Source organism: Dendrobates tinctorius, unplaced genomic scaffold (assembly GCF_039654945.1).
Source record: "Dendrobates tinctorius isolate UK_male_01 unplaced genomic scaffold, ASM3965494v1 ptg000059l, whole genome shotgun sequence".
NCBI lineage: Eukaryota > Metazoa > Chordata > Amphibia > Anura > Dendrobatidae > Dendrobates > Dendrobates tinctorius.
This window is the reverse complement of record NW_027361727.1, coordinates 23,571,174-23,643,262: the sequence shown is the minus strand read 5'-3', so window position 1 is coordinate 23,643,262 and position 72,089 is coordinate 23,571,174.

Sequence of the window (72,089 nt, the reverse complement as noted above, 5' to 3'; positions counted from 1 at the left end):
GACATATTCACTCTTACCTTTCTGTAGATTTCACTAATGTTGCAATTCACATCAAAACAACTTGATGGCCAAACATAGACACAAATTGTGATATATTATCATCCTTTCTTCACAGAATATCACAATTTTTTTTCCAAAGTTGGTTTTCTCACATAATTTTCTGGGGATATTTCAAGCCAGGGAAAGAAGTAAAAAAAAATGACACATTTGAAGGTATCTTATGTTCAATAGTAGATCCTTAGATTAAATGCAATCTATTCATTTCAACGAAAAATTAGTCTTCCTGGAACGTCTACAAAGGCTGCAACTCTCAATACAACCACAGGGCGGCCACATATAGACACATACAGTATAAATACTTCCCGGCAACTAGGATAACCGCAGCCTTGAAAGGATTGTTAAGGAGAGGACATTCAAAAATTTGGGGGAGGTTCCCAAGGAGTGGACTGCTGCTGGAGTTATGGCTTCAAGAGCCACCACACACAGACATATCCAGGACATGGGCTACAAGTGTCACATTCCCTGTCAGCCACTCATGACCAATAGACAACGCCAGAAGCGTCTTACCTGGGCCAAGGAGAAAAAGAACTGGACTGCTGCTCAGTGGTCCAAGGTGTTGTCCTTAGATGAAAGTAAATTTTGCATTCCATTTGGAAATCAAGGTCTCAGAGTCTGGAGGAAGAGTGGAGAGGCCACAACCCAAGCTGCTTGAGGTCTAGTGTGAAGTCTCCACAATCAGTGATGGTTTGGGGAGCCATGTCATCTGCTGGTGTAGGTCCACTGTGTTTTATCAAGACCAAAGTCAGCGCAGCCGTCTACCAGGACATATTAGAGCACTTCATGCTTCCCTCTGCCGACAAGCTTTTTGGAGATGGAAATGTCATTCTCCAGCAGGACTTGGCCCCTGTCCACACTGCCAAAAGTACCAATACCTGGTGTACAAACAACAGTATCACTGTGCTTGATTGGCAGCAAACTCGCCTGACCTTAACCCCATAGAAAATCTATGGAGTATTGTCAAGAGGAAGATGAGAGACACCAGACCCAACAATGCAGACGAGCTGAAGGCTGCTATCAAAGCAACCTGGGCTTCCATAACACCTCAGCAGTGCCACAGGCTGATCGCCTCCATGCCACGCCGCATTGATGCAGGAATTGATGCCAAAGGAGCCCCGACCAAGTATTGAGTGCATTTACTGAATATACATTTCAGGAGGCCAACATTTCAGATTTTAAAGTAATTTTTTCAAGATGGTGTTATAAAGTATTCTAATTTACTGAGATAATGACTTTGGGTTTTCATTGGCTGTAAGTCATAATCCTCAACACTAACAGAAATAAACACGTGGAATAGATCACTCATAGAATCATAGAATCATAGAATCATAGAATCGTAGAGTTGGAAGGGACCTCCTGGGCCATCTGGTCCAACCCCCTGCTCAAAGCAGGATTCGCTAAATCATCCCAGTCAGATGTCTGTCCAGCCTCTGTTTGAAGACTTCCATTGAAGGAGAACTCACCACTTCTCGTGGCAGCCTGTTCCACTCATTGATCACTCTAACTGTCAAAAAGTTTTTTCTAATATCTAATCTGTGTCTCCTCCCATTCAGTTTCATCCCATTGCTTCTAGTCTTTCCTTGTGCAAATGAGAATAAAGTTGATCCTTCTACAATGTGACAGCCCTTTAGATATTTGTAGACAGCTACTCTGTGTGTAACGATTCTATAGAATAGAGGAGAGTCACTTTTTGTATTGAAGAACTGAAATAAATTCATTTTTTGATGATATAATAATTTTGTTAGAAGCACCTGTATATTGTGACAGGGTCACTGGCATGTTATATGAGGGGAGACATGTGTCATACCCAGACCATGAGACTGATCACAGGTCCTGTCTAGTGATGAGCAAGTATACTCGTTGCTCGGGTTTTCCCAAGCATGCTCGGGTGACCTCTGAGTATTTTGGCGTGCTCGTAGATTTAGTTTCTGTCGACGCAGCTGCATGGATTTTTCGAGAAATTAAAAGCTGATCACTGTGTATTTTATCAGCAGGGAACCTTATCAGGAAATCCAAATAATTGTGCAACAACCAAGTTGAGAAGATTTTATATATATATATATATATATATATATATATATATATATATATAATTGAGGGGTGGGAAGCATTTTAAAGGAAATGCTCAACTTTTTTTTTTTCCCCTAAACGTGAGCAGTGGCTCAATGGACCAAGAGTCAGACATTTTCCTGCGCAGGAACACTAGCTCCCCCTAGGGATCAATATTCATAAATCATGCACCTTTGGCTCCTTGTCCTCTATTAATAATGTGGCTAGTTAAGTACCCAGTAATGAAATCCATCCTCACCAGGCAGACAGGGCAAAGGCATTCAGACATCAAGTATTTACATTAATTCACTCTGTCTGGAAATGAGAGGACCCTTTCCAAACCGAAAAACATTTCAACCTGAGATGATTTCATTTTATTTATCTTTAATGAATAATAAAAGGTAAAGTGCTATTGACTGAAAAGGCTTTTAAATATTCCATCAGTTACAGAACAAGAAAATCAATTATTAATAAATAGAGAGAGAAAGTAGGAATGTCAGGTGTGATCAGATTTTTCATATAGATGTCTCTTCCAGGCAATTAACTCTCCACGCTGTAGTAAAAGGAAAGGGTTACTGACCCGCTCATACAGCTCATTTTGCCATGGGGAAATATTTAAGCATTTAAAGGAGACTTTCATACTTTTCTTTTTTACCCAGAAATGGCATTTACGGAAGCTTGCACTAATTCAGCAATAACGTTAATAACCAAAATCAAAGAGTGTCTAATACACGCAGTGGAGAGTATAAATAAGAATTTTTACTCGTCAACGCTTTTTGGAGCAGGACCAGTGCCTTTGTCAGGATTTGAACCCAGCAGCTCCCATACACCATTTGGCAGCTCTTCAGCTCACTGGACAGCTCCCTGCTAATCAAAATACTTATACCTATGTTGCTGCTGATGTCTCCACCCTGAGGTTCCTGTTGGTCTCCCCCCTGAGTTCATGATTGGCTCACCCTGACTGCACACTCGATTTAAACCTGGTCTTGATCTCCTTTCCTTGTGTGACTATTGAGCTACCAGCCTCTGGTCAAACTGCCTTTCATCTGCTGCTTCTTCATATGACATTACTGCTCCTGGTAACGACCTCTGGCTTCCCTGACTACGATTCCTGCTTATTCTTCCTAACTACATTGCCCTTCCTGTGTACTTACCCCTGGCTATCCCTGACTATGCTACCTGCTGGTCCTCCCCTAGTGGTTTCAATATCACTACTCTAAACCAGGTTAGTCCATAACAGCCTTTCTCAAGGTAAGAAAAAAAAAACTTTTTCACAAAACACTTGGTTCTTACCTTGAGAAAGGCATCGGTCTGGCACCAAAACGCGTTGGTGAATAAAAAGCCTCTGTTTACTTCGAGAAAGGCGCTGGTCCGGCATTGAAATGCGTTACTGAATAAAAAGCCTTGGTTGGTACAGCACCTAAACGCATTGGTGAACAGTCTTGGTTGTTTACATTGAGAAAGGTGCAGAAATGCGTTGGTGAATGAAAATCATTGTTTTTTTTTTAGTTTGAGAAAGGCGTGATTCTGGCACCAAAACGCCTTGGTAAATAAAAAGCCTTGGTTATTTACCTTGAGAAAGGCATCGGTCCATCACCAATAGTAATTGGTAATAAAAAGCCTTGTTTTTTTACTTTGAGAAAGGTGCTGGTCCGGTGCCAAAAAGCGTTGGTGAATAAAAAACTTTGCTTATGCTCTTCAGATCTCATCCTTTGACAGCAGCCCTCACATTGTAATAATCTCTTCTTTGCCGCACTGTTATCTAGACGATATTCTCCTCCAGCCACGGGGCTGCAGCTACAGCACATCAGGCTTGTACAGGTGTTGTTTCCTTACACAACCCATACAGGTGAACACTACCATCATCCTCACCCCCATCTTGCTCCTTACGGTACTCCCCTATCTGTGCACTTTTTTCCCAACCAGGTTTTCCTAGCATGCCCACTGTCCGCGTTCAGTCCTCAGTGCCTGTCATGTGATACTGGCTGTGATGTGACTACTTCCACTGATGTCCCGTCCTCTGTTCTCTAAATTCTCTCCGTGATGTCGTAGTGATTCTGATGTTAGTGCTGATGTCCGACTGTCACCAGAAAGTCACCTCCAGTCACTCCGCCTCCTCATTCAACAATTCAACATCTGCCTGACCAATTCCATCTGTTTTGGGGGGTTTTTCTCATTTTTATTTAAAAAAAAAATAAATTGGCAACCTCTATAAACAGCTGATAACAAATGATACTCCAAGTACAATAGTTGATGCTACAGCTCACCTCACCACCTTCACAATGAACTTTTTCACACGCACATAGGATGCTTTAAAGGGAACCTGTTAACAGGTATTCCTAATGTAAAGTATGGCCGAGAGCAGAGAAAAGCACTTGTATTGTGCATGCGTCGGCTTTACCTTTCCCGGCGCATGCGCACTGCAATACTTTACTCTGCCCTAAGCAGGGCAGATATAAGTACGCCTACACAGGAGCGCACAGGAGGGACTCTGAAGATGACATAGGATGTTTTATCCACATGAAGCCGGGAAGGAGGACAGGGATTACAAGAAGAGAGGAGGCAACGGATCAAGGCCAGTGACGCCCATCGGACCGCACCGCACCATCTGTGGGCATAATAAAATGTCTCTTTGTGCCTGTATAGGGGATTGGGGGCAGACATACAGCATTCTAGAATGCTGTAGAAGAGGACTTAAAGATGGAGTTCCTTTATATTGGGAAAACCTGGTGTCAGGTTCCCTTTATCAGGAGAGGTAGGGTTGGAGCGTGTTCAATGTGGCTAACGTACTTATCAATTTCCTTAAACAACAGGAAGTTAGAGTCCAAAAAAGCCAATTTGGCCAGTGGGAAAACTGCAACTCACTTTTAATAAAAATTGTGATACAAAAAAATATTGTTGGCATAAATTATATAAAAAAAAAATACATTTAAGACAAAAAAACCCTGATTTAATTATTAGTTTTGTTTTTCTTATGACACATTTCCTTTAAGACTTTTTTTAGAGTCTGGAATCAGAGTGCTGAATTTTGTCTTCTGTACAATCATTTATGTGTGTGAAACCCATCACCTGTGATATCGGGAGATTGAATTGTGAAGGCGGTGAGCTGGTGGTGACGTATCAACTTTGATTCCATTTAAGGAAGATTAAGGTTCCACATTCTGATCTAAGTACAGCTCAGTTGTGTGGTTTTTAGTGATGGGCGAACCCCTGGATGTTTAGGTACGGCGGGTTCAGCTGAACATTTTTAAAAACTTTGGTTCAGGTGCCAGAACAATACCTAAACCCGAACCCAGACCCAATTCAGATGAATGGGGGGCCCTAACATCCATTGCAGGCCATGCTGTGATCTGCATGACAGCGTGGCAAATACTGCCTCTGATCAGCATTAAGATTGTTACCACTGGTCAGAGAGTTGCGGTTCCCATGCTGTCAGATGACAGCTTGTGATCAGCAGTAAAAAGCTTACCTACTCGCATCATTCTACGCCTACTGTTGCTGATAGCAGCGAGAGCAGGTACCGCTGATGGGAGAATTTATCAGCCGGCACCAGCGCAATGAATAAATGAATAATAAAAAAAAGATGCGGGGTCTGTTCTATTTTTGACAGAGCATGCAAAACTGACAGCTGTGGTCTGCAAACCATAGCTGTCAGCTTTATCATGGCTGTTTTTTTTTGTTTGTCTTTAACATTTTAAATTATTGTGTGGGGTTCCTCGCATTTTTTGACAACAAGCCAAGCTAAAGCAGACAGCTGGGGGCTGGTATTCTCAGGCTGGTAAGGGGCCATGGATATGTCCCCCCCCAGACTAAAAATAGCAGCCTGCAGTCACCGCATCTATTGGATGCACCACTTCTGGTGCTTTGCCAGATTCTTCCCACTTGTCCTGTGGTGGTGGCAAGTGGGGTAATATTTGTGGAGTTGATGTCACCTTGGTTTTGTCTGGTGATATCAAGCCCACAGGTAAGTATTGGAAAAGTGTCTAATAGACACCTAACCATTACTAATCCCATAATCATATTGTAAATTTAAAACACACAGAATAAAGTTTTGTATTTTAAATAAAACAAAACATGCTGTTTACTAATTTATTAATAACAAACAACCATGATACTCACCTTAATCCCATCGCATTGAAGCCATTGTCACCTGTAAAAAGCAGAAAATAATAAAAAAAACATATCATTCGCCTGTCTGAAGTGAAGATGTCCCATGCAATGATCCATGTCTGCGACATGTGGTTACAATCTGGATGGTGCCACGATGCGGCTGTCGAGGCTGAAAACCACGGGAAAATGAGGGTCTTCGAGTGCAGCCTTTGTTACTATCGGTCACTTATCGAGGTTACCGCAGGTCACTGAGGCTGCATCCCCACTGTCAATTCTTTGTGAGCCATGAGATTCTCGCAGTGCTCGAGGTGGTCTCAGTGAGGTCACCGCAGTTCATTGTACCAACTCACAGAGAAATGAAGAGAAGTGCTGATGAATACTCTCATCAGTGGCTCCTTCTCTCGCTGTTGTGCAGGCGTAGGCTGTTGGGAGTAGTGCTCACATAAGCCAGTGCCTCTGTGAATGGCAGTAAATGTTTTGCCGCCAGTCACAGCTGCTGGCTTCCTCTATCATCTGACAACATCGGAACTGCAGTGCTCTTATAGGTGGCAATATTATTGCCACTAATCAGAGCTGCAGGTGTTTCTCACACTGTCATGCAGATGACAGCCTGGAGACACCCAATGTTCGGGGTGTTGAACCCAAACAGTAACACTGATTTCCTGGAGAAGTCCATGTTCGGGGTCTATGCTTGAACACTAGATGTTCGCTACAGACCTCAAACTTTACTGTTCTGTTTTGCCCACCACTAGTGTTTTTTTTTTCCTATAAAGTTACAAGTTATCTTAATATACATGAAGATAAATGATACCTTAGAAGGAATATCCTTATAAGGCCACTAGAGGGTTGATTGTCTCCTGTTATAAGCAAAATTCCCCTTTAAATATACAATGCAGAATCTTGTGTGTTACAATATAGCGATAAAATACAGGAAAACAGTTAATCAGAAATTAAACAAATGGAAAAGTTAGTAAAACTTTTTGAACTTTTTAAAGTTGATGTTTTGTTATGAAATATCCCATTTTGTGCACAATGGGAAGGAAAATGAATCATTATCCAGCTACATGCTGCTACTATCAGAAAACAATATGCTTGGAACGTATCGCCATTGTCTGAGTCACACAGTCCTTTCCTGTTCATATACATGTATACGGGAATAGTGATACTTGTCAGAGATTCAATTATTTTCCCATTTACGCATGCCTTTGAAGCTTATCAGAGCAAGGTATTGTGGGCAGCACTTCTACCATTACAACTGGCGCTCCGAATCCTGTCGTACTGATTCCCATTGTAATGCAATTAATCTTCTGCTTTGCCCTAATGGATGAACAAGCGTATTTACTGCAGCATAAAATCCTAATTATTTTTTGAGCAGATGCATAAAGGGAATTGAAATTAATGGCAAGTGACAATTGTGATAAATGCAAAATATATTTTAAAAATGCCAGATTCTCGCCGGTGTCACTTGGAGTCATATGAGAAAGGGATCTCTATATAAGGCAGATATTAAGCTTGTACGAGACTGCAGTACAAAGCAACAGTTACCTCTGGAGATAGCGGAAGTCTGCAGAACCATAGTACTATGTCTTTAAGGCCTCGATCACCTCCTGGTGATTCCTGTAGAGGGAAAAAACAGTACTGATGAGATCTGTGGTCCATGTACATGTTCCATCCATATGTACTGTATGTATATGACATTTGTGTGCTGTCTGTGGTCCATGTGTCTGTATTCAACATCCGTGTGCCATCTGTGTATACGCGTAACATGCATCAGAACCTGGGAAAAGCAGTGTAGTTCGGCCAGCTGTTGCAGGAAGCTCTCACCATTGTCACCTGATCGCACTGAGATCATCAGGACCAGGAGACAATGATGGGAGTTGTATTCAGCAGCTGTTTTCCCTCCTGTGGGCTACCAGAATTTTCATAACCAGCAAAGGGAAAGCCCACAGCTGAGGGCTGATTTTAATAACCTGGTAAAAGGGGCAAGACCCCATAAGTTTCCCAGGCTATTAATAACAGCTCACAGCTGTTTTCTTAGCCTTGCCTGGTGAATTTACAGGGGACTACAGAAAAAAAATGACAGGGGTCCGCTATAAATTCAAACCAGCAAAGGCCAAACAGAAAGCTGTGGGTTGATATTGATAGCCTAGGATGTGATTAGAGATATTGCCCTCACCCACCCAGGTTACTACCATCAGCCCTCTGACGCTTAGCCTCACTCTTCCCACTTGCCTTTTAGCAGTGGAAAGTGCGATAATATTTATGGAGTTGATATCACCTTTGTATTGTCAGGTGCCATCAAGCCCACAAGTTAGTAATGGAGAGACGCCTATCCATTAGTAACCCCATAGTCATATTATAAAAAAGATATAGCCAGAATGAAAAGTCCTTTATTTGAAATAAAAATCCATGCCCTATTTTACAAATTTATTTAAAAATAAACTTACACTCACCTTACGCCCATTCCTTGGAAACCCTTGACCCCTGTAAAAAAGCAGAAAATAAACAATAGTATTTACATTACGCCCATTCCAATGAAGCCCTTGTCTCTTGCAAAAATAAAAAAAAAAGTCATGTCCATATTTTACACTGCTATTGGTGCTGTTCTGATTTCAACCTGTACTACTGTAACACATCTGCACTGAGTTTCACGGGCTCTGTTTTCTTCACATCGGTCAACAGCCCTTGCTGTGTTCCATGTTGGGCTTTGCAGGTTGCCCGTTGTGGCTCTGAGACAACATATCAATAATTTTACTCTAGACTCGTGTTTGGTCCACTCCACCTTCTGGGCATATTGTTGTTCAACTTGCTTTCATCTCTGCTGGATTACATTTCATCCATCCTGCTGCTCCTGAGATTCCTGAGTGTGCCAAGCCCTCACTGCTCACATGCCTTCCTGCTTGCTGCACCAACACCCGAGGTCCATGTGCCCACCTTTACCTGAGCCTTAGAGGCTGCACATCACCAGATAAGCCTATCTATTCACTATCGATGGAAACAGTGCTGAAATGGCATGGGAACCACATGTGGAAGACGCCTGGGCACAACTGATTCCTAGGTCGCTGCTGGGTACAGTGTTGTCAGAGTATTACGTCACTTTTACGGACTGACAATAAAACATCCAAATCTGAAGATAAGATGGATTTTACAGGAAAAAATGTTAGGAAACATTTTTTTCCTGCTTAATGACTTGTATATAAGGCAAAATAAAAAAATAATAATAAAAAACCCCGCCTCCTCTACCTATTAGGCTATGTTAATGCTAACGTTTTTGCACTTCTTCATTGCTTTCAATGGTGAAAAAACGCTGTAAAAATGATGAAAGTATTGCCATGCTTCTGTGGGGAGGAGGACCCCCATATAGTGTTTGGGCCGGAACCAAGGGGACCGCCATCAGAGTTATTGAAGGAAGCACAACAGGGGAATGACAAAGGGAGACATGCGACTGAGGTTGTCAGGGAAACAGGGGGAGGGGCTAGGGTAAAGGGAGCAGGGGACGCGCTGAAGTGGCAGTTGGGGAAGAGAGGGAGTGAAGGCAGGACGCAGGGTGACTTGCAGGGGCACCGAGAGGAGCCTGCTAGGAGAAAGCAGCCGATTTACCGACAAGAGAGACGTGAGAGACTGTGCCCAGAGACTGCTCCCCGCTCCCGTTCTGCGAGAATTATCCCCGCTAACCCCCGCCTTGGAGAGAGAGAAACTATACCTCCGGTTGTGGCCGTGAGTACCGGTAACCAGGCCTCAGAGACCTGGGCCCTTCCCCCCAGCCTTCCCCCATCACGCCGACCCGGCCATCATCGGCCTCAAGATACGCCACCTTGTCACAGGTGGGATTAAAGGCTCGCTACCCTGGCTTAGGAAGAGACTTCTTGGTAAAGGACGGCTACAGGCCTTTCTGGGGAACTGCGTCATCACCGTGCGCCACCTCCATCATTTACTTCAGGGCCTGTTGAGCCCCAATGGCATTGCTTTCTTCAGGGCCTGTTGCGCCCCAATGGCATTGTTTTCTTCAGGGCCTGTTGCGCCCCAGCGGCAGCGTTTTCTTCAGGGCCTGTTGCGCCCCAGCGGCAGCGTTTCCTTCAGGGCCTGTTGCGCCTCAGCGGCAGCGTTACCTTCAGGGCCTGTTGCGCCCCAACGTCCCCGTTTCCTTCATGGCCTGTTGCGCCCCAGCTGCAGCGTATCCTTCAGGGCCTGTTGCGCCCCAGCGGCAGCGTTACCTTCAGGGCCTGTTGCGCCCCAACGTCCCCGTTTCCTTCAGGGCCTGTTGCGCCCCAACGTCCTCGTTTTCTTCAGGGCTTGTTGCGCCCCAACGTTATTATTTTCTTCAGGGCATGTTGCCCCCATCGACATCACTTTCCCCAGGACAGCCGCCTCAGCGACCTCAACGCGGCCACGCTACTGAACCCCACAGTCCCTGGAAGGCTAAGTGAAACTATATTTGGCTAAGATTGTTGAGTCCCTGCGTGGACTGTTGGTGTTGTTCTTCATCCTTGTTTTGTTCAGCCTAGCCCATCGGCTAGAGTCATATAAAAGTAATTTCGAAAACCACCATTCGTTTAGTGTCTCGTCACTGCATCCTGCGAACCTGTCCGACCCTACACTTGGCGTAGTCGGCAGGATGCAGTCTCCGAGCATAGACGGTGGTGGCGCTGGTCAGGGGAAAGCTGTAGAATCTGTAAATAATGAGGGTCCCCGTACTAGCATTTCATTGGGGGCCATGCTGAACAACCTGCCTAGACTTTCCGGCTCCAATACTATGCTATGGAGCTGGACAGAGCGAATGCGGGGGCTCTTTCGGATGCACCCAATGACCCCTGACCTGGAAGCTGAAGTGGCACTCATGGCCCTAGACGGGGAGGTGCGGAGGTCAGTGATGTTGAAACCTCCGGGGCACCGCAACACTTTTGAAAAGGTGTTGCAGATAGTGGAACAGACCCACGGAGATCCCACTGATGTGGGAGAGTTAAGGACCCGTCTGTTTAGTCGGATGCAGGCAGAGGGGGAGACGATTACTCAGTATATGAATGTGCTCCAAGAATTGCATACGGCTATTGAAAGAAAAGACGGGGTAGGGGTAGGACCTGTTGACATTACCCTATGTGACCTACTGGTGACTGGACTGCGAGATCCACTGATAAAACAGGCATTACGGGAACAGATCAGAATGAATCCCCAAATAGACTTTTCAGAAGTGAGAAGTCAGGCACGGGTTCGGGAGCAAGAGCAGGGGATGGCAGTCCCAGTGGGGAAGGTCTGAGGTGTGGAGGCCTCCTCGAACACAGTTGAGGAACCCCAGTGGGTGGAGGAGATGAAGCGAGAATTGAAAAATATTAAGAGCGAGTTGGCTGAAGTAAAGAGAAGAACCGAACCAGAGACTGGGTGACCCAGTGTTAATCCCGGTCCCTGGGGGTCACGTTCTCTGCGGGGTGGTCAACCTATACCGGCCCAGTGTTATGAGTGTGGAGAACCAGGCCACTTCGCCCGAGAGTGTCCGCGGCGTGGGAGATACCCACCCCGGCGGCCATTAAAACTAAAGGGCTCCGGGCTGGGGGGACGCCGCTCGGAGCCGAAAACCACAACTAGGGGTGGTGGAAGTCCCGAAGATTTGATAGCAAAGTGTCCGGTAGTTTGGGCAGAAGTAGAGGGCCGGGCCGTCCGGTGTCTGGTGGACACGGGGTCCCAAGTAACCACTATGCCCGCAGCGTACTTTCAACGAAACTTTCCAGAGGCAGCAAGGCCCCAGTGGGGACCCATGATTAGACTAGTAGCCGCTAACCAACTGCCGGTCCCGGTTGCTGGGGTAGTGTGGGTGCAGATGACGTTGTGCGGTAAACCCCTCGGCCGCAGAGGGGTGGTGCTGACTCAAGGAGAAGCTGATCAACGACACCCCGTCACCCTAGGCATGAATATTTTAAAAGAGTTTGGTAACCTGTTGCTTAATGATCCCACACAAAGGACACTGAAGCAGTGGGGTTCTCGCACAGCTCAGGAACAGGTATTCCAGCAGCTGGTGCGAGGTGCGCGGGTGCATCGGGACTGCCAGGAGGGTGAGGCTCTGGGTAAGGTCATCGCGTCAGCGGCACCCCTGCTTGTGCTGCCTCCTGGACAGACAGTGGTGGCCCTGCCAATTCGGGCCCAGATACCTTTGGAGGGCGTAGAGGTGCAGGTGGAGCCGTGTTACTCAGAGCACTTACCTCCTGGCATACTGGTGGCTCGTTCCCTCGCTACGGTGCGAAAAGGAACCGTCCTGGTCCGCTGCGTTAACCTTGAAGACCGAGATACCATTCTGAAAGCACGGACTGTACTGGCCAAACTAGTAAAGCTTTTAGAAGAAGTGCTGCCCGCTCCTGCGGTTCAATTACGAGTACACCCCAAGGATCCTTGGGAGGTAACAATACGAACCTTACAGGCCCACGAAGTCTCGACACAAGAGAAGGGCCGAAATATTTTGGAGCAGATGCGGGCCGAGCTTTCTGGACTAACTGCGGCCCAACTTTCACAAGTAAAAGCATTGCTGGGACAGTACCACGAAGTATCTGCTAGCCATGAGGACGACTTTGGGTGTATCTCCGCCATCACTCATGAGATCCCCACAGCAGGAGCGGCCCCTATCCGAGAACGATATCGACAGATCCCGCCACAACTCTATCAAGAGGTGAAAACTTTGCTGGCTCAGATGCTGCAAAAAGGGGTGATACGGGAAAGTCAAAGCCCTTGGGCGGCCCCCATCGTGTTGGTCCGGAAGAAAGATGGTACACTACGATTCTGTGTGGATTATCGTAAATTGAATGCTTGCACTATTAAAGACTCATACCCACTGCCCTGCATAGAAGAATCTCTGTCTGCATTGGGCAAAGCAACATATTTTTCGACCCTGGACTTGGCCAGTGGGTACTGGCAGGTGCCCATGTCAGAAGAGGACAGAGCTAAGACGGCGTTCATAATGCCCATGGGACTGTTTGAGTTTAATCGTATGCCATTCGGGCTGGCCAACGCCCCTGGGACCTTTCAGCGATTGATGGAGCGATGTTTAGGAGATCTCAATTTTGAGGCCACGTTGATCTACCTGGACGACATCATTGCCTGTGCCGCCTCCTTCGAGGACCACCTGAAGCAGTTGGGACAGGTACTCAGCTGGCTGCAAAAGTACGGGTTGAAGGTGAAGCCTCAGAAATGCCACCTATTTCACTCTCAGATTGAGTATCTGGGTCATGTCATTTCGGCAGAGGGTGTGAGGCCGTCCCGGGAGAAGGTTGCTGCTATCCAGGAATGGCCTACCCCCGAGACGGTGAAAGACGTGCGGGCTTTTCTGGGGTTAGCTGGATATTACCGTCGTTTCGTAAAGAATTTTGCATGTCGAGCTCGAGCCCTGCATGACCTGCTGAAAGGGGCTCCCGCTGGGGCCAATGGGCGAAAAATCCAGTGGCAACACCCTCAGGAAGAGGCCTTCCGAGATCTTAAGGCTGCACTCTCGGATGCCCCAGTGTTGGCTTATGCGGATTTCTCTCAGCCGTTCATCCTGCACACTGACGGGAGAGGGTGATCGCTTATGGAAGCCGTTCACGCCATGACTCCGAGCGTAACCCTGACAATTACAGCTCTTTTAAGCTCGAGCTCCTCGCAGTGGTGTGGGCTATGACGGAGAGATTCGCAGAGTACCTAGCGGGCTCCGAGGTGGTAGTGCGAACTGACAACAACCCACTGGCTCATTTGGAAAACGCCAAGTTGGGGGCTTTGGAGCAGCGATGGGTGGCCCGAATGGCGAAGTACAATTACAAGATTATTTACAAAAGAGGGGCCGAGAATGTTCATGCAGATGCTCTCTCCAGGATTCGACATACAACTCCCGGACAGAATCGAGATGAAGAATTAGAAGGAGAGGAAATACCGTTCGCTCTTACCGCTGCCGTGCTCACCAATGTTGATGCAAAAGTATCTTCCCCAGAGGCCCACAGGGGCATCCTGGAACAATCTCGGGATAAGTGGATACAACAGCAACAAGAAGATGAAGAAGTTGGACTTCTCCGGACATGGGTCGCCGCTGGTCAATTACCCACTGATACTCGACGACAAACTTTGACCCAAGACCTGTCGCTGATGCTGCGACAATGGGAGAGACTGATTATCCGAAAGGGACTACTGTACCGTAAAATCACTTCGCAAACAACCTCAACGACTGTTTGGCAGGTGGTTACACCCGAAGCTCAACTACACGAGCTGGCTCAAGAGGCTCACGAAAAAGGGGCCCACTTTGGAGTCAAAAAGACTTTGCAATGGTTACAACAGAAAGTTTATCACCCACGCTTGTCGGCTGTTGTGGAAGAAGTTTGCGGTACCTGCCGCTTATGTGAATTGGCCACACCGCCTGCTCAGAGGGCCGCAACACAGACGATTGTGACTTCAGCACCCTTTGAGCTCCTGACGGTGGATTATCTGCACATTGGTCCTGCATTCCAGGGATACGAACACTGCCTCGTCATGGTGGATCATTTCACCAATTTCGCTGTGGTCACCCCTACTCGAGACCAGACCGCGGAGTCAGCCGCCTCCGCAATTTGCAGAAACTTTATACAAGTGTACGGCTGTCCTCAACGTATACATTCCGACCAGGGAGCATGTTTTTTAGGGAAAGTTATGGAGGAACTACATCATCTTTATGGGATTGATAAATCCCGGACCACACCATATCACCCGCAAGGGAATGGGGCTTGTGAGCGATTTAATCGGACATTGATTCAAATGCTACGCACTTTGGAGAGTGACAAGAAAGCTCGTTGGCCTGAATATGTTTCTGAATTAGTATGGGTTTATAATAATCGGGTACATTGAGTTACGGGCTATACTCCTTATTTCCTGCTGTTCGGACGAGAGGGTAAAGGGATCACGGAGGTAGAGTTGGACCCCGAAGAGCCTCGGCCCTGGACCGGAGTGTCATCTTGGGTCCAAAATCATCGCCACAGGCTGCAAACTCTTCACCGAATTGTACATACCAAACTTCAAGACTGGGAACACCCAGGAAAGAATACAACCTCCCCTCCCCATCTCCAAAGCGGGGACCGTGTGCTTGTACTAGATCAACGCCCCCAGAATAAACTGGAGTCACGTTGGGAAGAGAGTCCTTATCGGGTACTACGCCGTATCCATCCAGAAGGACCTGTGTACGAAATACGGCCCGAGCAGGATGAAACACTGCCCACCCGCATTGTGCATCGTAATATGTTACGCCCGTGTATTTCCACCGACCCAAAGCAACTGGAACCTGTCCCGAAGACATCCGAACCGGAGTCCATATGCTGGGACTCAGAAGACGAGGATTTCCCTCCTGTTCCCAAGGGCCCTCCACCCAATAATGAGCCAGTTGACACAATTAACCCACCAGCACCATGCAGCCCACCGACGTCCACCACCCCAGAAGATTCCACCCCAGTCGAACTTAGACGCTCCGAGCGGTCAACAGCCGGCAAACCCCCCGAACGGTATGAACAAGATCAGTTCGTATGGCAACGAATATTAACACCTTTACAGGCCAATCTTAATAGACTAACTCCCTCGCCCGAGGACTGGCGAGCTTACAGGGTGGGGGAATGTGGGGAGGAGGACCCCCATATAGTGTTTGGGCCGGAACCAAGGGGACCGCCATCAGAGTTATTGAAGGAAGCACAACAGGGGAATGACAAAGGGAGACATGCGACTGAGGTTGTCAGGGCAACAAGGGGAGGGGCTAGGGTAAAAGGAGCAGGGGACACGCTGAAGTGGCAGTTGGGGAAGAGAGGGAGTGAAGGCAGGATGCAGGGTGACTTGCAGGGGCACCGAGAGGAGCCTGCGAGGAGAAAGCAGCCGATTTACCGACAAGAGAGACGTGAGAGACTGTGCCCAGAGACTGCTCCCCGCTCCCGTTCTGAGAGAATTATCCCCGCTAACCCCCGCCTTGGAGAGAGAGGAACTATACCTCTGGTTGTGGCCGTGAGTACCGGTAACCAGGCCTCAGAGACCTGGGCCCTTCCCCCCAGCCTTCCCCCATCACGCCGACCCAGCCATCATCGGCCTCAAGATACGCCACCTTGTCACAGGCGGGATTAAAGGCTCGCTACCCTGGCTTAGGAAGAGACTCCTTGGTAAAGGACGGTTACAGGCCTTTCTGGGGAACTGCGTCATCACCGCGCGCAACCTCCATCATTTACTTCAGGGCCTGTTGAGCCCCAACGGCATTGCTTTCTTCAGGGCCTGCTGCGCCCCAATGGCATTGTTTTCTTCAGGGCCTGTTGCGCCCCAGCGGCAGCATTTTCTTCAGGGCCTGTTGCGCCCCAGCGGCAGCATTTCCTTCAGGGCCTGTTGCGCCCCAGCGGCAGCGTTACCTTCATTCAGGGCCTGTTGCGCCCCAGCATCCCCGTTTCCTTCAGGGCCTGTTGCGCCCCAGCGGCAGCGTATCCTTCAGGGCCTGTTGCGCCCCAGCGGCAGCGTTACCTTCAGGGCCTGTTGCGCCCCAACGTCCCCGTTTCCTTCAGGGCCTGTTGCGCCCCAACGTCGTCGTTTTCTTCAGGGCTTGTTGCGCCCCAACGTTATTATTTTCTTCAGGGCCTGTTGCCCCCATCGACATCACTTTCCCCAGGACAGCCGCCTCAGCGACCTCAACGCGGCCACGCTACCGAACCCCGCAGTCACTGGAAGGCTAAGTGAAACTATATTTGGCTAAGATTGTTGAGTCCCTGCGTGGACTGTTGGTGTTGTTCTTTATCCTTGTTTTGTTCAGCCTAGCCCATCGGCTAGAGTCATATAAAAGTAATTTCGAAAACCACCATTCGTTTAGTGTCTCGTCACTGCATCCTGCGAACCTGTCCGACCCTACACTTCTTCTATCAAAAAGACAGCAATTTCCATTTCAGTTAGGAAAAAAAAATTGAAATTGTGTGCTTGAGATTTCTGAAATGTCTCCCATTTGTAGGGAATGGGACTCCTAGACTCTATGTTGGGCTGGGGTGCCGAGGGCCCACCAGTCACCAACTCCAGGCCCCACTTTTCAACTACATGCAAGTTTGACATTATCCTCAATCACAGATTTACAAAAAAATTGGTCTGGGTAGATTGTTACATGATTAAGATGTGCCTTTGTCTGTACATAGTGATTCAAGAATATGGTGCCATGTACTGCTCATATAAGAGGGTGGTGGCCCACCGGAGGATTCTCCTGCTCTCCTGTGGGCCAATCCAAGCCTGCCTAGACTGTGCTCTCTTCCTCCCCAGTCCTCATGTCTCCCTCCAGATTTCCCTGTGGGGGCCAGTGGGTAACTTTATTCTTTATTGGCATATGTATTAGGATCCATCCACGTGATCTATATCTTCTTTAGGCAGAAATCTCTTCAGCCTTTAACTGGATGTTTCCTATTAATGTTTCCTCATACTCTGGGTATTTCATATCCCTCTTTCGAGCACGTGATCTATTTTTGGGCTCATAGAGCTAAGGCTGTACCTTATCCTTATATGACTGCATTTTTCATTTTAAGGCACTTGGTATATTACCTCCGGTGCCTTTATCTTGGGCGCCATTTCTATCTATAGGAGGTAATGTATAGATCTTATAATCGTACCCATGCACCATATTATCATACGGCTGCCTGTCCCCCCCCCATGGATTCGGTATACTACCTTGGGGGGCCTTTGTTTTGGACACCATTCCTGTTGATAGGTGATATTGCACAGATTGCGTACACTCCCGTATCTGCAGCTCCACAGGATGTGTATGACGTACGGTATCTTCATTTGGATATGTGCTTTCCTATTACATGTTCTTTTTCCACTCAATCTAACCTTTAGATATTGTAGATTTAAAGACACTTTTATATGATCTTTGTCATTTTTTGGACCTTGATTAATGAATTCATGATGTTATTTCATATTTGTGTCAGTTTGTTTCCCTTGCAGAACTGCGGTGATATCTGTATCCAACTAATGCTGCAATTATGTGTGGATCACAATATATATATATATTCGATTTGATTGTATTTGTGGATACTTTATCTGAAGCACATTTCTATTACCAAAGTCTGCAGGCTCCTCCTATGTTAACATATGATTTTTTTTTTTTTTTCGGTTGGTCCTTTCTCTTCCAGGGTCCCTGTGTTGCTACTATATCCGGATCCATTCCATAAGGGGCATATGTGGGATTTACTGTTGGTATTATGTCATCCATGGGGAGGTCGTTGTTGATTTTACGTGTTTTTAAAAATTGGCTATGTTACCCAACAAACTTTGGTATAACTGTTGATAATCTGGGTGTGTCCATCATGTGGTTTCTTTAACTTGTTGTGTAATGACCAGAAAAACCATTACTAATATATGATTGCATTTGTGTCAACGGTTTTCTGTTTTGCCTTGGGAGGAGGTAAATTACTTATTATGCTGCCCTCTTCTGCCTTAGTTTGGCATTACAACTTGTTTTTCTGATTTGAAAATAAGTGGCAGTTGGAGGTGGTGTGGGAGACGGAAAATGTTATGTTACGTGCAGTTTTGGTGGTGAGAGGAGGTAGGAAATTGAGGCTCCTCGTCTAGGACAAGCGGGTAGTACAAAGCACCTTTTTTTTTTTTTTTTGGGAGTGCCCTGCATTTACAGCAACAAAGTGCTGAGACAAGCGAAGGAGCTGCAGAGCAACAGGTTATCCGGATACTCCAATCTGATTAAGGTCAGCTAATCCTCCCCCTTCACGCAGCACAGTTAGATATATGAAAAGTTACTGACATCCTCCCAAGGCCGGGACCGAGAAACGGCTTTGACTAACACAATGTTTAAGGAAAATTATATCTGTTATCCATGACTGTTTTATGGAAAAACATAAGAATCATTTCAAGCCTTCAGTAAAATTCATCTTTCAAGTTTGCACGGGACCCCCCGGTGTATGCTTCTTTCCTCTGCGGCCTCATACCTTGCAGGCGTCAACATAACCCTCAGTCTCATATATCCGAACACTCCCCCTTTTATAATTGCCACCTAACCTAGGGATTGTTAGAGCAAACGGAGTCACCGTGACTGAACCACCCTCCGAGGTACTAGGCCCTGCATCCCACAAGGCGGTGCGACAATTATTCGTGGCTTGGTGTTTTCCACATGATGAAGCACCCTTTATATAGATATTAGGGTTTTTTTATTAGTGATGCACCCTTTCTCTCGCTAATGGACTCCTAGACTGGTAAGGTGTATACACTTTATGCAAAGGCTTCCAAAAATTAGAAGGAGGCTCTCCAATACATCCTGGAACACGCATAGAGTGGGGCCTCAGAAGACATTTACATTTAGGAGTGGGACTTCTGTGGTCAACAACGAGTCCCAGATTTGCGGCCCCTACTAGGGGTACAACTGGCATAACAAGGACCTTCAGGGATCTGACTCTGATTTTGCTCCAGCTAATGTGGCGGCAGTTCCTCCTGTGCCGGATCAGGGCATCTGAGCCAGTATCCAACATGGCTACAGCATTACAGTGATCGGCAGGCAATCCCCACATGTTCAACAGCTGAAAAACAGGCGCAAAACAGGCGGGGCAGGGAAGTGAGCATGGCGCCCGAGTACCAGGATACTTGATCGAGTATCGAGCGTCTCAAGCACCATGATGCTCAATCGAGTAACGAGCAGTGCCGAGCACGTTCGCCCATCACTACTGTCTATTTGTGCTAGATGTACTATATGTACCGTACTGCTCTATACCCTCTGTAACATATACTGTAATGTGCTCTACCTGTATTACATGTACTGTACTGCTCTCTACCAGTACTAAACTGCCATATATACTGTTGTCCTCTGTATCAGTGGTATACAGTATATGTTGTACTGCCCTCTACCTGTACTATATGTACTTTACTGCTCTCTAACAGTGGCACATATGCTGCACTACTCTCTACCTGTATTATATTATTATTATTTATTTATATAGCACCATTGATTCCATGGTGCTGTACATGAGAAGGGGTTACATACAAATTACAGATATGACTTACAGTAAACAAACTAACAATCACAGACTGATACAGAGGAGAGAGGACCCTGCCCTTTCAGGGGTTACATGCTACAGGATGGAGGGGAAGGAGACAGTAGGTTGGGGGGATGCAGCAGCTCCAGTGATGGTAAGGCGGTAGTGTGGCACCCCTGAGGCTCAGTCGCCACAGAGGTACTGCACCTTCTCCTAAGGTGTGGTGCCCCACCATCCAGGTAAGGTGGGAACTCCTGTCCACACTCCAACGCTCGCACCCCACACAACAGGGTAGTTCTGCATAACCACATTGCGGCTCCTTGCTCAGAGGGTAGCAGAACACCTTTGGTGGTTCCCTGCTTGGAACACTGGATGTGCTGGGAGGTGAGTGGAGTTAAGATACATAAAAGAGTGGGAAAGTGTAGGAGTACAGGTCAGTCTGATAGAAGGTCAGTCGGGTAGGAAGTCACTCAGACAGGAGTGAGGATCCCTGGAAGAAGGGATGGAGGAAGGAGTGCTGCAGCTGCCTCAGTGATCTGAGCCAGCTGGCACGGGAAAGGAAAAGAAGAAGAAAGACATAGAACTGAAATCTAAGCTTCCATAAGAAAGAAAGACAAGTACGGAACGAAGGAGTAGAGAGAACAGAGAGGACGTGGGTTAGAGGAGGAACCCTGCCTATAGGTTTTCAGCGCAAGGCCGGCGCCCGGTCCCCAAGGTTGTATGGACACTTATGGTTCTGCAGCAGACACCGGTGGAGTAGTTGGCTGTAAATGCACTACTCCCATCTAAGACTTGGGGCACAACAGCAATTGGATAGAGAGCCAGGACTCAGGAGAAGGAAGTCCCCGAAGCAGGCTACAGCTGTCTGCCATACAAGTAGAGTTCTTGGGAACATCTGACAGGAGGAACTCCAGTGTAACTCAGTACTAGGAGATCTTCACACTTTAAGGCGCTATAGAGGAGTTGTTCAGAAAGGTACATGTTGGCGGAGTGTTGGAGGGGAGAATCCTAACTTGCCCAGAGGTTGACTGAGTCTCTGACCCGGAGGACACGGCCCGGAGGCAGGCACCTGTGTGTGTGTGTGTGTGTACAACAGACTGTGAGTAAAGCTTTGGAACTACAAGCCCCGGTGTCCTCCATTCATTTGTGCGCTAACACATTCAGCACCGCTATAGCTGGGTACCATTCTCCACACCGCCTGTACCTCTCCTCTTCCATTGCATTCATGCTGCCCTGGTGCTACAGTTTCACCTGTGGGGAGCTACACCATCTAGGCTGCAACACACCTCCAGCCCCAGAGGATCTGCATGCAGTGTCGGCCTAAAATCCTACTTGCCGAACACCACAGGTGGCGTCACGAACTATTCCATTAACTACATTCTACCATTTACATTCCCCCATTACTTGGGCGCCCAGGGCCACGGACCGGGTCACCGCTGCTGTGACACATTCCCCTGACACCGGCCCGATACCGAGTACCCCGCAGCCCTTGGAGGGCGACCCAGTAGCTGCAGTAGCGGTTAGGAGGCAGTGGGGATCATGGCAGGCTTTCCTGAAGAGGTGGGTTATCAGGTTCCATCTGAAGGATCCGAGTGTGGTTGATAGCCGGACGTGTTGGGGCAAAGAATTCCAGAGAATAGGGGCAGTTCGGGAGAAGTGTTGGAGGCGGTTGGGTGAGGAGCGAATAAGTGTGGAGGAGAGAAGGAGGTCTTGGGAGGCCCGGAGATTACGAGAGGGTAGGTATCGGGAGATTAATTCAGAGACATATGGGGGAGACAGGTTATAGATGGCCTTGTAGTTGTACTATATGCACTGTACTGCTCTATACATATATATACTGTACTGATCTCTAACATTGCTACATGTGCTGTACTGCCCTCTACCTGTACTATATGTACTGTACTGCTCTCTAACAGTGGCACATATGTTGCACTGCTCGCTACCTGTACTATATGTACTGTATTGTTCTATACCTTAATTATATGTACTGTACTGCTTTCTAGCAGTGCTACATATGCTGCACTGCACTCCTCCTGTACTATACAGTATGTACTGTACTGCTCTCTAACATTAGTACATATGCTGCACTGTTCTCTACCTGTACTATATGGACTGTTCTCTACGTACACTGTACAGAATTAATTTTACAGAATTCTCAAAAGCTCACAACAAATACATAGATGATGTCCTACCCAGGGCCACCATCAGGGCATTACTGCCCTTACTCCTGTATGGGGCCCGGTGATTAGAAGCAAAAAAAGGGGTCCCACCCGCACGGTCCACGCTCAGGCCCTCATCTCTTTGCTTCTCCTCATCGGGCCCGGGCCCCTGTACATTTTTTTTCAAGTCTCTGAACGCCCAATGCATTAAAACACTGTGGTGTTTTAAAGATACACCACAGTGTTGTTAATGTATCTGGTGAACAGAAAAGGGCACTGTACCTTTAATCTGCGGCGGCCGGCCCGGGTGCATCATGGGACTCTTGCCGTCACACGGTGACGCTGCTCCACTTCCTCTTTCCAGTCCGGAGCAGATCAGCGTGCGTGCCAAGGTGTTTCCCAGGCGGACGGCGGCAGACAGCAGACGAACCGGACAAGAGGAGGCTGACGGGTGAGCAGAGTAAGTGAGTTTCTGCGGTGATGAGAAGAGGTTCACCGTGGCTGCTGGCTGCGTCTGGACTAACTGGTAGCACGCCGCTGCTGCATCTGGCTGATGATGGAAGGCGAGGCAAGTGGTGACTGGGGGCCCGCATCCGTGCATCCAACAGGGCCCAGGGCTCCTGGGCTCTGATGCAGGCCCCCATACACTAGCCTCCCCTTGGGCCCTGTTGGGCACAGGCCCTCAGTCACTGCTAGCCTCCCTCTGGCCCAAGGGCAGGATGGGAGACACAGGGTGCAGGATAGAAGACACAGGGGGCAGGATCCTGGGGCAGGATGGATACGATGGAGACAGATGAGGCGGCAAAATCATGCGACAGGATCATGGGACAGATGGGGCTGGATGGGGAGATCATATGGGAGCAGAATGGATACTCATGAGGGCAGGATGGGAGAACATATGGCTGGAGCCAGAAATGAGATATAAGGGGCCAGGATAGGGGATATTATTACCATAGGGGCTAATTAAGTGATATTATTACTGCAGTGATGAATTTATTTTCTTTTCTTGAGGATACTGTTTTAAATGGGGGCGGTCCTGTTACTGTGCAGAGCGACAAATTCACCTTTATTTTTTCTTCATCTAGTGTAGTGTAGAAGTTGGGAAAAAATTAAATAATGTGTTCTGCAAGTGATGCTCTAGATAACAGTGTTATTTCCTGCAGACACAATCCCTGGCTAGAAGACGTGATGGCGATCTGTGCTGGATGAAAAATGAAAAGCAAAGATGGACTTCACCTAGAGACATCACTGGTGAGTTAGTGTGTTACCTGTACACTGACACTATACACTGTATACTCTGTACAGAGCTCCTATGTACAATGTCACCAGTGATCAGTGTATTGCCAGCACACTATATACAGAGCTCCTGTGTATAATGTCATTGATCACTATATTACCTGTACACAGACACTGCATACTAAGTACAGATCTCCTGTGTATAATGGCACTTATGGTGATAGCATTGTTTTTTTTTTTGTTAATGATGAGTATTGTAGTATTCAGTCATCATGTGCTGGTAATATGTGGTCTGGTCATGGTGTAGTAGTATATGTCCCTTTGTATGTGCTATTATTCTGTCACTGTGGTGGTAATATGTGGTCTGGTCATGATGTAGTAGTATGTCCCTTGTATGTGATATTATTTGGTCTCACTGTGGTGGTAATGTGGCACCCCTGCGGGTCCAGTCACCACAGAGGTACTGCATCTCATCCAGAGGTGTGGTATCTCAGGACCAGGTAAGATGGGGGCACCTCACCACACTCTTTACACTGCATTCAACACACACTAGCTAGTCAGGGCACCTGGGCGTACCCTACGGGAGGAGGACCTCATCCCAGACTGGCTAGGAAAGGGTGTTGGGAGCTAGTGGGGAAGGTAGGTAATGGGGAGGAGCTTAGAAAGTGGAGTGATGTAGAGCAGCCAATGGGAACAGCGAGTGGGCGGAGCTTAGAAGAAGAGTGGGAGATTTGAAAGGAGTGGAGAGAGTTCCCTCAGGGGAGGAGCAGGTGTAAGGATGCGCTTGGAGCAGCTCCTGTCAGGAGGAGCTGCCTGATAGATTGGCTTGGAGGAAAAGCTCCTGGGAGGAAAGAGTGGAATTTCTAGAGTCCCACGCTGATTGCTATCAAGTGGGAGAAGAAAATAGGTCACGGAAGGGTCTCAGCCCCTAGCCTAGCGAAGTAAACAACGAACTTAACTAGCGAGCTGACAGCTGTGGTTGCTGTATGGGCCACAGCGAATCCCACAGTTATCTTCCCAGAAAGGCAGCCACACAGGATCAGGGAACCGCCTGAGTGACGAATTCTGACAGGATCCGCGGCAGCTAGCCTGGGACACTGACTGTGAAGGTGCTGGAAAGGGAGAAAGGAGAGGAAATCAGCACAGTGAGATGGTCTAGAAAGGAACATACTGAAAGAGAGTGTTGGAGGGGTGTACTCATCTACCTGGAAGTTTACTGGACTCCTGACCTGGAGGACTCAGTACTGAAGCGGGCGTCTGTGTGCACCATACAGTGAGTAAAGCCCATTGAACTACATGCAACGGTGTCCTTCATTTTACTCCTGCACCACTCCTCCACTCCACATCTACCAACTCTACCAACAACTACATCTATTCTGCCCTGGGACTACAGCCCTACCTGTGGAGGGCTACAACATCACAGCTGCGCCCAACATCCATCCCAGAGAAGCAACACCGCAGCGCTGGTCACCTCTGTCCAGAATACCACAGGTGGCGTCACGTATCCAAATATAAAATTTATTCCCATCTCCTTAATTACCCCCACCACAAACTATAGCTATTGACCGCCTGGGGCCACGGATCGGGTCCCAGCCGCCGTGACACCGTCCCCCATTGAAGCCGACGGGCCCGGCTCCGAGCACCCCGCGGCCCCAGGGCGTGTCAGTAATATGTGGTCTGAACATAGTGTGGCACTATTTGTTCCTTGCATGTGGTATTGTAGGTTCACTATGTGGTGGTAATATGTGGTCTGGACATGATGCAGTGGTGTTTGTCCCTTTGGATGTGATATTATTGGTCATTTTAAAAGTTGAAAAATAAAAAATATACCTAAATTGTATTGAATATTGTAACAAATGTTTAATAGGGTAGAGTAGAGTAGGGCCTGGCTAAAAGAGTATATCTTGTTGTGGTGGCAGATTTTACAAATCTTTTGGCCAATACAAGAGCTGCTATATTTGTGATCTGGTGATGGAAAATGTTAATGTGTGATTGGTGAGAAGTGGAGTTTTTCCAAGAGAGAGCATAGGAACTGTGGACAGTTAAAGGGGTGGAGGCGGGGCTGGGGTGGAGCCTGGGCTGAGTCTCAAGGGGGCCCTGAAAATGTTGCCAGTATGGGGCCCCGATATTCCTAGTGGTAGCCCTGGTCCTAGCGACCAGTAGATTTTTCTAACATTTTTATCTAAGCATTGTGTAGTTAGTTCTTCTGATTTGCATTTTGTTCTTTCATCTTTAATCATTCTTATTTTGGGATGACATTTTTGGGCTTCAGAACCTGTGGGCAATTTTCCAAGCACTCTCGGTCATAAATGACATGTTTGTCCAATGTTTGCTACAATGGTCACACGGTAACTATATATTATTACATATAGATAACGCTCTTTGCCCGGCAGTCCCTGGTGCAGCCACAGCACCGATCCTTTCTGTACATTATCCGCTGCCATGGACCTGTCGCCTCTGAATAAGCTCAATGTTACAATGAAATTAAACAATTTTCAGATCCATTTCTTGGACGGATCAGTGAATGAATTGTTTTGGCAATTACATATTGAGTGTGATTGAGTGTTCTGGCTTCCGATATTGATTTTATAAAGAGCTCACCTTGATTTCCGGAGCGCGGCTTCATGTTGTTTTCCATGATGACTGTAGAGAGAATAGGAAAAAGCGGATTGTTGTATCTCTGGCGCAATACATTGTCAGACACATCGCACCTCAACTTCTTCCCGGAATGGGCAACGAGAACCCCGGGGGGCTGACAGCTTCAGGTTAATTATCTCTCTAGCTGAATAATCTCTACTTTTTGCTTGATTTTTTTGATCTCTCTTTGAAGACCACACGGGCTTTCCCTTTGTCAGAAGAAAAAAAAATATACAGAAAAACAAGACGCTGCTATGTATTCATAAACAGGAAACTCCTGTTTTGATTCATGCCAAGGACAGAATGATTACAGAAAATTCTTTTGTTTGCCGAGCAGGTCCGAAGATATTTCTGCGCTTTGAAATTTATCCGAAATGTGTGAGGTTATTAAATGAACATACTAATGAGATAGAGAGACCAAGCGGCCATAGCTACTAAGGAGTGTGCAGCGGGGGAGCCACGGGCCGGGGAAGACATCAGTCCTGGTAACGCTATGTTATCTGATCAGTGGATGGAAATAAGTGGGGCTGAATATAGATAGATAATAGAAAGATTGATGATAGATAGATGATGGATGATAGAGAGATGATAGATAATATATAGATAGATGATAAATGATAGATGGATGATAGAGATGATAGATAATAGATGATAGTAGATATATGGATGATAGATGATAGAGAGATGATAGATCATAGAATCCTAGAATGGTAGAGTTGGAAGGGACCTCCTGGGCCATCTAGTCCAACCCCCTGCTCAAAGCAGGATTCGCTAAATCATCCCAGTCAGATGTCTGTCCAGCCTCTGTTTGAAGACTTCCATTGAAGGAGAACTCACCACCTCTCGTGGCAGCCTGTTCCACTCATTGATCACTCTAACTGTCAAAAAGTTTTTTCTAATATCTAATCTGTGTCTCCTCCCATTCAGTTTCATCCCATTGCTTCTAGTCTTTCCTTGTGAAAATGAGAATAAAGATGATCCTTCTACAATGTGACAGCCCTTGAGATATTTGTAGAGAGCTACAACAGCTAGATAATACATACTAGGTAGGTAGATAAATAGATAATATCTAGATAATAGCTGGATAATAGATTCTCGCTCTCCTCCCATGGAGGGGATTCCTCGGTCAGGGACATGTTCCTCTGCAGCTCTGGCTCAGATGCAGCGATGCAGAACTCATCCAGTTTATGAATGACTGTTGCAGTCTATACAGATGAATGTCATTATCCTACAGCCGTCTTCTTCTATGACATAAAATCAATGTGCTGCCATGATGTTAGAGTCCCAGAGAACAAGACACATGATGTTTTCTGAAAACTGCTTCAAATAGGAATTGTTTAGTGGTGAAGATGTGAAAGATGTTTCTGGAAATACTCCGCCTCTCGGCAGTGAGGCAGTATGTGGTTTCCTTGTTCTCCATCCTCACATTTATTACTTTTGTATTTTTCACTGAGATCTGCTCTCACCTATGACCCATGGATGAAGTATTTAATAGAGAAACGCGCGTCGGGTGCGTAGGGTTCCTGGATCTACTTTACTCAGGTAATGTGGCTACATATATTTTTATATGAGTAAACGATATGGGGTATTTATTCTATCTGGTCTAATGCTCTGAGGGATGACATGCTTGCATATACAAGGGCTGTCTGATGTATTTGGACACATATGAGTGGCCTTACTTCTCAGATTATGTCTCTGTGCATATACATGTAAAATGTTTTTCCTCCATGTGTTACCTATTTAGACTCATTCATTATCTCTTGTATTGACCCTTCTGTATCACCGACCAACCAGCAGGAATTCTGGCTCTCACAGACCTGTTAGCTTTTCTTTAACCCCTTAGTGACAGAGCCATTTTGCAGCTTAATGACCGGGCCAATTTTTACAATTCTGACCACTGTCACGTTATGTGCTTATAACTCTGGAACGCTTTAACGGATCCTGCTGATTCTGAAATTGTTTTTTCATGACGTATTTTATTTCATGTTAGTGGTAAAATTTCTTCGATATGACCTGCGTTTATTTATGAAAAAAATGGAAATATGGCGAAAATTTTGAAAATTTTGCAATTTTCAAACTTTAAATTTTTATGCCCTTAAATCAGAGAGATATGTCACGCAAATTTCTTAATAAATAACATTTCCCACATGTCTACTTTACATCAGCACAATTTTGAAAATATAGATATTTTTTGTTAGGAAGTTATAAGGGTTAAAAGTTGACCAGCGATTTCTCATTTTTACAACAAAATTTACAAAACTATTGTTTTAGGGGGCCACATCATATGTTAAGTCATTTTGAGTGGTGCACATGACAGAAAATACCCAAAAGTGACACCATTCTAAAAACTGGACCCCTCAAGGTGTTCAAAACCACATTCAAGAAGTTTATTAACCATTTACATGCTTCACAGGAACTGAAGCAATGTGGAAGGAAAAAATTAACATTTAACTTTCTTTTGCAAAAAATTTACTTCAGAACCAATTTTTTTTATTTTCACAAGTGTTAAAAGAGAAAATGAACCACAAAGTGTGTTGTGCAATTTTTCCTGAATACGCAGATACCCCATATGTGGGGTTAAACTACTTTTTTGGCGCACGGCAGAGCTCGGAAGGGAAGGAGCGCCGTTTGACTTTTTCAACGCAGATTTGGCTGGAATTGAGATCGGACGCCATGTTGCATTTGGAGAGCCCCTGATGTGCCTAAACAGAGGAAACCCACAACAAGTGCCCATTTTGGAAACTAGGCCCGTCAAGGAACTTATCTAGATGTGTGGTGAGCACTTTGAATCCCCAAGTGCTTCACATAAGTTTATAAACGCAGAGCCATGAAAATAAAAAATCATTTTTTTCCTCAAAAATGATTTTTTTAAGCCCACTATTTTTTATTTTCCCAAGGTTAACAGGAGAAATTGGACCCCAAAGTTGTTGTGCAATTTGTCCTCAGTACGCTGATAGACCATATGTGGGGGAAACCACTATTTGGGCACATGGGAGAGCTCGGAAGGGAAGGAGCGCCATTTTGGAATGCAGACTTCGATGGATTGTTCTGCGGACATCATGTTGCATTTGCAGAGCCCCTGATGTGCTTAAACAGTAGAAATCCCCCACAAGTGACCCCATTTTGGAAACTAGACCCGCCCCACGGAGCTTATCTAGATGGGTGGCAAGCACTCTGAACCCCCAAGTGCTTCACAGAAGTTTATAACGAAGAGCAGTGAAAATAAAAAATCTTTTTTTCCACAAGTGATTTATTAGCCCCCAATTCTTTTATTTTCCCAAGGGTAACAGGACAAATAGCAAACCAACTTAGACAATTTCTCCTGAGTACGCTAATGCCCCATATGTTGGGGTAAACCATTGTTTGGGCACATGTCTGACTTTTGAACGCAAAATTGGCTGGAATCAATGGTGGCGCCATGTCGCTTTTGGATACCACCTGATGTGCCTAAATAGTGGAAACCCCTCAATTCTAACTCCAACCCTAACCCCAACACACCCCTAATCCGAACCCTAACCCTATTTCCAACCCTAACCCTAATTCTAACCCTAGCCCTAATGGAAAAATGAAAATAAATATATTGTCTTTATTTCATTATATTTCCCTAACTAAGGGGGTGATAAAGGGGGGGGTTATTCCTTTTTTTTACTTTGATCACTGTGATAAACCCTATCACAGTGATCAAAATGTACATTGAATGAATGGAATCTGCTGGTAGATTCGGCGGACGCACTGCACATGCGCCCACCATTTTCTTCCTGGACCAAGATGGCGGCGCCCACCGGAGGAGGCAGGAGAGTCCAAGGACCACCAGGAGGTACCAGGGGGGATCATATACCCTATTTCTCTCTCCTCTGATGTGCGATAACATCAGAGGAGAGCGAAATTAAATGCAAAATTGCGTTGTTTTTTTTGCGGTCGCCGTTATACGGTTAATAACAACTATCTCAAAAGCAGGGTCGGTAAAAACCGACCCAAATCATGTTCTCTGGGTCTCAGCTACCCCCGGTAGCTGAGACCCCGGTGAAAATCCGACTCTGGGGGGCGCTATACACTTTTTCCACAGAGCTGTTAATTGACTGCGCTGTGGTTTAAGTACCTTTAGCTACAGCCGTTAAAAGGCATATCGGCGGTCGTTAAGGGGTTAAAAAGCCTCCTATTCTGTACTAACTGTGTTTTACTTATCAGTATTTTACTGTATCATTTTCCATGTGTACCCACCCTTATCTGTATTGTCCCATTTTAATTTTTACGGCTATATACTATTATGTATATGTATTTTTCAACATATTTGATATTAATAAAGATTTTAGGGATTTATTTACCTATGATAACCCAATTGTGCATAGACCAATAATGATGTATGGAGAATTAAAGAAACACTCTTCCTCCATCATCCTTCTCCTCCATCCTTCTCCTCCTCCTCTTCCTCCCTTCAAAGTTTTTATCCCTCTTAATATATTGCAGTCATCATATTATACAGCACTGTGTACTTACAATTGCTCATTTTGCATTTCTCCCCAGCTAATTCTTCTCTTTTCTCTGCTATGTAGAAACAGGAAGACTCTTGTCCCTGCATTTCTCATTCCCCTTTTCACCTCCTGACTCAGCTGCTCCCTCCTTCCCCTTGTCAGGGACTTTTGCAGTGATTCCTGACTCATACAGGGAAAATTGACCTCCTGTTTCTACACAGAGCTTAGAAGGATTCAGCTCGTTAGTGTTTAATCATGTGATGTCATAGACCTTATGGAAGAAAGAAGAATTAACTGGGTAGAAAGACAGAATGAGCAATTGTAACTACACAGTGCTGTATGATATGATAACTGCAATATATTAAGAGGATAAAAACATTTATGGGAGAAGGAGGAAGCAGTGGAGGATGAGGAGGAAAAGGAGAAGGAGGGAAAGGAGGAGCAGGAGGAGTGCTTATTTAATGTTAAATTCATTAGTGCTCTTTAGAGAGTTATCTGAAGAAGAGCCAACCTAAAGTAATGGACGTCACAGAGGGAATTCCTTCATCATGGAGAGTAGAAGATAGATTACCTGACAAGCCATGTATTTGAAAAGCAGATATAAAATTCAACATTGCATTGGAAGGATCCGGATGTGTAATTTCCTCAGTGGATCTTTAGTAATATGCGAGCATGCTCTCCACTCGAGTGAGCGTCGGGGTGCTCGGGCACACATCGAGTATCACTGGTGCTCAAGTGCCATGCTTAAGTTACCGTCCCGCTTGTTTCGTGGCTGTTAGACAGCGAATAAACCTATGGGGATTGCCTGTGTATGGAAGGCAATCCCTGCATGCTTTTGACTGTCTACCAGCTGTGAATCATGCAGGGCAGAGGGTTGTGCGTTGCGCTTGAGCACCAGCGATACTCGATGTGTGCACGAGCACCCCGATGCTCATGCGAGTGGCGAGCATGCTCACTCATCACTATTGATCACCACTCTCAGGCTCAGAGAATCGGAACTCTTGGAAATTAGCTAAACGCCTTTAAAAAAAAAATACTAGGAAAGATCTAAAATAATCCCTGTTGTATCCCCTCTGTAGGGATCGGGTGGTGGTCTGCTCTGGCTATTACATGTATTTTTAAAAATAAGCCTTACTATTTGCTCTTACTTGTCGAACAATTGCATTTCTGTTAGGAGAGGCCCCCCATTATTAGCAGATACCAGGTTGTCCCGATGCAAAGATTCTCATCTGCTGAGATTCCCCTACAGTGAAGAGACAGGGAAATGGAAGCATTACATGATGACTATTAGAGGGAACCTGTCATGTGCAAAAAATGCTGTTTATCTGCAGATATGGAGTAAATCTGCAAGTATATAGCGTTACAATGCTGGCGGCACTGTGATTTACATCCTGCTCTACAGCACGTCTGTGCAGATAGAGCTGTCAATCAAGATGATCGCAGTATAGTGAGTGATTAACCCTACAGATGGCGTTAAATAGCATTTCTGCACATGACAGCTTCCTTTTAAATAAAATGGCCTCGCTATGTAATGTATTCATGCGCCAAGTCCTCTAAAGGAAAAGGAGCTGTTGTTAGACAATTTCCAATATAGCTAATAGATTAGAATCATAAATAGACCCCCGTTATTTAACCCCTGGGTTCAGTTGAGCAGTACTTAGGCAACATTGACCTGGTGCAGCAGGACAATGCAGTTGGAACAATGGAGGCTGATGCAGCAGAATTGGAAGTGCTGCAACTGAAAGAGTTGAACAGAAATCACAGCAACTGAAGAAGCAAAGTTGAGTTTGCAGTGGTTTACTGATGTTGCAGAGCTGGTTACAGTAAAGTAGCAGAATTGAATCAGTATAGCTGTTCTGGATGTGCAATGGAGTTCTATGACAGAGGTGGGAGAGCGGTATAAGAGAGTGAACCAGCAATGAGGAACCGGTGCAGCACAGCTGGATTTGTAATGGTGTTCTATAGCAGAATTGGCACAGTGGGATAGAAGTGTTAACCCAGAGATGAGAAACAAGTGCAGCAGGGCTTGGTTTGTACGGGTGTTCTATGGCATAGTTGGCACAGTGGCATATCAGAGTTAACCTTGCGATGAGGAGCTTGGGTCGCAGAGCTAGGTTTGCAATAGTGTTCTATAACAGTTGGATAGCAATGTTAACCCACAGATGAGTAACAAATGCAGCACAGTTTGGTTTGTAATGGTGTTTCACAGCAGAGCTGGCACAGCGGTATAACAAACTTAACCCAGGGATGAGTAACAAATGCAGCAGAGCTTGGTTTTGTAAAGCCTGCTGTAGCGCAGTAGCACACAACCTCCACGAGGGGTGTGGGTGAAGGAAAAACAGGTACACTCACAGTGAAACCACAGAGCAGCAGGCAGGAGCCACTAGGTGGCAGAAGAGTAGTCAGAAAAGCCAGGTCAGCAACAAAGAGGGAATAAAGTACCATAGGTCACAGCAATACATGTGGTCAGAAACAAGCTAGAGAATCAGCAATGGTCGGAAGCGGATAAGACAAAGACAAAAGACAGAAGCAGGTCAGGATGCAAGCCAAGTCAAAACCAGGGAGTCAGCACACTAAAGGGAAAAGCTGAGTCAGGATGGGAATAGAGGAAAACAGAGACAAGGGATCAGATAGCAAATGTAGCAGAACCAATCAGAGCAATCAGAGTCAGAAACAGCAGCCCTAGGCAGGAACTATAACTGACATCGCCTGCAGGAAGCAGCGGTGATAAATAGCCAACCTGAACGCAGACTGAGGCTGAGAAAGGTTAACTCCTACATGACCAGACCAGGAAAAAGGGAAATCAGGACTCCAACACCGGTCTGGATCATGACAGGTTTGTATTGGTGTTTGATAGCAGAGCTGCCACAGTGGTATAACAGAGTTAACCCAGCAATGAGTAACTGGTGCAGCAGAGTTGGCTTTGCAATGGTATCCTATAGCAGGGTTGTCATGGTGGTATTACAGAATTAATCCCGAGATGAGGAACATGTGCATCAAACTGGAGGTTTGTACCAACATCCATAGTAGAGGACTGACACTAGCTACTGAATACTCAGGCAGCCCACAGCCACCTGAGCCAGACTGTAAGACCCCGGAGAGAGATGTCACAGAAGCACACAGCTCCTGGCGCTGGATCCAGCAGAGGTAACACAACCCTTTTATTTATGAGTTGGGAGACTGCCAGCAATAAATATAAATGTGCTTCTACAAATGTGCATCTATGGCTTGCGTCCCCCAGAATGGAAGCAAATTCTACAAAGTGATTCTTCGTTCTGGCTCATAATAGAGCTCTCAAGGAGGACCTTAATGATCAGAAATGTTTTCTTTTTGAGACAATGCCTACAAGAACAAATTAGAAAGCCCAGAAGGAGTAATATGTATCGGAATCTTCACCTTCAATATAGGCACAAACCTTATGTGTATATTTCCCCCCTGACAATGGAAGCCTTCATTCTCCTAAAATGATTAATATAAAGTACAGTTTATTGTGTTCCTTTAAAAATAAAAGCCCGCGCCGCGGATTGTGGATTTATGGGTCGTTTTAGCAGAAGCATCCAATATAATCTTTTAGATGAGAGAAAACTAAAAATCAAAGAGTAATAAAATGGAATGTTGTGATGAAGCGTCGTGTACGACTTACCATATGGTTCTGCATTTCAATACATGTTTAAGCCATCAGTAGTTTGCTGTTGTGCAGACAGCCAAGGACGTCGCCAACACACACCTGTCACTCAACCCAGCGCCTGACGGCACCGCAACAGTTGGTCATAACAATCTTATTAATAGTACTATTAAGGGAAATAAATCTGTCCTTCAGTTATAATTTACTGAAATTGGATTGTCAGACCATTACTGATTATTATGTCTTGGAAGATTCAAGCTACGCCAGTGACTCATACTCTACAACTCGTCTTACAAGACTGGATAATATTCACTTAAAGGAACTGTCCATTTTGGACCTTATCCCTGGGAATTGCCTGGTCCTTGGGAAGCTCCAAGTACTGTCCTAAGCATCCGATATCCCCCAATAGTCGAAAGAAGCATTATAGAGAATGGAATGGGTAAAGCTTATTGGGATCTGGAGTCATACGTGTGGCTAATCATTAGTGATGAGCAAATATTTTGGGATTTCAATATGCTAGTTTCCATGATTTTTTTGCCGCAAATCCTAAATGCTGAAAAGCATCCAAATATCCGGAAAAAGATTTGTGCAACACTCTGAAGTCACCTAGGACTGTATTAAACACTTTTCAAGTTGAAACACAAGCACAACCTTAGTAGTGATGAGGGAACGTGCTCGGAAAAGGTGTTATCCGAGCATGCTTGGGTGCTAACTGAGTGACTTCAGCATGCTCAAAAATATGCTTGAGTCCCAGCAGCTGTTCGGCAGCCGCAACATATGCAGGGATTACCTTTTTAATAGGCAATCCCTGAATGTGTTGCAGCTGTCAAACAGCCATGAGACAAGGAGCCGCAGGGACTCTAACATATTTTTCGAGCACGCCAAAGACACTCAGCACCGAGCATGGTCTGATAACCCATTATCCGAACACGTTCCCTCATCACTAAACCTTAGGAATGTTAAAGTGGCCTCAACGAATATGGCCATATGTAAACTGATAGTAGTTATTGCTCATTTCTATGCTGTTACATCTGTGATGTTTATTCAGTATTTTATAGATTCTTCTCCCTATATCTATAGCTAAGTAGTAACATCCTCATTCAGAATCACTAAAAAATGGCTGCTGCATTTCCTGCTTTGACTTTTACAGTCATATGTTAAAGTTTGGGCACCCCTATTAATGTTAACCTTTTTTCTTTATAACAATTTTGGTTTTTGCAACAGCTATTTCAGTTTCATATATCTAATAACTGATGGACTCAGTTATATTTCTGGATTCAAATGAGGTTTATTGTACTAACAGAAAATGTGCAATCTGCATTTAAACAAAATTTGACCGGTGCAAAAGTATGGGCACCCTTATCATTTTCTTGATTTGAACACTCCTAACTAGTGTTGAGCATTCCGATACCGCAAGTATCGGGTATCGGCCGATACTTGCTGTATCGGAATTCCGATACCGACTTCCGATATTTTTTCAATATCGGAAGTCGGCATCGGAATCGGAAGTTCAAAGTTGATTGACAGCCGAAATGACGTCATCATGATGCGCGGTGTGTGCGCATCATGATGCGCCGTCATTTCGGGCCTTCCGGGGGGTCTCTGCCGGCCTGCCGGGGGGCTGTGTGGACTGCCCGGGGTCTGTACCGGCCTGCCGGGGGGCTGTGCCGGCCTGCCGGTGGTCTGTGCACCCTGTGGGGGTCTGTACCGACCTGCCGGGGGCTGTGCCGGCCTGCCGGTGGTCTGTGCACCCTGTGGGGGTCTGTACCGGCCTGCCGGGGGGCTGTGCCGGCCTGCCGGGGGGCTGTGCTGATGTCCGGGGGTCTGTGCAAGCATCGTCCGATGGGACTATAAGTCCCATCTGGCGATGCCTGCTACCATGACAGTGATTGACACATTAGCCAATGATGGGACAGTAGTAGTCCCATCATCCGGCTAATGTGTTAAATGTAAAAAAAAAAATACTACATACATACTACATACATACTACATGCATGCTACATACATACTACATATATACTACATGCATGCTACATACATACTGCATGCTACATACATACTACATACATACTACATACATACCACATATATACTACATACATACTACATGCATGCTACATACATACTACATACATACTACATACATACTACATACATACTACATACATACTACATGCATGCTACATACATACTACATACATACTACATACATACTACATGCATGCTACATACATACTACATACATACTACATACATACGACATACATACTACATGCTACATGCTACATACATACTACATATATACTACATGCATGCTACATACATACTGCATGCTACATGCATGCTACATACATACTACATACATACTACATGCTACATACATACCACATATATACTACATACATACTACATACAATACATTCATACAATACATACATAGACATACAGTACATATAACATAGAGTAACATACTTACCAATACTTGTCACATTGTTCCCCGAAGCCATTGTCTTTTACGGAATAAATATTAACATAACAAACCACAAAAATACTCACCCACGATCCGAAGCAGTCCACGAGTGTGTCCCACGACGATCTTGGGTAGAGAACTGCAGCATCAGCTGATACTGCCATTCTCTACGGGCTGCAGGAATCCAATGACGGAAGGTAGGTATCCTTCCGCACTGTATTCCTCCGCCACTTAAAAAAAAAAAAGTCCCTAGTCTCACTTTATGCCATTGCTGCATGGGAAATTCCCACACAGCAATGGCATAAAGTGAGACTAGGGACTTTTTTTTTTTTAAGTGGCGGAGGAATACAGTGCGGAAGGATACCTACCTTCCGTCATTGGATTCCTGCAGCCCGTAGAGAACGGCAGCATCAGCTGATGCTGCAGTTCTCTACCCAAGATCGTCGTGGGACACACTCGTGGACTGCTTCGGATCGTGGGTGAGTATTTTTGTGGTTTGTTATGTTAATATTTATTCCGTAAAAGACAATGGCTTCGGGGAACAATGTGACAAGTATTGGTAAGTATGTTACTCTATGTTATATGTACTGTATGTCTATGTATGTATTGTATGAATGTATTGTATGTAGTATGTATGTAGTATATATGTGGTATGTATGTAGCATGTAGTATGTATGTAGCATGCATGTAGCATGCAGTATGTATGTAGCATGCATGTAGTATATATGTAGTATGTATGTGGTATGTATGTAGCATGTAGTATGTATGTAGCATGCATGTAGTATGTATGTAGTATGTATGTAGCATGCATGTAGTATATATGTAGTATGTATGTAGCATGTAGTATGTATGTAGCATGCATGTAGTATATATGTAGTATGTATGTAGCATGTAGTATGTATGTAGCATGCATGTAGTATGTATGTAGTATGTATGTAGTATGTATGTGGTATGTATGTAGCATGTAGTATGTATGTAGCATGCATGTAGTATATATGTGTTATGTATGTAGCATGTAGCATGCATGTAGCATGCATGTAGTATGTATGTAGTATGTATGTAGTATGTATGTGGTATGTATGTAGCATGTAGCATGAATGTAGTATGTATGTAGTATATATGTGGTATGTATGTAGCATGTAGTATGTATGTAGCATGCAGTATGTATGTAGCATGCATGTAGTATATATGTAGTATGTATGTAGCATGTAGTATGTATGCAGCATGCATGTAGTATATATGTAGTATGTATGTTGCATGTAGTATATATGTAGTATGCATGTTGCATGCATGTAGTATATATGTAGTATGTATGTTGCATGTAGTATATATGTAGCATGTATGTAGCATGTAGCATGCATGTAGTATATATGTGGTATGTATGTAGCATGTTGTATGTATGTAGCATGTAATTTTTTTTTTTTTTTTACATTCAACACATTAGCCGGATGATGGGACTACTACTGTCCCATCATTGGCTAATGTGTCAATCACTGTCATGGTAGCAGGCATCGCCCGATGGGACTTGTAGTCCCATCGGACGATGCCTGCACAGACCCCCGAAGCCTGCACAGACCACCGGCAGGCCGGCACAGCCCCCCGGCAGGCCGGCACAGCCCCCCGGAGCCTGCACAGACCACCGGCAGGCCGGCACAGCCCCCCGGCAGGCCGGCACAGCCCACCGGAGCCTGCACAGACCACCGGCAGGCCGGCACAGCCCCCCGGCAGGCCGGCACAGACCACCGGAGCCTGCACAGACCCCCTGGCAGGCCGGCACAGCCCCCCGAAAGGCCCGTACAGACCCCAGAGAGGCTGTACAAGGCAAAAACAGGGTTTTTCTTATTCCGATACCGGAAGTCCCATAGACTTGAATGGGACTTCCGGTATCGGAATCGGCGATACCGATACTTTTTTTTAAGATCGGCCGATCCATTCCGATCCGATACTTTGAAGTATCGGACGGTATCGCTCAACTACTCCTAACTACTTTTTACTGACTTCCTGAAGCACTAAATTGGTTTTGTAACCTCATTGAGCTTTGAACTTCATAGCCAGGTGTATCAAATCATGAGAAAAGGTATTTAAGGTGGCCACTTGCAAGTAGTTCTCCTATTTGATTCTCCTATGAAGAGTGGCATCATGGGCTCCTCAAAACAACTCTCAAATGATCTGAAAACAAAGATTATTCAACATAGCTTTTCAGGGGAAGGATACAAAAAGTTGTCTCAGAGATTTAACCTGTCAGTTTCCACTGTGAGGAACATAGTAAGGAAATGGAAGAACACAGGTACAGTTCTTGTTAAGCCCAGAAGTGGCAGGCCAAGAAAAATATCAGAAAGGCAGAGAAGAAGAATGGTGAGAACAGTCAAGGACAATCCACAGACCACCTCCAAAGACCTGCAGCATCATCTTGCTGCAGATGGTGTCACTGTGCATCGGTCAACAATACAGCGCACTTTGCACAAGGAGAAGCTGTATGGGAGAGCGATGCGAAAGAAGCCGTTTCTGCAAGCACGCCACAAACAGAGTCGCCTGAGGTATGCAAAAGCACATTTGGACAAGCCAGTTACATTTTGGAAGAAGGTCCTGTGGACTGATGAAACAAAGATTGAGTTGTTTAGTCATACAAAAAGGCGTTATGCATGGAGGCTAAAAAACAGAAATCCAAGAAAAACACTTTCTACCCACAGTAAAATTTGGTGGAGGTTCCATCATGCTTTGGGGCTGTGTGGCCAATGCCGGCACCGGGAATCTTGTTAAAGTTGAGGGTCGCATGGATACAACTCAGTATCAGCAGATTCTTGACAATAATGTGCAAGAATCAGTGATGAAGTTGAAGTTACGCAGGGGATGGATATTTCAGCAAGACAATGATCCAAAACACCGCTCCAAATCTACTCCGGCATTCATGCAGAGCAACAATTACAATGTTCTTGTCACGTCTGCCATGTCTGCCATGTCTGTTTGTCTCAAGAACTCCTGGAGCGATGTGCATGCGCATGTTTTGTCTGCTGTCCTGCATGTTCGCTAGAGCTGTGTGCAGACTCACCTCTTGTCTGAGCTGCAGGATCCCTGCGTTTCTGCTCTGCCTTCTGTGATCTTCTCGTCATGTCTGGAGTCCTTGATCATGTGATGTTTCTTAAAATCCTGCACTGTCTGGTTCTGCTATCATCTCGTCATGTCTAGAATCCCGGAAGTTCTCCCCTGGTCCTGACCTGGAGGAGGAGGTGCTATGCCCTATATCAGGCCGCCTCTTCCTATGCTCAGGGCCTGATTATTGTGTTGCTTCCCTGCAAGGCTCTGGGTCTGTGGGGTTGCTCCCTCTATTCTGTGCCCTTGCACTTTGCTCTGTAGTGCGTCTCTGCACACGCTCCGTGCTCGTATTCCGCCTCTTGTCTTGTGCCATGTCTTGTGTTGTCTCTCGTGCCATGTTTGTCTTTGCCTTGCTTTGCCTTGTAGTCCTTCTGCTGTTCTTTGTCTTAGTCTGTTTTGCTATGTCTCGCCTTAGCTTTGCTTTGACTTGTAGTCCTTCCTGTGTTCTCTGCCTCGCCTGTTTTGCCATGTCTTGCTTTTGCTATGCTTTGACTTGTAGTCCTCCCTGTGTTCTCTGCCTTGCTATTCCTTGCTTTGTGTTCCTCCCTATGGTCTCAGTCTTTGCTTGCTCTGCCTCGCTCTCTCCTATGGTGCTCTGTAGTGCTCCCTGGCACACGCACCATTTCTCCTCTCCTTAGTGCTCGTTTCTTTGTCTAGTCCCAAGGTCTTCCCTTGGCCCGGCTCTGGGCTTCTGCCTACGCTCCGCTGCTAGACTCTGTCCTCTCTCTGACCTGGCTCTGTTTCTGCTTGTGTTCCTTGCCTTTCCCTGCCTTGTACTTGCATTGAACCCTGGCGTGGCTCCTAGCACGCACCCTGCCCTGAACCTGGCGTGGCTCCTAGCACGAAGGTTCCTTTGCCCCCTCCTGTGCCTTAGTCGTGCCTCGTGCTGGCGTTACAGCCGTGTGCATTGGCCAGTGAGGTGTGCGTCCCTGCGTGGCTCCTAGCACGCACCCTGCCTTGAACCCTGGCGTCGCTTCTAGCATGCACCCTGCCTTGAACCTTGGCGTGTCTCTACACGCACCCTGTCTTGTGCCTTTGCGTGTCTCAACACGCACTCTGTCTTGTACCTTGTACCTTGGCGTGTCTCTACACGCACTGTCTTGTACTTTGTGCCTTGGCGTGTCTCTACACGCACTCTGTCTTATTCTATGCTTTGGCGTGGCTACACACGCACCCTGTCTGGTTTGCGAACCTTGGCGTGTCCCCTACACACGCACCTCGCTTTGAACCCTGGCGTGTCCCCTACACACGCACCTTGTCTTGAACCTTGGCGTGTCCCCTACACACGCACCTCGCTTTGAACCCTGGCGTGTCCCCTACACACGCACCTTGCCTTGCACCTAGTCTTGAACCCTGGCGTGTCCCCTACACACACACCTAGCCTTGGACCCTGGCGTGTCCCCTACACACGCACCTAGCCTTGGACCTTGGCGTGTTCCCTAAACACGCACCCTGCTTGGATATATGTCGTGCCTCCTTGCCTGAACCCTGGTTTGCCTGCCGGATGCCCGGAACCTGCCGACCGTTGCCAGAGGTCCGGAACCAGATGACTACGGCCTGATGTCCGGAGCTGACGTCCGCAGCCTGATCCCTGGACCCTGTCGGTTTGCCAGCAGTCCGGAGTCCGATGCCATCTTGCCATTACCTGTGCCTAGGCGTGCCATCTGGCACGTACCATGTTATGGACCTTGGCGTGCCCACGCGCGCACCTTGCACGTTTTGCTTGTTTTCTCTGTATGTGATCTTGTGTTATTCTAATGAAGATACCTTGCACCTACGTCTAGTCTTGTCTTGCTTCCTGCTCGTCCTTGTCGTCAGACACTCGTCTAGTGTCCCCTGAGCCGGCCGTCTGGTCCCAGCAGTCGTGGTGGCTCACCCCCTTGGTCTTGCCCCTGACACTCCCTGTATAGGGGGTGGATTCTCACAAGGTCAGCTCGCCCTCGGTGGGTGGGTGCCACGACCCAGAGGGTCCACTCAAAAAATGGGCTCAGCAGGAGCTGAGTCCGTCACAGTTCTGGAATGGCCATCCCAGTCCCCAGACCTAAATATCATTGACCATCTGTGGGATGATTTGAAGCGGGCTGTCCATGCTCGGCGACCATCAAACTTAACTGAACTGGAATTGTTTTGTAAACAGGAATGGTCACAAATACCTTCATCCAGGATCCAGGAACTCATTAATAGCTACAGGAAGTGACTAGAGGCTGTTATTTTTGCAAAAGGAGGATCTACGAAATATTAATGTCACTTTTATGTTGAGGTGCCCATACTTTTGCACCGGTCAAATTTTGTTTAAATGCAGATTGCACATTTTCTGTTAGTACAATAAACCTCATTTGAATCCAGAAATATAACTGAGTCCATCAGTTATTAGATATATGAAACTGAAATAGCTGTTGCAAAAACCAAAATTGTTATAAAGAAAAAAGGTTAACATTAATAGGGGGTGTACCTCTAGTCTTTACCTTTTGGTTATTTGCTTTTGGCACAATATATCCCAAGATGAGTAGCCTACAATAGCAAGTTGTTAGAAAGAGCATGGTCATGTTTTTTTTTTTTTATCGGGAGATGATTATATTATATGTGTCCAGCCATTTCTTATTATGTAAATTTCAACTAGCAAAATAATCAGATCAGAAAAAGGAACATTTTTTCACATCAAATACATTTCTTGGCCAAATGCTTTGCTTATCACTAAAACTCATGAATTTTTGAAGGTTTCTCATGGTAGAAATTTGACAAACTTACCGTAACGTACGTAGACACATATAGCCTAAGCATATTGTATTGCACATCTCTGGATATGTTGAGCCAAGAAAGGTAAGAAATGACAAATAAGTAGATCAGTTTGTTGCACCTTTTCTCCTCCTGTTGAAGGATCGGGACTACCTACTGGGCAGCAGAGACACCAAGTTATTATCAAATTATTTTAGGAAAAAAAATCTAATGCGATTGGCTTCTTGACTCTGTTTTGTCATGGGGAAGGTGCCAGGTGCCAAGAAAATTATGAATAATTTCTCATAGAGGTTGACAAATTTTACTCGAATTTTACACAAAAACCCTTTTCTCCAGCACGCAATTTTTTTTTGCTACACTGCCGAAGTCTGGCTAGAAGTTTAAAAAAAAAAAAAATCAACTTATCGCTCACCTCTTTGGCCACCTCCGATGATTACTTTCCCCCATATGGTCCTCGACTCATTTTCTTACCGCCGCCGCAAGTGATAAGAAGATGCGCCAAGGATCATAAAGCAAAGGTGAGTGGTGAGAATTAGTTGGTTTTTTTTTGTTTGTTTTTTTGTTCTCCCCTTATGTTTATTATGCCCTGGGACCTCTCCAGACCCCACAGCATAATAAGAAACATTCCATTTTGGGATAATAAATTTCACTGCAAACCAAATTTCCCAATAAAATCCATACCATTTGGCAAATTCGAATCTCGGCAGACTCATTCATTTCTAAGTTCACACCCACTTTAATTGGCTATGTATTGTCGGAAATTGGGCATATTCTGATCTGAGATCACAAAATATTTATTTATTTAACCCTTTCGCGCCTGAGCCTGTTTTTGCCTTCGTGACCAGGCCAATTTTTTCAATTCTGACCAGTGTCACTTTATGAGGCCATAACTCTAGAACGCTTCAACGGACCCTGCTGATTCTGACATTGTTTTCTCATGACATATTGTACTTCAGGATAGTGGTAAAATTTCTTAGATATGAACTGCGCTTATATGTTAAAAAAATCGAAATTTGGCAAAAATTTTGAAAATTTTGCAATTTTCAAACTTTTAATTTTTATGCCCTTAAATCAGAGAGTGATATTGCACAAAATAGTTAATAAATAACATTTCCCACATGTCTACTTTACATCTGCACAATTTCGGAAACATAATTTTTTTTTTTTTAGGAAGTTATAAGGGTTAAAAGTTGACCAGCGATTTCTCATTTTTACAACAAAATTTACAACACCATTTTTTTTAGGGACCACCTCACATTTGAAGTGAGTTTGGGGGGTCAATATGACAGAAAATACCCAAAAGTGACACCATTCTAAAAACTGCACCTCTCAATGTACTCAAAACCACATTCAAGAAGTTTATTAACCCTTCAGGTGTTTCACATGAATGAATGGAATGTGGAAGGAAAAAATAAACATTTAACTTTTTTTCACAAACATTTTACTTCAGAACCATTTTTTTTATTTTCACAAGTGTAAAAACAGAAAATGAACCACAAAATTTTTTGTGCAATTTCTCCCAAATACGCCGATACCCCGTATGTGGGGCTAAACCACTGTTTGAGCACACGGCAGAGCTCAGAAAGGAAGGAGTGCCGTTTGACTTTTTCAATGCAGAATTGGCTGGAATTGAGATAGGACGCCATGTCGCATTTGGAGAGCCCCTAATGTGCCTAAACAGTGGAAACCCCCACAAGTGACCTCATTTTGGAAACTAGACCCCTTAAAGAACTTATCTAGATGTGTCGTGAGTAGAGTTGAGCGACTTTTGGTTTTTTAGGGTCGCGTTTCGTTTCGTGAAACCCGACTTTTCCAAAAGTCCGGTCGAGCAAGATCGTCCGATTATACGGAAAAGTCGGGGTCGTCCCGAAACACGAAACCCAATGTAAGTCAATGGGGAATAAAAGTCGGCAGTGAGAGGAGGACAGGAAACACACCTACAGTGCCCATTTGAATGCCAAAAGCATCAATTCTTCTTACTTAAGCTTGTCAACCTTAATTAACTTCATAATACAAGTTACGCACTGAAAAATGGGGGTTATTTGGCTAAATTTGTGGGGGGGGAGGGCTGGCTGCAGGTTTTCATGTGCCCTGGGCGAAAGAGCGCCCCTTTAACACATACCACAACTCATCATGCTCCGATACGGCAGAGAAATAGCGGTATAGTACAATGAAAAATACCTCACTTTTTACATCTCATGACGAGGCCCATCTATTTCTCCATACAAAATCATTGGTCCCATATAATGTTTGAAACAGTATATGATGAGCTCCACATAATGCTACAGTATATGTTGGTCCCCATGGATGAAGCTCCACTGTCTTATGGGCCCAAATAATGCTCCAAACATAATGGGCCCCATTTCTAATGCTCTAGTGTATAATGGGCCCTGTAAATGCTGCTCCAGTGTCTGATGTCCACCTTTGGAATGTTCCAGTGTATGGTGGGCCCCATCTATCATTCTCCAGAGTATAGTGCTCCCCAAAAATTGCTGTCCCAACATTGAAAACAATCAAATAAGTCTCCTCGCTAGGGAATCCCTGTACTTGTCTGGACAGGTGCTATAGCTTGCTTAACAGCTCGCCAGCCGTTCTCACGCCCAGTATGGATTGCACGTGATTGCACAAAGGTTAGAAAGGGTACCGTATCCCTGGATAACATGTATGGATAGCGTACACATTCAAAATATATGTCTATACAGCATGAGGCAGGCTCAGACGGTGTTAGGCCCAGTATGGATTGCACGTCATTGCACAAAAGTTAGAAAGGGTACCGTATCCCCGGATAACATGTATGGATAGCGTACACATTCAAAATATATGTCTATACAGCATGAGGCAGGCTCAGACGGTGTTAGGCCCAGTATGGATTGCACGTCATTGCACAAAGGTTAGAAAGGGTACCGTATCCCCGGATAACATGTATGGATAGCGTACACATTAAAAATATATGTCTATACAGCATGAGGCAGGCTCAGACGGTGTTAGGCCCAGTATGGATTGCACGTCATTGCACAAAGGTTAGAAAGGGTACCGTATCCCCGGATAACATGTATGGATAGCGTACACATTCAAAATATATGTCTATACAGCATGAGGCAGGCTCAGACGGTGTTAGGCCCAGTATGGATTGCACGTCATTGCACAAAGGTTAGAAGGGGTACCGTATCCCCGGATAACATGTATGGATAGCGTACACATTCAAAATATATGTCTATACAGCATGAGGCAGGCTCAGACGGTGTTAGGCCCAGTATGGATTGCACGTCATTGCACAAAGGTTAGAAAGGGTACCGTATCCCCGGATAACATGTATGGATAGCGTACACATTCAAAATATATGTCTATACAGCATGAGGCAGGCTCAGACGGTGTTAGGCCCAGTATGGATTGCACGTCATTGCACAAAGGTTAGAAAGGGTACCGTATCCCCGGATAACATGTATGGATAGCGTACACATTCAAAATATATGTCTATACAGCATGAGGCAGGCTCAGACGGTGTTAGGCCCAGTATGGATTGCACGTCATTGCACAAAGGTTAGAAGGGGTACCGTATCCCCGGATAACATGTATGGATAGCGTACACATTCAAAATATATGTCTATACAGCATGAGGCAGGCTCAGACGGTGTTAGGCCCAGTATGGATTGCACGTCATTGCACAAAGGTTAGAAAGGGTACCATATCCCCGGATAACATGTATGGATAGCGTACACATTCAAAATATATGTCTATACAGCATGAGGCAGGCTCAGACGGTGTTAGGCCCAGTATGGATTGCACGTCATTGCACAAAGGTTAGAAAGGGTACCGTATCCCCGGATAACATGTATGGATAGCGTACACATTCAAAATATATGTCTATACAGCATGAGGCAGGCTCAGACGGTGTTAGGCCCAGTATGGATTGCACGTCATTGCACAAAGGTTAGAAGGGGTACCGTATCCCCGGATAACATGTATGGATAGCGTACACATTCAAAATATATGTCTATACAGCATGAGGCAGGCTCAGACGGTGTTAGGCCCAGTATGGATTGCACGTCATTGCACAAAGGTTAGAAAGGGTACCGTATCCCCGGATAACATGTATGGATAGCGTACACATTCAAAATATATGTCTATACAGCATGAGGCAGGCTCAGACGGTGTTAGGCCCAGTATGGATTGCACGTCATTGCACAAAGGTTAGAAGGGGTACCGTATCCCCGGATAACATGTATGGATAGCGTACACATTCAAAATATATGTCTCAGGAGGCAGGCTCAGACGGTGTCAGGCACAGTATGGATTTGACGGCCCAGATTACACAGCGGAGGAGCAGGGAGAGGTAAAGATTGCAAATGCTGGGGCCCTGGCCAAGCAAGGGGGGCCCACTCGTGGGCGTCGGTACTGGCACTGGGCCCCTCATAGTACAGCGGTGTGTCTGACGGCGGGTGTGCACCACCACCGTCAGAGACACTTGATTGCACTATGAGGGACCCTGTGCCAGTGCCCGCGCCCAAGAGTCGGCCTACCCACCTGTCCAGGGCAACAGCACTCGCACGGTGTCATGCGGTAGGTGGTGACCCCGGCCATGGGGGGGGAGGCAGCACAGTTATGGAGTTTTAGAAAGTGGCATATGTTGATGTTGGACATTCAGCTGATGCAAAAGGCGAAATAGGTGAAGTACCAGGAAGAGGCAGACCAAAGCAAGCCATTTTTCTGTCACCCTATGTGTCATCAGGGGAAGGTGGGACAAAATCCTTGGAAACCCATGCGTGGTTCATTTTAATGAAGGTTAGATCATCCACATTTTGGGTTGACAGACGGGTCCTTTTTTCTGTCAGGATTGATCCAGCTGCACTGAAGACTCTTTCCGATAGCACACTTGCAGCTGGGCAAGCGAGCTCCTGTAAGGCATATTGGGCCAATTCAGGCCAGGTGTCCAGTTTAGCGGCCCAATAGTCAAAGGGGAATGACCTGTGTGGGAGAACATCGATATGGGAGGAAAAGTAGTTTGTAACCATAGTTGACAACTGCTGTCTCCTGTCACTTTCCATCGATGCAGTATTACCAGTTGTGTGAGCGGTATTTGAAAAATCAGTCCACAACATTGTCATGAAACCCCTGTCTCCAACGCCACTTCTGCTGTGTGCACCACGAACACCTCTGCCAAGCTGCCCCCGGCCCGTACGGCTCTTGTGAGAACCATCACTGCTGCTGTGTGCTGGGAATGCCTCAAGCAACCGATTTACTAGAGTTGCTTGTTTATTAGCCAATATTAGGTCAAGGTTCTCCTGTGGCATGATGTTTTGTAATTTGCCTTTATAGCGTGGATCCAGGATGCTGGCCAACCAGTAGTCGTCATCGTTCATCATTTTGGCAATGCGGGGGTCCCTTTTTAGGATCCGCAAGGCATAATCTGACATGTGGGCCAATGTTCCCGGTGTCAATGATGCACTGCGAGTGCTGGGTGGAGGAGCACTTTCTGGCAAATCCACATCCCTCCAGTCACGCACAAACCCTGTACCAGACCTTGCCACGCCAACATTTTCACTTGCCCCACGAGATGCATCCTCCTCCCCTAAGTAATCATCCCCATTATCCTCCTCCTCCTCCTCCTCTTCTTCCTCCACCTCGTCCAGGAGAGGTCCCTGAGCAGACAATGGCTGAATGTCATCAAGGATTCCCTCCTCCTCTTCCTCCTCATCAACATTGGCTGCAGACGCCTGCTCCTTAAGGTGCGTCAAAGTTTGCATGAGCAGACGCATAAGTGGGATGCTCATGCTTAGGATGGCGCCGTCTGCGCTTACCAGCCGTGTGCATTCCTCAAAACACTGAAGGACTTTACAAAGGTCTTTCAGCTTCGACCACTGCACGCCTGTCAACTCCATGTCTGCTCTCAAAGTGCCTGGCCGTGTATCCTCCCACAAATGCATTATGGCCTGCCTCTGCTCGCACAGCCGCTCCACCATGTGCAGGGTGGAGTTCCACCTTGTTGCAATGTCGATAATGAGGCGGTGGTTGGGAAGGTGGAGCAATCGCTGCAGCTTCTGCATACGAACGGAGTGTACAGGCGACCGGCGGATGTGCGCGCACAGTCTTCGCACCTTCTGGAGCAGGGCTGTTAACTCCGGATAATTTTTGAGGAAGCACTGCACCACCAGGTTCAAGGTGTGAGCCAAGCAAGGTATGTGGCTGAGTTTTGAAAGGGCTATGGCTGCCACAAAATTACGGCCGTTATCACTAACTACCTTGCCTGCCTCAAGATGTACACTGCCCAGCCATGACTCAGTTTGTCGCTTCAAGTACTCGGCCAGCACCTCGGCGGTGTGTCTGTCGCCCAAACACATCATCTGCAACACAGCCTGCTGACGCTTTCCACTAGCTGCTCGATAGGGGGACACATCGTGTGCAACAGTGGCAGCTGCAGATGGAGTGCTCGTACGACTGCGCTCTGTGGACGAGCTTTCGCTTCTGGAGGAGGAGGAGGAGGGTCGAACGCCTACAGCCAACTGTTTCCTATACCGTGGGCTAGGCAGCACTGTCCCACCCCCGATGTCCCCTGTGGACCCTGCATCCACCACATTAACCCAGTGCGCAGTGATGGACACGTAACGGCCCTGGCCATGCCGACTGGACCATGCATCAGTTGTGAGGTGCACCTTTCCGCTCACTGACTGCTTGAGTGCATGGACAATGCGGTCTTTCACATGATGGTGGAGGGCTGGGATGGCTTTGCGAGAGAAGAAGTGGCGACTGGGTAGGTCATAGCGTGGTACTGCATAGGCCATGAGTTTGCGGAAAGCTGTGCTTTCCACCAACCGAAAGGGCATCATCTCAAACGAGATTAGTTTGGCAATGTGGGCGTTCAAACCCAGTGTACGCGGATGAGAGACTGAGTACTTTCTTGACCTACTCATAGTGTCTGGGAGGGTGAGCTGGACTTGAGAGCTGCATATGGTGGAAGTAGCGGTGGACAGGGCGGACTGAGAGAGGGTTGATGATGGTGATGGAGTTGGTGTACTTTCTGATGGCCTAGAATCAGTATTTCGTTGATATAACAGTGGGATTCCCTGACTGCTGTGGCCTTGCAACGACACCTCAACATTTGCTGCTGTGCTAACCGGTGGGCTTACAGTGGGGGAAACAATGTAGCGTTGCTGACTACCTTCGTTGTGATCAGTTGCACATGTGGCACTTGAGGTTTGGTGTTGTGTCCACGCTTGCAAGTGCATGCTGGTTAAATGTCTAAGCATGCAACTGGTATTCAAATTTTTCAGATTTTTCCCTCGGCTAAAGGTCTTTGCGCACTTCTTACAGATAACCTTGGCCTGATCATGAGGATTTTGTTCAAAAAAGTGCCACACTGCACTCTTCCTACTTTGGCAGACATTTTGCGGCCTAGCACGCTGTGATCTTTTGACCCTCTGGACAAGCTGTCCAGCAACTCTTTTGATGTTTGGAACCTGTCTTTGGAGTGCTCCGGGCCTGCCAGATAACAGCTGTTGCGATGTCGATGTCTGCTGTGGATGCTCCTCATCTGAGCTATTGGAAGCAGCACCCTCTTCCCCTAATGGATGCCAATCTGGGTCAACAACTGGGTCATCCATCACCTCCTCTTCTATGTCATGTGCACCTTCCTCTGTGTCACCGTGTATGGTGGTATAGTGTGCGGGAAGGGGCACCTGAGTCTCATCAGGGTCAGAATCTGGCTCTGTACACTGCGAGGACAATGTAGTGCTCTGAGTGAATGTACCAGCAGAATCATCCATCAGCGGCTGTGCAATAGTGCACTCCATGTCAGATTCATCTTGGCCTGGGTAATTCACCATTTCACTTGATAATCCAGGCATGGTATGTGAAAACAGCTCCATGGAGTAATCAGTAGTATGGCCTGCGTCATCCTTCAATCTTGGTTGGGGTGAAGGACACAAGGAAAGGTGTGGTTCATGAACATGAGCCTCCAATGATGACTCAGTGCTTTTACTTTTTACAACTGAAGAAGAGGAGGCGATAGAGCTGGAGGCTGAGTCAGCAATGTAAGACAAAACTTTTTCCTGATGCTCTGCCTTTAAAAGCGGTTTGCCAACTCCTAGAAAACTAAGCGTTCGAGGCCTTATGTAGCCAGACGATGACGCAGGGTCAGCACCTCCTGCATTCGGTCCTATTTTGCTCTTGCCACTACCATCAGATCCACCACCAACACCATCATTACCAGCTGCCAACCCCCGCCCAATTCCACGGCCTCTTCCACCAGCCTTCCTCATTTTTGGTAGAAATGTAGACAAAATCCAACAAACTATATAGTAATGTAAAACAAGGTACAAGGTGTCTATAGGACAGGGGAGTTTTAGAATTTCTGCACACACTTGTGGACAGTGGACACTTGTGGATTGTGTGAGGCGCACTGATATCTGAGCGCTATGTGACACGCTCGATGGCACAGCTGCCTGTGACCAAAGTGACGAGAGGATAATGGAGATTTTGAATCTCTGCGTACACTTTTGGACACTGGACACTTGTGGATGGTGTGAGGCCCACTGATATCTGAGCGCTATGTGACAGGCTCGATGGCACAGCTGCCTGTGACCAAAGTGACGAGAGGATAATGGAGATTTTGAATCTCTGCGTACACTTTTGGACACTGGACACTTGTGGATTGTGTGCGGCCCACTGATATCTGAGCGCTATGTGACACGCTCGATGGCACAGCTGCCTGTGACCAAAGTGACGAGAGGATAATGGAGATTTTGAATCTCTGCGTACACTTTTGGACACTGGACACTTGTGGATGGTGTGAGGCCCACTGATATCTGAGCGCTATGTGACACGCTCGATGGCACAGCTGCCTGTGACCAAAGTGACGAGAGGATAATGGAGATTTTGAATCTCTGCGTACACTTTTGGACACTGGACACTTGTGGATTGTGTGAGGCCCACTGATATCTGAGCGCTATGTGACATGCTCGATGGCACAGCTGCCTGTGACCAAAGTGACGAGAGGATAATGGAGATTATGAATCTCTGCGTACACTTTTGGACACTGGACACTTGTGGATGGTGTGAGGCCCACTGATATCTGAGCGCTATGTGACACGCTCGATGGCACAGCTGCCTGTGACCAAAGTGACGAGAGGATAATGGAGATTTTGAATCTCTGCGTACACTTTTGGACACTGGACACTTGTGGATGGTGTGAGGCCCACTGATATCTGAGCGCTATGTGACACGCTCGATGGCACAGCTGCCTGTGACCAAAGTGACGAGAGGATAATGGAGATTTTGAATCTCTGCGTACACATTTGGACACTGGACACTTGTGGATGGTGTGAGGCCCACTGATATCTGAGCGCTATGTGACACGCTCGATGGCACAGCTGCCTGTGACCAAAGTGACGAGAGGATAATGGAGATTTTGAATCTCTGCGTACACTTTTGGACACTGGACACTTGTGGATGGTGTGAGGCCCACTGATATCTGAGCGCTATGTGACAGGCTCGATGGCACAGCTGCCTGTGACCAAAGTGACGAGAGGATAAGGGAGATTGGATTGCTTTTAAAAAAGCAGTTTGCGGAGCAGTGGGTAAACAGCAATGCCAGCGTGTCAGGAAGCCTTAAAAGGCAGCCCAACAACCAACACCACTGATACACCACTATATAGCCTCCCCTTGCACTGCACACACAGTGACTTGTGTGTTGTGCAGGCCAAATCGCTAGCAGCAGAAGCAGTTTTTTTGTCTTCTTCCCTGCCTAACGCTCTCCCTACAGAATCAGCAGCAACCTCTCCCTATACTAAGATCGGCAGAAGTAAGATGGCGGTCGGCGTGCACGCCCTTTTATACCCCCTGTGACGCCCACCAAAGCAAGCCAATCACTTGCATGCCCTTCTGAAAGATGGTGGTGACCCGTGCCTATGTCATCACGTTGCCCACAGTGTCCGTGGATCCTGATTGGCTGAAAAAGAGCGCAAAACAAACTTTTGAAACGCGACTTTGGCGCGTAAGTCGCCGACCTCGTGGCCGACCTCATCCTCGGGTCGGGTTTCGTTTCATGAAACCCGACTTTGCCAAAAGTCGGCGACTTTTGAATTTTTTCGACCCGTTTCGCTCAACTCTAGTCGTGAGCACTTTGAACCCCCAAGTGCTTCACAGAAGTTTATAACGTAGAGCCATGAAAATAAAAAATCATTTTTGTTCCACAAACATGATCTTTTAGCCCCCAATTTTTTGATTTTCACAAGGGTAACAGGAGAAATTGGACCCCAAAAGTTGTTGTCCAATTTGTTCTGAGTACACTGGTACCCCATATGTGGAAGAAAACTACTGTTTGGGCACACGGTGGGGATTGGAAGGGAAGTAGTGACGTTTTGGAATGCAGACTTTGATGGAATGGTCTGCGGGTGTCATGTCGCGTTTGCAGAGCCCCTGATGTGCCTAAACAGTGGAAATCCTCCACAAGTGACCCCTTTTTGGAAACTAGACCCCCCCAAGGAACTTATCTAGATGTGTGGTGAGCACTTTGAACCCCCAAGTGTTTCACTAAAGTTTATAATGTAGAGCCGTGAAAATAAAAAAATCATTTTTTTTCCACAAAAATGATCTTTTAGCTCCCAATTTTTATTTTCACAAGGGCAACAGGAGAAATTGGACCCTAAGAGTTGTTGTCCAATTTGTCCTGAGTACGCTGGTACCCCACATGTGGGGGGGGACCACTGTTTGGGCACACGGTGGGGCTCGGAAAGGAAGTAGTGACGTTCTGGAATGCAGACTTTGATGGAATGGTCTGCGGGCGTCATATTGCATTTACAGAGCCCCTGATGTACCTAAACAGTGGAAACCCCCAATTCGAATTCCAACCCTAACCCCAACACACCCCTAACTCTAGCCCTAACCCTAGCCCTAGCCCTAACCCTAGCCCTAACCCTAGACCTAACCCTAGCCCTAACCCTAGCCCTAACCCTAGCCTGCCTACCTGCTTTTTTTTTCTTTACTTTTTTTTTATTTTTGTGTTTTTTATTTTTTGTATTTTTGACTCATAGTAACGCCACTTCTCCTCTGATCTCACACTGGCAGATGATCAGAGGAGAAGCAGCGTTACTATGTGACAAGATCGCTGCCCGGCACATAGTAACGCCACTTCTCCTCTGATCTCACACTGACAGATGAGCAGAGGTGAAGCAGCGTTACTGTGTGACAAGATCGCTGCCTGACACAGCTGTGCCAGGCAGCGATCAGCTGTGCCAGGCAGCGATCTAGTCACACTGTAACGCTGCTTCACCTCTGCTCATCTGTCAGCATGAGCTCAGAGGAGAAGTCGCGTTATAATGAGGGAGATCACCGGGAAACAAGCAGCTTTCCCAGCGAGCTCTCTCATTGGCTGCTGTGACGCGACGTCATCAGGACCTGAACCAATCAGGTCTCGATGACGTCAGGGGTCCCAGCATGCATTGTGCACCGGGATCCCCGCGTTATAAGGTATGAGGGGGTCCCGGGGGGCACAAAACCGCCGACGTTTATCTAGATAAACGTCGGCGCTGCACAAAGCCCAGCAAGCGCCAACGTTTATCTACTGTGGGCGGTCGCGAAGAGGTTAACGGCCTTTGGTTCGATCTCGAGCTATGGCGACTTGACGGAAGAACAATCTGTAAGAATATTGACCTTGATAGGTCCACCAGGATCTTCTCCACTTTTGTCTTGATAATATCCAGCCATTGGGTTGCTGGTCTTCCTCCTCGCCTTTGTTCCTTCTATTCTTCTGACCATGATGTCCTTCTCCAGTGATTGCTTTCTTCATATGATGTGTCCAAAGTATAAACAGAAAATCAAATATGTCCCAAGGTCATCCAACACCTTGCGAAATTCCGACCATCACAATTATTTTCACTTTTCTCTTTTCGTTCCCGCAGCTTCTAACGCTACTGTAGAATGTCATACAACGTCACACTTTTGTGTTGTTTTCTCCTTTTCTACTATTTAATAAATCTATTGCTTCGTGTGTAGATTTTATGTGCCCTATGCAGGAACGTACTTGAAATTCATGGAAAAAGTATTGATTTCAGCTTTAGTGCATCTGCAGAAGCTAAAACACTAAGCGTGGACCCACCAATAATAGCGTTTATTATGCTGAAAAGTCTAAATTGCTGCTCTGTGTGACCGGATAGAGGAATCTCATCGACGGGTCATATAGTGTAAATGACAAGAGATTAAAAAAAAATAAGGTGATAGTAAATAAATGTTTCTAAATGAGACGTAAAGCGAATGTCTACCCCGAACAATCTATGTAATGCAAATTGGTTGAAAATTACCGTATGTGTTGCAGAAATTCATTTCAATGTAATTACTGTTTTTCTTGCAAATTTCCTTAGTGCGCCCCATTTATGGTTTTATTTCAAGATTGTTAGCCTCATGAAATTTATTTAATGTGGAAAGACCTGACATGACTTTCATGGGAATTCCAACATGGTTTTCCAAAATGATTTTCAATTTTCATGCGATTTCGAAACTATTTGTTTTTTTTGTTTTTTTGCAAATTTTTGCCACTTTATGACTTCAGTACCAAGTTTAGTTGCAAATTCCATGTGAAATCCACATCAAAGAAGTGATGTTTCACTACTTTTTTTTTTTTTTTTTTTTTTACAGAGCAGTTTTTAAAAACCTTTGGAAAAAAAAATAACAGTAATCTGGTTTTCCCGCTAAACTTGGCGGGAAGTTTATTCGAAGAATGTTCAAAGCAGTTTGTTATGTGGACTTTGGGGCCGACTCTGCTCCAAAATCCATGTCATAACCTCTGTGCACTTGAAAATGTGCACTTGGAATCAAAGATTTTGTACGCAATGGTGTCAAAACATCGCAGATTTTAGCACATGCCATATTGATCTAAAATTTGGGAGGTTTTGTAATTTTATGTTGCTGTTGTTACTTTTTTAAGGGGTTAATGTTAGAAAGGCAAATGATGTCTTAGCCAGAGTTACGATTTGTGACTTTTGATTAAAAAGTCCACCCAAAAAAAAAGATGCACACTCGCTCAAATAAGGGTTTGGATAGAGACAACATGCAACACTTTTGGAACACATAGGAAGCTTGCTATATAGTACACTACATCTCCATCCTGCACAGACTTATCATATATCCTCCCACTAAAGCCCTCCCACTCAGGAAGCGTGGGAACATGCACAGTAAATTATGTTGATGTAGGGCAATATGCAACACTTTTGGAACACATAGGAAGCTTGCTATATAGTACACTGCATCTCCATCCTGCACAGACTTATCTTATATCCTCCCACTAAAGCCCTCCCACTCAGGAAGCGTGGGAACATGCACAGTAAATTGTGTTGATGTAGGGCAACATGCTACACTTTTGAAACACATAGGAAGCTTGCTATATAGTACACTGCATCTCGATCCTGCACAGACTTATCTTATATCCTCCCACTAAAGCCCTCCCACTCAGGAAGCATGGGAACATGCACAGTAAATTATGTTGATGTAGGGCAACATGCAACACTTTTGGAACACATAGGAAGCTTGCTATATAGTACACTGCATCTCCATCCTGCACAGATTTATCTTATATCCTCCCACTAAAGCCCTCCCTCCCAGGAATCGTGGGAACATGCACAGTAAATTATGTTGATGTAGGGCAACGTACAACACTTTTGGAACACATAGGAAGCTTTCTATATAGAGTGACATATAAAAGTTTGGGCACCCCTGGTCAAAATTACTGTTATTGTGAATAGTTAAGCAAGTTGAAGATGAATTTATCTCTAAAAGGCCTGAAGTTAAAGATGTCTTCAGATCTTTTAAATAAAAAAAATGAACTTTGACATGTCAGATATCTCTCTGGTGCCCATTTTTTTTTTTTTGCTAAGCCATGTGTATAAATATGTTCACCTTTCACTGTTTGTATATACAGTTTGTGTCCTGAGGAAGAAGTCTGGAATTACTTTGAAACGAGTTGACTAAAGAACCTGAAATTAAAAAAAATCCTTTATTATACTTTCATTTGGATCTTCATTGCCTACCAATAGTGCAGATAAACCACATTCGGCTCCATTTTTTTCCCCTAAAGTTAAAGATGACGCACATCCTTTGTATTTTAGGCAAAAAAAATACTGATTTTTTTTTTCCATTTTAAAAATTACAAATGGGAAAATGGGACAATGCAAAAGTTTGGGCACCCTTGGATATCTATTCGCTCAGATAACTTGGACCAATGTTTCAGACCTTAATTAGCCTGTTAGGGTTATGGCTTGTTCACAGTCATCATTAAGAAAGTTCAGGTGATGAAATTTTCCAAGATTTATAAAAACCCAGCCTGTTGTGAGTTCATTTTTCCCTTCACCGTTGAGGTCTGATGAACTCCCTCCTCTGGTGAAGGAAGGTAGTGAGGCTGATTACCAAACACCTGGGCAGCTAGATGATGACTGGGTGGCTGGAATTGAGGACTGGATATAAGGCAGCCGACGCCCTTCTGCCTTGCTGGTGATCCTGCTGGATTCTTGGAGACCAGTCTGATTCCTGCGTCTCAAAGCTAAGTTTTTCTGCTCTGCTTTTTACACTTCAGTTTTGTTTTTGTTTTGCCTTGTTTTTTGGGAGTTCTGCCCTCCCCGGCCGGGGGTGAGCTGAATTCCATTTTTGTCTCTAATCTGTTGATCTTTTGCTCTGTCTTCAGAATATACCTGAGTACTGATTGAGTCTTTTGAAGCCTAGCGACTTCAGGGCCTGTTTTTCCTATCAGTCGGTTGGCACATTTTGGATAGGGTTTTTGCGGATGGCAGACAACAACTTTCCTATCCTGTCCTATTTTAGTTAGCTTGGGCCCCATCATTTGCTCAACCTATCTTTCTATCTGTGTTAGTGTTTTCATCTTGCTTCACCGTCATTATATGTTGGGGGCTGCCTATTGCTTTGGGGTCTGCTCTGGGGCAGTTTAGTTTTTCCCCTTTCTGTCTTTAGGCTATGTAGTTCTCCGGCTGTGATCGAGGGGTCTAGGGCACCGTAGGAACCCCCACGGCTACTGCTAGTTGTTGTGGATAGGTTCAGGGGTCTGCAATCCGATAGCTGCCAACCTCTCTGGTTTTTCTGGACTTAGCTAGTATTTTGTTTTTTCCTCCTACTGTGACTCATTCATAACAGAATCACCAGCCCTACCGCAGATCCTAGGGTACTCAATAGCAGGAGAGAATTGTAAAAAAAAAAAAAAAAAAAAAAAAAAAGTGTGTCAGAATTTTTTTTTTTGTGCATATTTTTTCCTCTATATCTCTGAGGCTGTAGGGGGAATTTTTCTCTCAATGGAGATGAAGCAATTGTCTGATCGTGTGGAGCAGCTCGCTGCTGAAGTGCTGGGAATTTCCGCCTATCTTGCTCATTCACACGCTGCTGAACCAAAGATTCCTGCTCGTGATGTGTTTTTTGGGGATCGGTCTAAATTCTTGAATTCCAAGAATAATTGTAAATTATTTTTTGCCTTGAAGCCTAACTCGTCGGGGAACTCCGCGCAGCAGGTTAAAATTGTCATCTCTTTGCTGCGCGGCGATCCCCAGGATTGGGCGTTTTCTTTGAAACCTGATGATCCTATTCTGAATAATGTGAATGCATTTTTTCAAGCCTTGGGGTTGTTGTATGATGAACCTAATGCTATTGATCAGGCTGAAAAGACCATGTTGGCATTAAGCCAGGGTCGGGATTCGGCAGAGTTGTACTGTCAAAAATTCCGAAAGTGGGCGGTCCTTACTACCTGGAATGATGGTGCCTTGGCAGCCCTCTTTCGGAAAGGTTTGTCAGAATCCGTAAAAGATACTATGGTGGGATTTCCTGTTCCCTCTGGTTTTGACGATTCTATGTCATTAGCCATTCAGGTGGATCGGTGTTTATGTGAATGCAAAACTACACGAGAGATGTTGCCACCTGTTGAACAAATGTCTGAACCTATGCAATGTGATAGAGTTTTGTCTAGGGCGCAACGTCAGGAGTTCAGAAGGCGTAATAAGCTGTGTTTTTTTTGTGGAGATGCCTCGCATATTATTTCTGTCTGCCCTAAACGAGAGAAACGTTGTGCACACACGTTTTCTGTGGGTGGTGTTCAACCTAAGTTTCTTCTGGCAATTACTCTGATCTGCTCCCTGTCCACATTTTCCGCCAAGGCTTTTGTGGATTCGGGAGCAGCTCTGAACCTGATGGACTTGGATTTTGCTAAATGTTGTGGATTTCCTATGACACCTCTGCGGACGCCTATCCCTTTGAGGGGTATTGATGCTACTCCTTTGGCGAAGAATAAACCTCAGTTTTGGACCCAGGTGGTAATGCGGGTCGCCCCAGACCATCAAGAATATTGCAGATTTTTGGTGTTGCATAATTTGCATGATACCATTGTTCTGGGGTTTCCCTGGTTGCAAATCCATAATCCAGTTCTGGAATGGAAATCTTTGTCTGTGGTGAGTTGGGGTTGTCGGTGTGCCCTTAGTGATGCTCCTGTTTTCTCCACCTCTCCCCAGTCGCATGATGTTCCTGACTATTTGGCTGACTTTTACGATGTATTTAGTGAGAATGAGTCTGCGTCTTTGCCTCCTCATAGGAGTTATGACTGTGCAATTGAGCTGAACCCGGGGTGTAAATTCCCCAAGGGTCGGTTTTTCAGTTTATCTGTATCTGTGCACGAGGCTATGCGATCCTATATTAAGGAGGCGTTGGAGAAGGGTCATATTAGACCATCCTCTTCACCCTTAGGTGCTGGGTTTTTTTTCGTGGCTAAAAAGGATGGTTCATTAAGGCCTTGTATTGACTATTGTGCCCTCAACAAAATTACTGTTAAATATCAGTATCAGTTACCCCTGATTTCTGATCTATCCTCCAGAGTTAAAGGTGCTTGCTGGTTTACCAAGCTTGACCTCAGGGGGGTGTATAATCTTATTCGCATTAAGCATGGGAATGAATGGAAGACGACGTTTAATACTCCGGAGGGACATTTTGAGTACCTGGTGATGCCTTTTGGGCTCACTAATGCCCCTTCTGTCTTCCAGTGCTTCATGAACGATATATTCTGAGACTTTGTGGATAAATTTTTGATTATCTATCTGGATGATATTTTGATCTTCTCCAAGAACTGGGACTCTTATGTGGAACATGTTTGGACTGTGTTCCGGATTTTGAGGGAGAATTCCCTGTATGTCAAGGGATCGAAATGCCTTTTTGGGGTACAGAGGATTTCATTTTTGGGATTTATTTTGTCTCTGTCAACTATTGAAATGGACCCGGCCAAGGTACAGGCCATTTATGATTGGGTTCAGCCCACTTCTTTGAAGGCCCTCCAGAAGTTTTTGGGTTTTGCTAATTTTTATCGGAAATTTATAGCTAATTTTTCTGGTATTGCCAAGCCATTGACTGATTTGACTAGGAAGGGTGCTGATGTGCTGAATTGGTCTCCGGAGGCTGTTTTTTTCCTTTCAGGAGCTGAAGCGAAGATTCACTTCTGCTCCGGTTTTGCGGCAACCTGATATCTCACTCCCGTTTCAGGTGGAGGTGGACGCTTCTGAGATTGGTGCAGGAGCGGTGTTGTCCCAAAAAGATCCTGTGACATCTAAAATGAATCCTTGTGCTTTCTTTTCCCGAAAGTTCTCTCCATCCGAACGTAACTATGATGTGGGGAATCGGGAACTGTTGGCCATGAAATGGGCATTTGAGGAGTGGAGACATTGGTTGGAGGGAGCCAAACACCAAGTCGTGGTCCTTACTGACCACAAGAATTTGATTTACCTGGAGTCGGCCAAGCGCTTGAATCCTAGACAGGCTAGGTGGACCTTGTTTTTCACACGTTTTGATTTTGTGGTCTCTTTCCTTCCGGGCACTAAGAATGTCAAGGCAGACGCCCTCTCTAGGAGTTTCCTTGCTGATTCTCCTGTTGTGACTAAGCCTGCTACCATCTTAGGCGAGGGGGTAGTTCTTTCTGCCATCTCGCCCGATTTGAGACGTGCTCTGGAAGAGTTTCAGGAGGACAAACCTGAGCGTTGTCCCAGTGGAAAGTTGTATGTTCCTGACCAGTGGAGGAAGAGAGTGATGTCTGAAGTTCATTGCTCTGCATTGGCTGGTCATCCAGGTATTTTTGGTACTAGAAATCTGGTGAGTCGGTCTTTTTGGTGGCCCGCCTTGTCTCATGATGTCAGGAATTTTGTGCAGTCCTGTGGGACTTGCTCCCGGTCTAAACCTTGTTCTCGCTCTAGTGGCTTGTTGATGCCTTTGCTGGTGCCCAGGAGGTCATGGACCCATATTTCAATGGATTTTATCTCTGATATGCCTGTCTCTCAGAGAATGACTGTTATTTGGGTGATTTGTGATAGATTCTCTAAGATGGTCCATCTTGTACCACTCCCTAAGTTGCCATCTTCCTCTGAGTTGGTGCCCTTGTTTTTGCAACAGGTGGTTCGCTTGCACGGATTCCTGAGAACATTGTATCTGACAGAGGAGTTCAGTTTGTGTCTAGATTTTGGAGGACTTTCTGTTCCAAGCTGGGAATTCAGTTGTCCTTCTCCTCTGCGTTTCACCCTCAGACCAATGGGCAGACGGAGAGAACAAACCAGACTTTGGAGTCGTATTTGAGATGTTTTATTTCTGCCGATCAGGATGATCGGGTTTCATTTTTGCCCTTGGCCGAATTTGCTTTAAATAATAGAGCTAGTTCTGCCACTTTGATGTCACCTTTTTTTTGTAACTTTGGGTTTCACCCTCGATTTTCTTCAGGGCAGGTGGAGCCTTCTGCCTGCTCAGGTGTTGACACTGTGGTGGAGAGAATGCACCAGATCTGGGACCAAGTAGTGGATAAGTTGTCTCTCTCCCAGGAAAAGGCCCAGCGGTTTTCCAACCGGCGTAGGACCGTTGGTCCCCAGTTTAAGGTTGGTGATATGGTTTGGTTGTCATAAAAAAATATCGCTATGAAGGTGGCTTCTCCTAAGTTTAAGCCTAGATTTATTGGACCTTACAAGATTTTGGAGATTATTAATCCGGTCTCTTTTCGGTTGGCTCTTTCTGTCACATTTAAAATTCATAATGTGTTTCATAAGTCCTTGTTGAAGAGGTTTGTTGAACCAGTAGTTCCTGTGGTGGCACCTCCTGACCCTATATTGGTTGAAGGTAACATGGAATATGAGGTAGAGAAGATACTGAATTCCCGTCTGGCTAGACGGAGACTCCAGTATTTGGTTAAGTGGAAGGGTTATGGTCAGGAGGATAATTCCTGGGTCTCTGCCTCTGATATTCATGCCGAAAGATTGGTGCGTGCCTTTCATCGGGCTCACCCGGATCGCCCTGGTGGCATGGATGAGGGTTCGGTGACCCCTCCTCAAGGGGGAGGTACTGTTGTGAGTTCATTTTTCCCTTCACCGTTGACGTCTGATGAACTCCCTCCTCTGGTGAAGGAAGGTAGTGAGGCTGATTACCAAACACCTGGGCAGCTAGATGATGACTGGGTGGCTGGAATTGAGGACTGGATATAAGGCAGCCGACGCCCTTCTGCCTTGCTGGTGATCCTGCTGGATTCTTGGAGACCAGTCTGATTCCTACGTCTCAAAGCTAAGTTTTTCTGCTCTGCTTTGTACACTTCAGTTTTGTTTTTGTTTTGCCTTGTTTTTTGGGAGTTCTGCCATCCCCGGCCGGGGGTGAGCTGAATTCCATTTTTTGTCTCTGATCTGTTGATCTTTTGCTCTGTCTTCAGAATATACCTGAGTGCTGATTTAGTCTTTTGAAGCCTAGCGACTTCAGGGCCTGTTTTTCCTATCAGTCGGTTGGCGCATTTTGGATAGGGTTTTTGCGGATGGCAGACAGCAGCTTTCCTATCCTGTCCTATTTTAGTTAGCTTGGGCCCCATCATTTGCTCAACCTATCTTTCTATCTGTGTTAGTGTTTTCATCTTGCTTCACCATCATTATATGTTGGGGGCTGCCTATTGCTTTGGGGTCTGCTCTGGGGCAGTTTAGTTTTTCCCCTTTCTGTCTTTAGGCTATGTAGTTCTCCGGCTGTGGTCGAGGGGTCTAGGGCACCGTAGGAATCCCCCACGGCTACTGCTAGTTGTTGTAGATAGGTTCAGTGGTCTGCAATCCGATAGCTGCCAACCTCTCTGGTTTTTCTGGACTTAGCTAGTATTTTGTTTTTTTCTCCTTCGGTGACTCATCATAACACCATCCTCTTCTAACCTTGTGCCAAAAAACAGCAGACATGGGTTCTTCTATGCAGCTGCCTAGCACTCTGAAAATGGTGGAGGTCCACAAAGCAGGAGAAAACTATTAGAATATAGTAAGGCATTTTCAAGTTGCCCCTTCCTCAGTTTGAAATGTAATTAAGAAATAGCATTTACCAGGAACAAATGGAGGTCAAGATAAGGTGTGGAAGACTAAACAAAATTTCAGTGATTGCTGCTGGTAAGATTGCTAGAGAGGCAAATCAGAACCCCCGTTTGACTGCAAAAGCCCTTCAGAAAGATATAGCAGACTGTGGACATGTGGTATATTGTTCTCCTGTTCAGAGACACCTGCACAAATATGGCCTTCATGGAAGAGTCAAGAGAAGAAAATCTCCCCTGTGTCCTCACCATACAATTCAGAGTCAGAAGTATGCAAAAGAACATCTAAGCAAGTCTGATGCATTTTGGAAACAAGTCCTGTGGACTGATGAGGTTAAAATAGAACTCTTTGGCCACAATGATCAAAGATGTGAGTGGAGAATAAAGGGCACAGAATTTCAGGAAAAGAACATCTCACCAACCATTACGTATGGGAATAGATTAATTATGCTTTGGGGTTGTATTGCATCCAATGGCACGGGGAACATTTCACTGGTAAAGTAAAGAATGGATTCAATTAAATTTTATCAAATTCTTGATGCAAACATAACACCATCTGTAAAAAAGCTGAAAAGAGGATGGTTTCTACAAATGGATAGTGAATGATCCTAAACACACATCAAAATCCACAATAAGCAACCTCAAAAGGTGCCATCGGAAAGTTTTACAATGGCCCTCACAGTCCCCTGATCTTAACATCAATGAAAATCTGTGGCTAGACCTCACAATAGCAGAGGAAGCAAAATGACCCCGGAATCTCACAGAACTGGAAGAATTCTCCAAGGACGAATGGGTAAAAATCCCTCAAACAAGAAAAGAAAGACTATTGTCTGGCTACAAAAAGAGTCTACAAGCTGGGATTCTAAAATACAAAGGAAATGTGTTTTATTTAACTTTAGAGCTTTTAGAGATCATTTAATCAACTTTCTTAACTGTTCACAATAACAGTAATGTTGACCAGGGATGCCGAAACGTTTACATACCACTATAGTACACTGCATCTCCATTCTGCACAGACTTGTCTTATATCCTCCCACTAAATCCCTCCCACCCAGGAAGCGTGGGAAAAGTGCAGAGTAAATTATCTTGATATAAGGCAGAAAAGTGCAGAAACCAGAACTATTCTGCTATCTGTGTAAATGGAGGCAGGCTCGGGGCAAACAGAGAGATACAATTATTTACTGTAAGAGAATTGGTATTTGTGGCCCCGGGCACAGGTCACTGTGACATAATAGACATGAAAGAACACAATGTAATTGAATGGAAGCAATAGACTTCCCACAAGAAGTCGTGATCAGACTGAATTACAAAAAAAAATTTTAAACTGAGAAGAGAAAACAGATAGGAGTGAGCTAATACAAAAAAATAGTTCATTTCATACTAACACATAATAAAGCTGAAAACCATCTTCCCAAGTCAAGAGCTCGGCACCATTGTAGCCGCTCAGGTATGTTCTGCAGAGCCGAGATGAAGCTGATAAATGACCTACTATTCCACTTGTTAAAACCAATTATTTAATTCCAAAGACAAATGACTCTGTTTCCAAAAGGCCATCTGTATCGTTCAAGGAGGGAGCAGCGGAACACAAAGCAGGAGCAGCAAACACAAAAAACAGTGATATACATGGCCGGGACAGAGGTTGAGAAGCGCTTTCTATATAATCAACCGACAGCTTATTATGAACATGTTTCCATCGGAAAGGGCTGAATTTAATATCCGACAGTAGTCGTATTCACTCTTTACAGCCGGTGTCTGCCAAGAATGAGAATCCTTAAGAAAAAGAGAAAAGCGGGGCAGATTCCTCACTAGATTAGAATGCAAAATGCAAGAATTAATCAGAAATAAAGACATGGCCTTTAATATAAGGAATAGTGGAATATGCCGTAGACTTTTTCTTTTTCAAAACTTCAAAAAACTTTCTTATCTATTAGGCAAAGTCCCCATGATTAGGAATAGTAATCGACATTCAATTGGTCAAAATCCGCAGCGTCTCTGCTACAGAAACAGGACAAGCCTCAAAATTTCTGGAACAAGGAAATTTGGAGTGATGAGACCAAAATTGAACTTTTTGGCCTCAACCATAAACGTTACATTTGGAGAGAGATTAACAAGGCCTATGATGAATGGAACACCATTCCTACTATAAAGCACGGAGGTGGATTGCTGGATGTGTGAGTTACAAAGGCAAAGGAAATTTAATCAAAGTTGAAGGAAAGATGAATGCAGCACATTATCAGCAAATACTGGAGGCAAATTTGCAATAATCAGTCCAGAAGCTGCGCATGGGACGTACTTGGACGTTCCAACATGACAACGATCCAAAACACAAGGCCAAGTTGACCTGTCATTGGCTACAGCAGAAGAAAGTGAAGGTTCTGGAGTGGCCATCTCAGTCTCCTGACCTCAATATCATTGAGCCACTCTGGGGAGATCTCAAGCGCGCAGCTCATGATAGACAGCCCACGAATTTACAGGAACTGGAGGCTTTTTGCCAAGAAGAGTGGGCAGCTTTACCATCTGAGAAAATAAAGAACCTCATCCACAACTACCACAAAAGACTTCAAGCTGTCATTGATGTTAGAGGAGGCAATACACGGTATTAAGAAATGGGGTATGTGAACTTTTGATCAGGGTAATTTGGCTTTCTTCTGGCAATTCGACCATTCAGCCATTTTTTCTTCAAGTGCCTTTTTATTGTGCACCTTGAAACTGCCACACGGCTAGTTTTCAGTGAGTCCAGTATTTCAGCTGATGCTATTTGTGTTTTTTTTCTTTGCATCCCGAACAATTTTCCTGGCATTTGTCACAGGTCACAGGTGAGGATGTTACCTTTAGTAGCCATTGAAACCCATTTGTGTCAAATTCTGTGCATGCTATCAGGCCAAAATCACCAAGGTATGTGAACTCTTGAGCAGGGTCATTTGGATGCTTTGGGTTGTCATTATGGTTTAAAAAGAGAAAACAAAGTAGTTTGATAATAAATGGCTTCACCCAACCACTATCCATGAGTGGAGAAAAAGTTGTGGTGTTATAATTCATATTCTCTGGAAAAAAAAGGCCAAGAAAGCAAAAATTCTTCCAGGGTACGTAAACTTTTGATGTCACCTGGGTGATGTCCATATTTTACAGCTTAATGGGTAGTGGAAGCCAAGAATTTTTTTTTTTCTCAATCAAGAAAAAAACAGATGCAACAAAGATTATGAGAACTGCCAAATGGACCAAAAATGGATCCAGCACAGTGACAAAGACACGCACCGTTTTTCACGTCCAAGATAAAAACTTGATGCCGAAGTGCCATGATCTCCCAGCAGTAAGCGATCCATATCCCCTCCCCTCTGCTCTTGACTGACCAATGTAGTAGACCCCTGGTGGGAGGCTATTGCTGTCACTGAAGAGCAGAAGGGAGCGGATGTGGATTGATTTTTCTGTATGGGCAGCAACACTTAGCGTTAGGGATAGTCCAAAGAGCACGTGCCGGATAAAGTCATCGTAGAGTAAAACTGAACTTTTACATTTCTACTATAAATCTTGGAAACTGTATTTGATCTCGTACATGTACTGGTATGAAAACTGACCGTACACGAACGTCACATAGACCGCACATGGACGTAAAGGATGGACACTCAGATGGCACACGGATGAAAATCGGATAATAATCAGATGAAAATCTTCATTCAGTAAATCAGGCGGTCATGTGAACGCAAGTATGCAATTTTCATGCTTCAAGCCACATTCTGACTAGACGTGTCCAACCTGACTCAATTCACTTGCAATGAGTGAGGTTGTGCACGTCTTGCCGGCTCGTGACTACATCTATGCAAGTCGCTTACTTGCGGTCATGCGCTCGCCCGCTTCTGGCATCAGCATCGGAGAGTCCTGAGAGAGCGCACTGTGCACGCTGTGAGGATTCAGAAGCCTGCAGTCATATAAAGTGATTTCAGACTTGAACCCCAACCCTGGACAACCCCTTTTAGATATATAAAAATAGAGTTTTTAGGCTGTAAAAATCTGACTCTTTCAAATGGAAGCCACTACAGGAAATGATTGTTTTTTTTTTGTTTTTTTAAAGAAGTTTTTAATTTCCTGAGTTTTGGGGAAGTTTCTGACTTGTTTTGGAACACTTTTTTCTGGAGTATTTTTTTGCAGTATTTTGATTGGAGGGTTTTTTTTTTTTCCATCAGGAGCCGCTACAAAGAATTGACTTGTACCATCTGTTCTCCCAAAAGGTGTTCGAAAAGTGAGACTGAAAAAAAAAAAATAATCAAAAGACTGTAGTCATCTTGGGAACTTAGCCTTAGAGACATGACATGGTTCATCCCACAGTGGGTATGGATGCCGGATGGCAACCTAAGTGCTGTGTGGAGCCGGAACGTCGTTGTGTGGATACGACCTAATAACAGTTTATATACAGATGTAGCAAACGTGAAATATGCATTCATTTTTCATTACGGTACACTGCGCTTTTGTTTTGTTTTTTATAATTGGATGTAAGAAATCTTTATAAATCCTATAGACTGTAACTGTGCGTTGGAAGACGGGTCTACGGTTTTATTTCCAATGGTTTAGAAGAGAATTACCTTTTACATATCAACATATCCCTTGTATTAGGATTAGAGGACGATAGATTGTAAAAGCAATCCTAAATGAACAACTTTTTCTTCTTGATTGCTCATTATTGGAACGAGTGGGTGAAGGAGTCATTTACCTACATTACCGCGGCCGATGTGTAATAATAGCATCTTACAAGCCGCACTTTCAACATTATATTCAGCGTTAAGATTTTGTGGCATAAATTAAATTAAGTCGAATAGTAACGAGAGCCGATGTGGAGTCCGGTAATAGGACGTTTGTGCCGTAGTTTCCTGCGCTAATTATCATATTACATTGACTTATTTGTTGCAGGGGATGATTTATTAGAGTTATTTGTGCCATGCTCTTAGGTTCCTGCAGCCGTCCCGGTGCCTTACCCGGTTTATTAGGAAGCATTTGCGTATTAATCGATTTGCTAAGAGGCTATTTCTAATGAAAAGTGATTATTTTAAAGATTCACCTGCTCCATTTATTTAATAAGGCTCAATTATAGAGCCCTAATGCTGATGCCATAAGTTGATGCAGCCGCAGCGGTTTTGGCTGCAGTACTGGATTGATCGTACTGAATCGCTCATCCATACCAACTGTTCTGGACAGACAGAAGGACCATTGAGTTATGGACACCTATGATTACCTATAGCTCAACCCATTTCTTGGTACTGGTTCTAGCTCATTATTTTAATTTGTAATCTGGTTTCAGTATTCTTCTGCAATCCAGTTGAGTTAACGTGCCATCCCTAAACTAAAGTTTATTCATTAGGGTAACTGGATCTACAAGCAGCTACGGTGGGGTCTTCTATGGGAGATATGCTTCTGGGTTCATCAAGCTTCAAACATGACTTATACATAGTATCAGTTGTGGAAATTTTAAACTACTGGTGCCAATCACTGCCATTCATTCAACCTTTATGCCATAAATCCGTCCATCAATCCACAATCCAGCAATTCATCCACAGACTCATCTGTCATAGGAAATATTAAGATGAAAATTCAATCCTCCTCTCTCTTTTCCAGTGGGAACAAGAGCTGACATTCTAAACCTTTTTTGGTGTAGAATTGTGCAATGAACATAGGGAAGTAGGAAATTATGTAGAGCTGGGAGATTGCAAACCTAATTAAAATGCAGGAGCTACAGCCTCAAACTTTTTGTGAAGTAAAGGACCCCTGCAGTGCTAAAGAGGGAGATGGAGATTTATAGACGGGGCAGGTAATTAAATAGGGAATTTTAGCACCTTTAAGAGAAACTATTGATCCTCCCAGGATGACCTGTGTTTCATAAAAACCTCTTTTGCAGCCCACCTCCATGATTCAGATAGTTATTGGGGTTTGCTTAGATCCGATATTTATGGGACATACATTTTCAACTTCAGGACTAATCGGGAAGAATATGCATATTTTCTCATAACTGTGACACCTGCCTATATGCCCCAAATCAGATAACTGACAACAGCCATGTCATGCTTACTACAGTATCTATGGAAAGGTAAAATCCTAATAAAAAGTATGGTGGTGATCTCGAACTTCTAAGATTGTCAAGAGGGAATATATTGTTAATGTTGGGAATTTCATAAAATCCTGAAGGACTGAGAATATCCCACAACTCGGCCCACGTGAGGTCATCAGAGGAGGGTGTGTGGGTGTTATTCAGGTGCTAACAAAAGGTTAAGGCGATCTGTGTTCATGTAGAGAGATGCATATCAGTGTATGCATGATTCCTGTCACAGGACATTTTTCAACTGAAGTGCTCTCCTTCACTAAGCCGAATCATCTTTTTGACCAGCCTAGTAAGTTTCTTTGTTAATCATGTTTATTTTATGTAATTGCATATGTTGTATTGTTTTGTCCCCTTTGCAAAATTTTTTGTATATATTTTTAAACTCTGCCTATCGTCCTGGATTAAATATAAAATGTAATAGCTATTGTGATGGTGTGATATGTTATGTGGGTATCATTTTGTGTATATTTATATTTTACGGATTTCCATAGTGTTCTCTTGTTGCCCTGTATCATTCCATGTATTCCCCATATTGTCTAGAGTCTCAATTACCTTCCAAAAGTCTGATAATTGAATTACCTCACTTACTTTCTGCAGCCTGACTGTATCTATGCCTCTTGATAAACCCCCTGTACTGCCTTAATCCCCAAGACACCTTTGTCATGTCTAGGAGGCCTGAAAACCACCCCAACCTGTCTGACTACCCCTGGACATAAGGAGGGGGCTGGGGAGGACAGGAGCTGTTCAACTCAGACCCTGTGTGGTTACGATCGTGTGAAGACAGCATATCAGAGAGAAGGTGAAGCATATGGACCCATTTTATCCTCTGTCTGCTGGTTTACTGGACTCTCATCTCCTTGGACATTCATCCTGTTACTAAACTGCATTTGTGTTCTGGACTATTGTATCCTCAGTGTGGTGGATTGTTTATGGACCTTTTAGTCTATAATAAAGGTCTTGGGATTGTTCACACTTCCCTCACTCTGTTGATTGTGTGGTATCAGAGAAGGACCCCATGACAGTTATGTTCCTTTTGTTCTATAAACTGCCATATGCTACAAAAACCAGGTATCCAGTCAGCCTGTATAAAATGACTGGTGGTGGCAGCAAGTAGTTTTTGGGTTATCGTGGAACCAGCAGTGACCGTACTGGGGTATATACTGTACATATTCCATGCACTGTTAGTTTCCCAATAACCGGCCTTAGTGGAAACTGTTGCAGCCTCCTCCGTTAATCATCAGTCAATCGCATAGTTGTCCTGACAATAGAGGGAAGCAGAAAGCTGTTCATGACACAAAGATAACAGCACGTGTGGTTCAGTTACAACTCCCCTGGCAGTGATCTCTGACAATTGATGACAGTGGTGGGACTCTGTGTGACCCCTCCAGTGTCGTTCCTTGACATCAACCATCTTTTCAGTCAGCCACACACTTATTATTCCACCTATCTATCCATCCATCCATCCAGGCATCTATCCATATATAAATTATTTAGTCAAATGAACCCATCCATCAATCCATCTCTTAACACATGGATCCAAATGTATCCATCAATTTATCCATTAAAGCAATTCACCAATACATCAATTCATTTAGCTACACATATCCATCCACTCATCAATCCACCCAACCATTCATTCATCCGTCCATATGTATAGCCTTTCATGCACCCATCAATCAATCCTTCAATTCATAATTTATCAATACATTTATCAATGCACAATCCAACCATTCATCTGTAGATTCATCTTTAGAATCATCTATATTTCCATCCATCCACTCATCATCCATTCTTTCCTAAATCCCCAATTCACTCATCTATAGGTTTTAGATTATTTTATCCACTCATATAACCATCCATCTATACACTTAGAATCATCAATTTAATCATCTATCTATAGATTCTTCCACTCATCCTTCCATCCATCCACACATCAAACCATCCCTTCATCAATCCACCAACCCATGCATTTATCCATCCATCTTTCTATTTATCCATCTATGCACCCATCAGTCCCACCATCCAACCATCCAACTAACAATCCCTCCACCCATACATCTATCCACTCATTCATCTATCCACCAATCCAACCATCCATCCACCCATCCATCCACCCATCCATCCACCCATCCATCCATCCATCCATCCTCCCATCCTCCCATCCATCCATCCATCCATCCATCCTCACAAAAAATGTGATTCTTCAGACATAAGCTTATTTATTTGGAATCAGCACTACTTGGTTGTAATCCTGTGCCCATCATGCCAGTCAGCTAAAATTATTTTTGCTTATTATACACCTAATTTTTCCAGAATACGAACAATATTATTACAATCTCCCGCATTTCATCTTTATTTTCCATAAATTAGATATTTCTTAATTAATAGTCATCCACCGACAAGAAATATTGCTTGTAATACGACTATTTAGGCATTTCAATACTTTAATGTCCTCAATTACGCTAATAAATATTATGACAAATTGATTGTGATATCGTATCATGTCATTTACTTTTCATTGTAATAAAAAAAGCAATAAGTGAAATTAAATTGATTATAAATTCAATGTTTATGGAAAGAAAGGTAGAAATGATATTACTGCTGTGAAAATTACAAGTCGGTGTTAATATGTTGATTGCAAAAATATATTAAGAAACTGACCTTGAAAACATTCAGGTGGGATAAATCATAAAGGTTGTACAGTATTACGATGCATAATAGTGCAGAACAGCGGTGTCTGCCCGGCTGGGTAAATGGGTGTCAAACTGGACAACTACAAAGCGGTACTGGTTTCCTATCCATACCAACCTAGATTAAAATAAGCCATTAGCGAACAGTCAAATCCCCACCAATCTAACTTACATGGCCAATCCTTTTACCATCAATAAGAGAATTGAGTTTTTCCCTTTTTACAGTAGCTTATTCCATAGGAGTCCACCTCTCCTTTAATTTTCTCCAGCAAACCTGAAGTATGCAAGTCAGCCGACACCTGACCAAAGTCTCCCATTTGTTCTTTGATTGTACACTAAGTCCTTGAGTGAAGAAGGCAAGATTCAGTTGTATAGATACAATAGTGGCAGTCCAATGG